A 65,319-nucleotide genomic window follows, 5' to 3' on the forward strand; every position below is an offset into this window, starting at 1 on the left:
AACATCAAATCCCTCAATCTTAGTGGTTCTAAGGTGCGTAACCTTAACCTCGGGATTACTCCAAATCTTGAAAGCTTAAATCTCAAAGGATGTTATGACTTTGTAGAACTCCACATGCCCGTTGAATGTCCAGAGCTCCAATTCCTCTGCCTTGGTGGTTCTAAGGTGAGTAACCTCAATCTCGAGATGACTCCACATCTCAAGGAGTTAGATCTTGAAGGATGTTATTACCTTCAAGAAATTCACGCTCCCGTGGGTTGTCTAAAAAATCTTGTCTACTTTAACTTCAACGGTTGCTCAAGGTTTAAAAATTTTTATGTTAACAAATCGAATGACGTACATGGTCCTTATAATGTAGCTAGACTGTACTTAGTTGCGAAGTCCCTAGATATATGCCCACTGCATCCAGACAGTAATTTGCCTAAGTTTCAGTTTAATTGTACATATCGGGAACCTCTACCCTCATCGAGTGGAAATATTGAGAAGATTATATCTTTTGGTCTGTGTGCTTGCACAAACCTTGAGTCGTTTTCAACAAGCATTTGTGGTTTACAACATTTAAGAGAGCTCACTCTTATAGGCAGTATTCCGGAGGTGCCCAATGATCTGTACCAGTTACAAAGTTTAGAGAAGCTATGTTTGTCAATGAAAACGATTAAGCATCTTCCGGATAACATTTGTATGTTGAAACATTTGAAATCACTCGACTTAAGTGATTGTGGATCCTTACAAGATATCCCAGACAGTATCTGTAAGATGGAAAGTTTAAGAGATTTGAATCTCCAATTTTGTATACAAGTTGAAAAATTGCCCAAGGAATTTGGAGATATGAAACGCTTGAATAGGTTAGATATAGAAGGTGCAGGCATAAGACATCTTCCGTACAACATTTTTCAATTGAAAGGTCTGTGGATTATTGGGTCTAGGGGGCAGCTTAAGTCCTGTGGTTTTACTAATATAATCTCAAGATCCAGAGACTGCTATGTACAGCTGTGAATAACACGGACATTCTGTTAGTAAGTTGGGATTCAAGAAGAAGTATTCATGTTAACCGATTACCGAACAAAAAATGGTTACTTGTAGTTAACTGACTGACTGAACCAATCGGTTGAACAACCCGCAACGCATAACCTACACCTTTTGATCGTGGTTCTGTTGGAGGATAAAATCAGCAGTACACACTTGTAAGTCCCATAGCATGTTAATTCTTGGTTGAAGCTGTTACCTCCTTTGTTCATGAGCCGAGCCGAGCCGAGTCAGTGCAAGCTCGGGCTCGGCTTGATTATAAGCCGAGCTGGCTCGGCTTGGATTTGAAACCGAGCTGGCTCGGCTTGGATTTGAAACCGAGCTGAAAATCTAAGCTCCAACTAGGCTTGGTTTTAAACCGAGCTGGCTCAGCCTGGCTTGGTTTGGCTGGATTTTATTAAGAAAAATTAATACATAACTCTTAAATTCAGTCGTCTAAAATATTATTCAATTAATAACACAAATAAGGTTTAAATTTCAATGGAATACAATATTAGTTTATTAGCATGATAGTTAACCTTCAAATATGTCATAAATATCAAATTACACTCCTAAATATATGAAATAATAATCAGTTTTTTTTATAATATATTTATAATGTTTATAATATTAAAATATATTACAAGTAAAATAAGCCGAGCCGAGCGACCAACCGAGCCAATTCGGCTCGTTACGAGCCGAGCCGAGCTAGGCTCACTTTCTAACCGAGCCGAGCCGGCTTGGCTTTTTTTTAAAACTATATCGAGCGAGCTTTTTCCGAGCTAAATCCAAGCGAGCTCCAAGCAGCCGTGAGCTTTTTGAACTGCCGTACATCTGAATATTACTTTATAAGATCAAAACAACAAATAAGTGAGTGTTTCAAGTCAAGCACCTTCTTTATGATAGATTTGTTGTATATACCAATTTAGCAGAGGTGGTAAATGGTGGCGGGTAAACTAACTAGCAAAATAGTTTCTTTCATGAATGTTAATATTCTTCCCCTTTTTAACTATTTATACCCTCCTCTAAAAATTCAGTTTAAAAGTTCTCTTTAAAATTCTTATTTTTGTTTTAAAAACCAGTTTATTTGAAAATCCTCTAAATTCATTTATGTAACTATATTTTTACAATAAATATATATTATAGTAAACCGTCAAAATGATCCCTGAGATTTAATCACTTTTGCCACTTTAGTCCAAAACTCAAATCTTTTGAATCTGGTTTCAATTTTTTTTTTTAACATTTTCATCCAAAAACAAAATCAGGTCATATTTTTCAGTTAACATACAGTTTTTTTTGTTTTTCCTCCATTTTAATGAAAGGTAAAATGGTCAATTTTTTTAATTTATTATAATAAAACGTTAAAAGACTATTTTGCCCTTCCATAAAAAGGAGGAAAAAGATTAAAAAAACTGGATGTTAACTGAAAAATTTGAGCAGATTTTGATTTTGGATGAAAATGACAACAAAAATTAAAACCACGGAGACTCAGATTTAAAATGTTTGTGTTTTGCACTAAAGTGACAAAAAATTGACCAAATATGCGGGACCATTTTGGCAGTTTACTCTATATATTAATACTCAATTTACTTATGTCTTATGATTTCATCATTGACAATTTTAAATAAAATAGATGCAAGTTGACGTAAATTTATTTTTAAATAAATGAAATTAGTTGATCCATCTCTTATATTTGACACGTCAAAAAACAATTAATTATTAATTATTAATTTTATCTCATATTGATATACATGCCATAAATCTTGCTATGATATGATATGATATTCATGGATGAAAGTGTAAGTTTACCTCATTTTCTTCGTAACCAAGTAGCTTACTACCTCATAATGCTTTACTTGATCTTTTTTAAGGTTTTTTTTTTTTTTTTTTTTTTTTGTCAGGGCACTAAGATGCAAGCCTTTGTTACGGCAAAGACATGTTCAGAGTATGAAATTTGTTGAAGGAAAACCAATGTTTGACAATTCGTAATCTATCATTGGGTGAGAATCGTCAGAAGGTGAAGTATGTTGAAAGTGTGTGTTGAAAATCAATCTGAACGGCAACACAATTGTCACTGCCTGCAATGAATCTGTTGGATCCGAATGAGGCTTCTCTTTTGCCCCTTTTGAGTCTATACAACAGGACCCTAATGATGACGGAAAGGCTTTCAAAAGTCCTATTGGTATTTTTTGTTTAAACAGAATTCTAATTCTATATTTCTTTAAATTAACATATCTGTATTCAATTTTTTGATTTAAATCTTTTTTCATATGTCATTGGCTTTGTCGTTAAGAGTTTCCCTTTTGAACCAAAAGAGGAAACTAAGCATGGGAAGGATGAGAAGAAAATCACATTCATGCTTGAGGATTTGCAGTAAATTAATAATCATCGTTTTTATTATAATTTATTTTAATATATAACCCTCTCATTATATTATAATATATATATATATATATATATTAACTTTATTTTATTAACCAAACCAATTTGTTTTCATCAGACATGCCCAAATTTTTGTGACCCTGTGGGATGGTTATGCTGATCAAATATTAGAGTTTCAGAGGATCAATCAAGAATAAAACAATGTGGTCGTTGCTGTTCAGTTTAGAAAATACAGGTTTTGGGGAGGTATATTATAAGTTTATTATCTTTAACTTTGTAGTTAGTTATTTATAGTGTAAAATAAAGTAACTATTCATTTTAGTGTTACGTGATTTGCTTAATTCCACAGGATACCTGTATGTTTCCAATTTATACAATGTTACACGTGTATTCATCAACAGTGACATCCAAGAGATTATAAATTTTAAGAAAGGTCTGTAATCATAACAACATAATTAGTTTTTTTCTTTAATTAGTTTCTTTAATTTGTTTAGGTATTTTTTAAAAAAATTGAAAAAAAAAACGCCGCAAAACGCCGGACCCCCATTACATGGGGCGTTATGTGGCGGTATTTTTTGAAAAAAAATGGTTTGGCGTTTTAAATATAACGCTTTGTACATATTTGACCCACCAATCACTTTTCAACTTACCCCCACATGGTCTGACAATCAATTAATGGAGACCACTATTTAAGTTTTTAATTAAAAAATAATAATTGGAAGGGGTGTTATTGGGCATTATTCTCACTACGCCACTTTTGCAATAACCCCCAATAATGCCCCATGCTGACTAGACTGCCACGTGTCGCAAAACGCCCAATGGTGGGGGCATTATTGGGGTAAACCACTACACATGGTGTTAGAAGTGCATGTGATCCTGTAAACATCAAATGGAAAAGCAATCCCACAAAAGCATGCCTAAGTTGCCACCATTTTGTTGATCATAATGATGTAAATTTCTCTATTTTACAGTCCTGTATTATCATACTATTTTATATTGTTAATTTTTATTCAAAGTCCAAACCATGTCTTCCATTCTAAACTTAATCGCTCATTCACACCTTCTAAGAATTATTGCAGATCCTGGTCAAGTAAGGTGCTTTTTTTTTTTTTTTTTTTTTTTTTGTAATGAATGTAGATTTGGTTGGTGTACTATAAAGTTTAACTGCTAGACGAGTTAAGCTTGATTTTAGTCAGTATTTACCTACTGCTTCTGTATTTCGGCCAAAAACAGAAGTGAGTTGACTAAATTGCGGTTATCAAAAGACATAAAACGCTTGAGTTTCTGTTTATTAGATCTTACGGTCCAGCAAAGAATTTAAGATGGAGCATACAGATAGAAAAATAAAAGAAAATGGTTGCCCGACAAAACATGTAGATCTGGTCATTAGATGTGTCAAAACGGGCAAGTCAGGTCCTGCGATAGGTCAAACTGGGTTCGGGTCAAAATGGACGGGTCAGGTCATGCAATGGCAAACTGGGTTGGGGTCAAAACGGGTGGGTCAGGTCTTGCAATGGCTCAAATTGGGTTCGGGTCAAAACTGGCCGTTTTAAAGAATATCAATTTGGTTTGGGTCCTTACACATTTCAAAATGGTATAAAGTAAAGCATTCTAATGAGGTAGTAAGCTAAGATGCAAGCCTTTGTTACGGCAAAGACATGTTCAGAGTATCAAGCTTTGTTGAAGGAAAACCAACGTTTGACAATTCGTAATCCATCATTGGGTGAGAATCGTCAGAAGGTGAAGTATGTTGAAAGTGTGTTGAAAATCAATCTGAACGGCACACACAATTGTCACTGCCTGCAATGAATCCGTTGGATCTGAATGGGGCTTCTCTTTTGCCCCTTTTGTGTCTATACAACAGGACCCTGATGACGACGGAAAGGCTTTCAAAAGGCCTATTGGTATTTTTTGTATAAACAGAATTCTAATTCTATTTTCTTTAAATTAACATATCTGTATTCAATTTTTTGATTTAAATCTTTTTTCAGATGTCATTGGTTTTGTCGTTAAGAGTTTCCCTTTTGAACCAAAAGAGGAAACTAAACATGAGAAGGATGAGAAGAAAATCACATTTGTTAGCGGAAGCCTTTGATCATTGTGTTCATCATGGAGAGGTTTTGGTGTCTTTACACGAAACAGGGGGTTGTTCATACGAGGGTTTGAAGACATGATGGATTGAAGGATTTGAAAGAAAATGGACAAACAATAAAACTGATTTATGAATGTCTTGGTAACCGGTAATTGTTGCCGGTAAACCATATATATATGTCTTCACTAATACGGTTATACGAACAGTTATGTTTTGGCGGGAATAACCGCTTGTATGAAACGGTATTATCCGACCAACATAGCCATTCGATTATACGTCCTATTACATACATATCTAATACATATAAGTTTAATACATGTAACAAATTATGTTTATATATATACATATATAACTAATACTCTCCCCTAAACATAATTAGGTTTAAGGGAGGTCTTGATTACACTGTGATTAGCTTCAGTGATTGCTTTCTTTGCCCTTGTGAAATCGAACCTTTTTCTTTGTTTGAGTTTCTTGATTCCATGCCAGTCTCCGCCACCATAAAATGCATAATGATCTTCAGCTATTTCCTGACCAACATCCGAGGGTTCTTGTAATCCTGCATCCGCTTGATTTACGAACAAGGCATATTGTTTTACTTCCTTCTGGACCGCTCCAGAACTACTCGAACATTCAGCCGTTTCTGATTGACCTGCACCAGTTGTATTGTTCATATCACCTTCACTCATGCATTGCCGGGGATCCATCACCTTTTCTTCCTCTATTCCGATGGCTTTTTCTTGTGTTAACTTGAACTTGTAATAGTATACAAGTACATCCAAATACATAGCGTATATCAGACGCATGTATTCACCATCCTCATACTCGAATCCCGTGTCCTTTGCTATCATCGACCACATACCATTCTCTGTGATTCGCCGGTGGCCTCCTTCCCTCTTTACTGCCATATATAAATCTAATAATCCCACTTTCCGATTGTTACTTGCATATGCTGGTAATGGTCTCGATTGTATCTCTAGTTTCTCTTTAATAAACCATTCCACCATGTTTTCGAAAACAGTTTCAAGATAGCATTTATACTTGAAGACATAGTCTTCATCTTCAAGCATGTGTAATAAGGCCTTGCAATCTTGAAAATCTTTGAAAACCATTGCTTGTAAAATTAGAACATTCCAGTCTGGTTCATCGGTTGAAATGTTCAAATTTTCGAAATATTCATTGAGAAATTCTGTTTTGAATTTCTCATGATCGGAATTCTTACTAACCACATATTGTTTTTCTAATTCTCCGATCTCTTCCTCCTTAGTTAAACCAGTATGATTGTTCCTCTTATTATATATAGGAACACTAAATGTTGGAAATATTTTACATACATCACCCATAAACTTCACCGTAAATCCTTGAATCATCAGTTGATCGATACTTAAGACATTTCTTTCAATGTCGGGTGTGTAGAACACACTTTGTACTCGAATTTTTTCTGATCCGGTTGTTATATCAACAACCCCGATTCCTCTAATGAAAAAGAAATTGTTTTCCCCCGTCTCCGTTTCAACACATGACATATTCTTCATACGCTTAAACATGTCTAAATTACCAGAAAAGTGATGTTTGAAAGTTTTACTTACATGCCATATTTCCGACCAGTATCCCCCGTCGGTTCCGATCACTACGAATTCTTGTCTTTGATCTGATTGTGTATTCTTTTCGGTCTCTTGATCTTGCTGCGTAGCCGTATTGACCGCTAGACGAAGTAACTGGCATTCTTCATCCTTCTCCTTCTCTTGACATGTAGAAATCTTATGACCAGGTCTGTTACAATAGTAACAACATCTCTGCATCCACTTCCGTTCACGTTTTTCTTCTGTGCAGTGCATGCATGGCATCATGGTTGAAGACGGCTTTAAATCATCATCACTTACATAACCGGCTCTGATACCACTTGTTAGCGGAAGCCTTTGATCATTGTGTTCATCATGGAGAGGTTTTGGTGTCTTTACACGAAACAGGGGGTTGTTCATACGAGGGTTTGAAGACATGATGGATTGAAGGATTTGAAAGAAAATGGACAAACAATAAAACTGATTTATGAATGTCTTGGTAACCGGTAATTGTTGCCGGTAAACCATATATATATGTCTTCACTAATACGGTTATACGAACAGTTATGTTTTGGCGGGAATAACCGCTTGTATGAAACGGTATTATCCGACCAACATAGCCATTCGATTATACGTCCTATTACATACATATCTAATACATATAAGTTTAATACATGTAACAAATTATGTTTATATATATACATATATAACTAATACTCTCCCCTAAACATAATTAGGTTTAAGGGAGGTCTTGATTACACTGTGATTAGCTTCAGTGATTGCTTTCTTTGCCCTTGTGAAATCGAACCTTTTTCTTTGTTTGAGTTTCTTGATTCCATGCCAGTCTCCGCCACCATAAAATGCATAATGATCTTCAGCTATTTCTTGACCAACATCGGAGGGTTCTTGTAATCCTGCATCCGCTTGATTTACGAACAAGGCATATTGTTTTACTTCCTTCTGCACCGCTCCAGAACTACTCGAACAACATTCATGCTTGAGGATTTTCAGTAAATTAATAATCATCGTTTTTATTATAATTTTTTAATTTTTAATATATAACACTCTCATTATAATATATATATTAACTTTATTTTATTAACCAAACCAATTTGTTTTCATCAGACATGCCCAAAATTTTGTGACCCTGTGGGATGGTTATGCTGATCAAATATTAGAGTTTCAGAGGATCAATCAAGAAGAAAAAAAATGTGGTCGTTGCTGTTCAGTTTAGAAAATACAGGTTTTGGGGAGGTATATTATAAGTTTATTATCTTTAACTTTGTAGTTAGTTATTTATAGTGTATTATAAAGTAACTTTTCGTTTTAGCGTTACGTGATTTTCTTAATTCCATAGGATACCTGTATGTTTCCAATTTATACAATGTTACACGTGTATTCATCAACAGTGACATCCAAGAGATTATAAATTGTAAGAAAAGGTCTGTAATCATAACAACATAATTAGTTTTGTCTTTAATTTGTTTAGCTGTTAGACAAACTAATTCAATTATTATGCATTTCAGTTTCATTGCACAGTTATCTGCTGAAAGATCCTCTAGCTTATCTGGGCTGAGTTCGTCTGTTATAAAGTCTCCTTCGAAAGAATATCTGACTGACTTTGAATTCAGTACTATTGGTGGTTTAAATGGAATATCCGAGGTATTGATAATATTATCGTTTGTTTTTTTAGAACGTTATTAATTATAAATGATATTTTTTGTACATAGACAAAGTCTGTTATCATTCTTGGTACGATAAAGAGTTTTACTTCAAAGGAATCTTGGTTATATAATGCGTTCAAAAATTGCAATCGTAAGGTTTCGATGAGGTTGTAGTTTTGGATGATAAACAAGATGGAAGTGAGGGGTTCGATGAGGTTGTAGTTTTGGAGTGTAATACTGATGCATGTAATACGAAAGCTGTTTCTTCATTTCCAAGGTTTTGATAACATATAATATAATTTACTTACCTCATTTTTCATTCCGTTATTAAAACATACTTTATCTTTTCCAGGATCAGGGTTCCTACCCGTGTTCAGGACTGTATGGTTATTGTCACACTTACCCTGTTTGAGCGTGAGGTCGTTAAGTTGCTTAAGGTGTCCGCCAGTCAGTTGCTGGACAAGAACATTGAGGTATTCTTCTGCATTTGTAACTGTTTTTATTATTCATCATTAATTTTATTATTTTATCGTATACATGTTTAACAATATAAGGTTTTCCTTAACGCTTTCCAGATGAACTAAAAGCTTTACTGAACCAGAAGTTTGCTTTCAAAGTTGCTATTGGTTCATTTAACATTAAAAACAAATCTTATGGGTATTCTGTGTCCAAGATAACCGAGAATCCTTCAGTTATATCCGTCTTAGTCAAGAAGTTTGATGATATCCAGATAGTTGAAATTAAAACACTTTTTATTCATTTATATGTACCATTATATTGGAATTTAGTTGACAACTACTTTGTTTTTTGTTATCAGCCTGTTGATGAGGAGCCTATTGATGTTGATTGTCATACACAAATGCTTCGGATGTTGTTCCATCGAAGGTTAGTATTTTTTTTTGTTAGTTTTTTGTACTTTACACAAGTTTTTAATCATATAAATGTTACAATTATGGTTTTCATTTGTAGGATTTGTTTTCCTGTATCGGTGATGAAGAAGCTCCAATTTCTTCTTTTAATAAAAGCATGTTTTTAACCCCGTCCGCTGATGCGAATACTTCTTCTACTGTACTTATGGAAAAGGAATTGAAGCGTAACTTGGATAGCCTTTATGATGTTGATGTGATATCTTCCCAGTCATCTTCCAAGCCACGTAAAGTTATAAATGAGAACGAAGACGGTGTTGGTGTGAGCGTTGGTCTGTTGGTCCCAAAGGTTGAGGAGTAGTTTGTTATGACAACTCTTGATTGAAACAAACTTTTGTTTTTCAAGTTTTCTGTTTTCGCTATTGCTTACTGTCACACCCCCAAAATCCACCCGCGGAGTACCACCGCTTGGGAGCGTGACTGACCAGGATCAAGCCATCAATCATATCAAACATAGCATTTAATATAAAAGTAATTAATGTAAATCATCATGACATGATTGATGTTTCAAAACCAAACATCGTTTAAATAGCGGAAGCATAGTATGTAATCTCAAAATAGTTATACGAGTTATAAGTTCAGATAAAGTTCATGATCCGTATCCCACAACGACCTGCTCCTCCCTGTGCAAGCTCCCAGTATACCTAAGGTCCTGCAAGGCATGCAGCAATTAATCAACAAACTAGTTGAGCGAGTTCACAGAAAGTAAGTTCATAACATAGTGCATAAATATAACTAGTGGGGGCTTCCCATACTAGTGTGTACTAAAGGTGGGGGCTTCCCAAACCTTGTGTTCTTATTACTGGTGGGGGCTTCCCATGTTTATCCTGGCTAATGAGGGCTTCTCATTAACGGTACCTACTAGACTAACTTCCGACCATGTGTTCTTCTTTACCGAGAACAGGAAAACGTACAGGGTCACGTAGGCTTTACGTGACGTGCCCTTCCCCGAGGACATGGTACGCGTGGGGGCTACGTAGGCTTTACGCAGCGTGGCCTTCCGACCTGGAAGCCAGTGGATGGTATTGGGTTACGTAGGCTTTACGTAACGTGTCCTCCCGACCCGGGAGACAAATGGCAATTATACTGGGTTACGTAGGCTTTACGTAACGTGTCCTGACTACCTGAGGACGATGGTCTATAGTCTAGAGTATGCGTAAATACGAGTAATTCTTTCCAACATATCCAACCCAATTCCCAACCCGGGAATCCCATGCCTTGGCTGTGTGAACTCACCTTGGTTTGCTCGGCAGATACACAAAGGGTACAGTTAAGCTAGTAAATGGTCAACCACGTCCTATCATGGTTATTATACAAGTCAGGTTCGTATATAGCACGTATATTGTATCACGTATAATCATGGTAAACACGTACACGTATCAGCAATCCGATAAACAATCTAAGTGTTCAGCCCAAACATCACCCGGCCCAATTACCATAAGCAGTCCAATATCATAACAAACCATAAGTCCAAACATTTGGCCCAAACTGATTGGGCCCGTGACATTGAGAGCCCAAAACAGTGTACGAGCAGCTAGTCTCGAGTCGCAACAAGGATTACGAGTCACAACGGGGATCTCGAGTCGCAACGGGGATCTCGAGTCGCAACAGCTGAATACGAGTCACAACGGGTGGTCTCGGCTCATCATGGTTTGGTTACGAGTCGCAACCTGACTCGCAACCATGATTGCGGCTCATGCTGCTGTGTCGGTGTGAGGTTCCGAGTCGTAATTGGAGGTACCGACTCGCAACCGTGCGTGTGTACTGGTTTCCTGATTTCATGCAATTCAGTTATACACATTTATGCCATCAATTATCAGTTTCCAAAATTCAAATCACTAACAGTTTCTATCCGGGAACTTTTTAGATCAAACAGGGAAAATCAACGCTAATCCTTATGAACCCTAGCACCAAATATATATGAACAATTTAACAATCATGAAACCGTTTTATAAACATCAATCAATCATATGAACAATCCGAAATTCTGGACATAAGCATCTAAAAATCAACTATCTCATAACAATTAAACTAACAGAACATGATATCCGGGTTAACATCTATTCGGTTTCACATTTACCATACCATTCGATACCTATGAAACTATAACCGGTTAACAAGCATTCGGTTAACATCAATCCAAAAACAAATCCGATTTTCATGCACATAAGAATCACATATATGCATCATAACATCAAACCAAATCATCATCAACATGTCGAGCATATACAATACACATCAATGGATAACATACTAACCGGTTACAAGTAAAGAGGTGTGATTCGAACAAGAGGATGATCGGATGGTCTTGTGCCGTCGGGTCCTAAGCAAGCCGAGAGAGAGAGAGCAAGTAGGGTTTGTTGTGTGTTTTTGTGATTTGTAACAACAATGAGAATCAACCTTTACCAAAAGGTTTTGTGTTTGCGAGTGGGGAGTGGGCCGAGCCCACTCGGCTGCCAGATGGATCCGTGAACAAGGTGTGGCCCGAAATGGGCTTGTGTGACCGGTTTGCCTTGTGCGATCGGGTTTTAGTGTGTGGTTTGGGTTCGCGTACACACAACATACATACACACATAATGCACATAAACATAACATACCAAGTATTCATTCAATTAATAACGTTCTCGTAAACACGTATCGTTACATAAAGTAAGTCTGAGGTTCGAGTTGTCACATTATCCCCAACTAATTGGAAATTTCGTCCCAAAATTTGATATGCACTCACTGAGGAAGCTAGGTAAGTTCAATAGTTCACTGGTTTTCCTGGGGTGTCACACTTACCGTATTTCATTCGGTTTATTAAAGACATTTTTGATAGTTATGATATTTCATTTGGTTTGCTACAGGCATTTTGAATCTTTCTTATCAGATGTGATTGAATAAAAGTTTAGCTGTGTTTGGTTATTGATATTAATGATAGATGTTCTATGTGTTTGCTAGAATTACATTGTATTAGCCAAGTATCCATAAATACATATTTTTTGAAGGAGATGTCAAAACACCACACTGTTGAAATTTTCTTGAATTTGATCGAATATGGGGTATGGTATTCTATCATCTTTGTTACTTTTGACTTTGTTTGGCATGATAAAGAAAAAAACATACTTATAGTTGTTTTTTTTATATCAACAAGTAAGTACAGGGGACTGGGGGTGGTCCGTGATGACACCCCCATCATGCGTGAAACAAGATTGCACACCGCCGCCACCACCTCCCATAACGCGTGAAACTTTCAACGCGTGGAAAGGATCACGCATGGAAAAAGAAATGACTGTTTGGATTTTGACCGTTTAGGCAAATTATGAACGTTGGGGATTTTATTTTTTGAAAGGTTTTTATATAAATCCACAAACCATTCCCCCCACTCACTTCAAAAAATCAAAAAATTCTCCATTTCATTTCAAAAATTCTCCCACTCAATCTAAATAATTTTTCAACACACATGGAAGGTTCAAGTAAGAGAGGTGCGGGTTCGGAAAAAAGAGGTTCGGGTACGAAGAAAAATCCCGTAAGACCCAAGGTTCGAGCGAAGCTTGGCGAGCCGACGCGCTTTAGGTTGCAAGACGAACCCGACCAAGTCCCACATTTTCAAACCCAACAATATCCACCCTTTCAAACCCAACAATATCCACCCTTTCAACCCCAATCGTTTCCACACTTTCAAACCCAACTCCACCAACTCGACCCACTACTAGAAGATAACACCCTCATCCGTCAATTTGCAAATGCGTATCGTGAACCACAACCAAGTCTCGATGACGATGAAGATGATGATTACATTCAAGAAGAAGAAGAAGAAAAAGAAGAAGAGGAAGAGGAAGAAGAAGAAGAAAACGATAATGTTCAAGAAGTTGTCCCGTCATCCGTTCGGAAAATTTGGACGAGCGAGGAGGAGGTCTCCTTAGTAAAGGCGTACTTGCACATCTCCGAGCACGCGTACATGGGACACTTGAAAACGGTAGAAAGACAAAATGATTTTCCATTGTTTAGTTTTTTTTTTATTTTGCTATGTAATTTATTTTTTAATTTTAATAAAATTTATAATTTAGTGTTTTATTGTTAATTTCTAATTTAAAAAATAAAAAAAAGTTATGAGTGATGGAATTCCATCACTAGTGATGACCACCGCCACTAAGAAAGGCTTGTGAGTCATAGAATAGTGGTTGATGACATGGTGGAACTTGATTGGATGTTTGTGAGTGATAGAATTCCATCACTTGTGACCACCCCCACTCCCCTTATACCGAAATTTAATTTACCAAAAATGTATCTGGATATGTATTAATTTTATTCTATATATGTTACATTTAATTTGTATTCATATTATATGTTTTTAGTGGACATGTCATAGAAATTGAGTTATATGATATCAATACAGTGGCTTTGTTAAATTCCTTTTTTTATGATTGTATTCTTTTTGTAGGAAACATTTTAAGGTCAACAAAGTTTACTAACATGGCATACGAAAATAACATCCCAGAGGCACGTAATACTGGTTTTAAGATTCGATCATGCATTCAATGTAAGTGTATGCTAAAATGATCCATAACGTATGTTATCGAATCTTTTGTCTTTGGTATGTTATTGCGTAATGAATATCTTTATTAACAAGTCTTTTATCGCAATTTGATTTGTTTATTATTATTCTATTTTCCTTATGAGAACAAGTATTCTATATTATTTAGGTGCTAACTATAAATATTCAATGTATACATTCAACTTTATTCTAATATTCTAATGTTCAGTAAATATTTAGTATTGTTTGATTGATTTGTATTTGTTTATAGAAATATACATAAATTGCCGTTGTTTTCGGAAACTTTCCCAAAACATCGAACATAGACTTAGAAAGTTGATATGTTTTTAAATTTCATTTAAAATAGATTATTTAAAGGTTTGACTTTCCAATATTATGAAATTAATCATTAATATCTTAATATCTATATTTAATGTTTAAACTACAAAAGTATTCTTACAAACAAAATATGCAACATATAAATCTCTTCATCTCATTTGTAGTTAAACCAATACATCCCTTTCACTACGAAGCTATTGTGAGCCAGTTTTATCAATCGGTTAGTTACTTATTCCCATCACGTCTACAGCGATGTATAAACGGTCAAAGCATGAATCTGATTCTTTGGAAAATCAATCAAGCAAGAAAAACACTTCAGACCGTAAGTTTTTATTTATCTTTTAAATATTTTATTATGTTTATAATTGATTATATTGTAATTCAGCTTATGTATCACAATGACAGTCACTTCAAGAAAATCTAAGCAAATGAAGATGTTTTTCAAGATGATGTGGCAAATGTTCCGCCTGATGTCCGAGTTGTAGACATGGAACCTGTCTTGGAACAACAGGTTTTAGATGTTCCACCAGTTGTTGGTCTGTTGTTGGTCAACCTGATGAGTATGAACTTACATGGCATCTCACTTTTCGTTTTGTAAGTTTCTCGTTATCTAATTTCCTTAATTTAATATTACGGAATGTTTTAAAGTTTTTATTCTAATTAATCATTTAACTGGCTTCTTTTATGGATTTGTAATGCAGCGGTTCCTGAAGGCCTTTGCCACGAATGTGGATTTATCTGTCCTTGATGAAATGGCAATTCAAATTGAAGACGGCTTTTCAATGACTTTGGAGATACGGGAAGAAACTGCACATGGCAGGATTAGGTATGCGTTAAGAGGATGGCAAAACTTTATGATGCAAGCTGGTTTGGAGGATGGAGGTCAGTTCGTGCTTCGTTATGATAGGAATCTCAACAGGTTGCTCTTTGCTAACCCCAACGTTTAGAGAATGTATGTTTTGTCGATAATATATGTGGTAAACAATTATGCCGGTAGTAATCATGTTTAAGGTTTTTTGTCATATTACAATGTTTGGACAAAATTGGCGATTATAATGCTTCAACATTGTATTTTGTGTGGTACAATTTTCGAACAGTTACAAGTATATACTTATGGTTTATATGGTATGTTTAGAATGTTTTATGTGTTTAGTTGGCGTTAAGACACCCGCGAAACTCGTGAGTTCTTAGACTAGTTGTTTTTAAAACACTTTCTCTAACTAGTATTTTATTATGTTCTATAAACATCTTTACAAATTAATAATGAAGATTTTTTTAAAACAATAAAAAAGTTTTAGAACTCTTATTTCTTAAAAATTGTGGATTTTATGTTTTATCTTTAATTCGTACCTTAGTAGTCTTATCTTTTTAATTTATTAGTATTATAATTATTATATTAAAATAACTTTGTAATATAATTAACAACTTTTTTATTAAAAAAATGTAAAAGAAAAAAAGTTTCGTAGCACATAGAGAGTAAAATGATTTGCTCAATTGTCATTTAATAATTGATAGGAGACGTAGGGAAACCTGGGTTCGATCCTTGAGACAAAACAAGTTTTACTGGCAATTTCACTGTCGTGCCTACAGAAGGGTGGGTTACGGGGTGTAACACCCCAAAACCGGGTTTGCTAATTAAACCCTGTTAGTACTAAAGAGCGGGTAAAATACTGTTAGTGGTAAAGATTAACCTGGTAAATTATTAGGATATAAACAAATAAGCCTAATAATAAATAAAAGGAGAACAAATGCTTTTGAGAAAATAAAGTGTATAAAAGGCCCGAGTTAACGGGACTTAAAATGAAACGGGTTATAATTTCCCCGAACCCATTAAGATAACTAGGAAAGTGGAGAGACTAAACTTGACAAAAATTAAAATAATTTGGTTAATAACCCTTTATAAAACTTGGATAAGTGGAGAGACTAAACTTGACAAAAATTAAAATAGTTTTAATTTAATTAAAAGAAAACACCACAACACATACACAAGTGTGTGTTCTAGTCAAAGATTCCATAGGAGCCAAAAGGGGTTCTCTCCATTTAACCCTTAATTGCACAAAACAATCAAATTAGAGAAAGAAATCATGAGCAAATAGAAAGCTAAACTGAAATTAGTGATCACCCAAGTGAAGGGATCACAAGGTATGTCAAATTTCATTATTTGATTCCATCTCAAATTCTTGATGAATTTATGAAATCGAAATTCGAGCTTGAATAATTGATGTTTGGGTGAAACTAGGATGAATCCATGTTTAGGAACGAACCCAAGTCAATAAATTGATGAGTTGATGTTCATAATTATAATGGAAATCATTCATCATCCCATAATATTCTCCCATCTTTTTTGACCATTTCCCCGACATTCCGGCCCATGTTTTATGGGTCTTTTATTGCATGTTTTAAGGAGCTTGTCTCTCTCCTTTTTATATTTAATTTTCTTTCTTTTATTATATATTTACTTTTTTGTAATGCTCGATGCATCACATTTTCAATCAATACAAAACATAATGTTCGGAGAATTATCTTGATACCAAAACTTAAATGGTATCAGAGCAGGTTACTATACTGCTCGACAAACAAAACCAAAACCATACTACCTTACTCTGATCAACGGCCAAGGAAGACGATTGGGATATTTGATTCGGGTTGTACCGAATACATAACTTACCTACCTGAATGGCTAGAAAACCTGAAGGCATCCACTTGTGAACCTTCTGTTATGATTCCAAATGGTGATTCCACACCCGTCATGGGTAAAGGAAGTTGTCGTTTGCCATATGGAAGAGAAATTAAAGGGGTGTTGCATGTTCCAGAATTTAAGTGTAATCTTCTATCGGTAAGTCGTTTAACAAAGGATCATCAATGTGCAGTAATTTTTCTTCCCGAATTTTATTTCATGCAAAACTTGCGTTCGAGGAAAATAATTGGAATGGGTAAATGTGAACATGGACTGTACCGGATGAAGATGATGGAAAATAAAAGAAAGGCTATGATGCCTTCGGTGGAGGTATGGCATAAGAGACTTGGTCACACTTCTAGTAGTAAGCTTTCTCATTTTAAATTTGTCAAGAATGCTTCCTTTAAAACTATTGATTGTGATTCATATGCTAAGGCCAAGCATACCAGACTACCTTTTCCTCTAAGTTCAATCAAAAGCAAAGAATGTTTTGAATTGTTACATTGTGATATTTGGGGTAGATATAGAACTCCATCGCTTTCGGGGGCAAACTATTTTTTAACAGTCGTGGACGACTATAGTCGGTCCGTTTGGGTTTTCCTACTAAAGCACAAATTTGAGGCAGGTGATCATCTAATTTTTTTCCACTAATTGGTCAAAACACAATTTGGAAAACTGATTAAAAGAATCTGTTGTGATAACGGGGGAGAATTTGTTTCAAACCGGATGCATAACTTTTATGCCGAACAAGGCATAATTCTTGAAACCACTTGCCCACACACACCACAACAAAATGGTGTTGTGGAACGCAAGCACAAACACTTGCTCGAAACTGCACGAGCCCTTAGATTTGAGGCGAATCTGCCAATAAAATTTTGGGGCGAGTGTGTCATGACAGCCGCCTACATAATCAACCATCTCCCATCGAAAACCATTGATAACAAAACCCCATTTGAAATTTTGTTTGAGAAAACACCTGAGTATGATCATGTGAAGGTCTTTTGTTGCCTCGCTTATTTTTGAAATACTGACACGAAGGGAGACAAATTTGAATGGAGAGGGAAACCCGGTGTATTTCTGGGTTATCCACCAGGAACAAAAGGGTACAAAATATATGACATTACCCAAAACAAAATGGTGGTGTCAAGAGATGTGAAATTTGTCGAAGAAGTCTTCCCTTTCGGGAGCTCAGAACGTATTGACAAAAAGAGAAATAAGAGGCTTTTTGATTTTCCTCCTTGGTATTATAAGGAAACCGATGAAGCCAATCAAGAAGCCTTGGGCAAAACTACACATGTGAGTTGGCCTAAACTGTTGGACCTGGATAACACAAACCAAGTTGAAGGTACAAATGAAACAAATGATGATAGGCCGATTGTTTCTAATGAAGCCCAGATCCCACAAAGTAACCAAATGGTGGACGATCAGGTTGAAGACAATGATCAATCAAATGAAGACCAAATGGAAGATGAAACAAGCCATATAGGAGCGCAACCGACCAGACAGCAAAGAGTCAGAACTCAACCAAAACGACTTGGCGATTTCATTGTTGATCTCCCACCATCCATAGATCACACTTTGCCCGCTTCCAATCAGGAAACCTCGACTAACACGGTGCATCCCATAGCTCATTTTATTTCTTATGAAGGGAGACAAATTTGAATGGAGAGGGAAACCCGGTGTATTTCTGGGTTATCCACCAGGAACAAAAGGGTACAAAATATATGACATTACCCAAAACAAAATGGTGGTGTCAAGAGATGTGAAATTTGTCGAAGAAGTCTTCCCTTTCGGGAGCTCAAAACGTATTGACAAAAAGAGAAATAAGAGGCTTTTTGATTTTCCTCCTTGGTATTACAAGGAAACCGATGAAGCCAATCAAGAAGCCTTGGGCAAAACTACACATGTGAGTTGGCCTAAACTGTTGGACCTGGATAACACAAACCAAGTTGAAGGTACAAATGAAACAAATGATGATAGGCCGATTGTTTCCAATGAAGCCCAGATCCCACAAAGTAACCAAATGGTGGACGATCAGGTTGAAGACAATGATCAATCAAATGAAGACCAAATGGAAGATGAAACAAGCCATATAGGAGCGCAACCGATCAGACAGCAAAGAGTCAGAACTCAACCAAAACGACTTGGCGATTTCATTGTTGATCTCCCACCATCCATAGATCACACTTTGCCCGCTTCCAATCAGGAAACCTCGACTAACACGGTGCATCCCATAGCTCATTTTATTTCTTATGAAAAGTTTACTAATGATCACAAAGCCTTCTTGACGGCCATCAGCTCTAATGATGAGCCAAAGTCTTTTAACCAAGCAGCACAGAACAAAGACTGGAGAGATGTAATGGAAAAGGAGATAAAGGCATTAGAAGAAAATGGAATATGGACTCTTGAAGAGTTACCTGCCGGAAAGCGAGCTATAGATTCAAAATGGGTCTATAAAGTTAAGTAGAAACCTAATGGGGAAATTGAAAGGTACAAGGCCAGACTTGTGGCAAGAGGGTTCACACAAATGGAAGGGGTTGACTTCCATGATACATTCGCACCAGTTGCTAAGCTAGTCACAGTTCGTACTCTTCTTGCTATGGCAGTGAAGAAAAATTGGCTCATTCACCAACTAGACGTCAAAAATGCTTTTTTGCATGGGGACCTCGAGGAAGAAGTCTACATGAAAATCACACAGGGTTTTGATAAAGGGAAAGAAAAAAGGGTTTGCAGACTTAGGAAGTCTTTGTATGGTCTAAAACAAGCCTCGCAAAACTGGTACCAAAAGTTTACTTCGGCTCTCTTAACACTTGGTTTCAAACAGTTAAAGGCAGATTACTCACTTTTCATTTGCAAGAAAGAGAAGTCATTTGTAGTAGCCCTAATATATGTCGATGATGTCATCGTCGTCGGAGATGATCTAGCAAAAATAAATGAAACAAAAACTTATCTCGACAAAAGGTTTAGCATTAAAGACCTTGGAAACTTAAAATACTTCTTAGGAATTGAGGTGGCTCGGACGAAGGAAGGGCTTGTTCTTAGTCAACGGAAGTACACTCTAGACATTTTAAAGGATTGTGGAGTCCTGGGATCTCGCCCAAGCACTTTTCGGATGGAGCAAAACTTGAAGATTGGAAAGAATGAAGAAGAATCAAGGGTGGATGCTAACCAGTATAGACGACTTGTTGGAAGGTTGCTCTACTTGCAGGCTACAAGGCCTGACATAGCTTACGTCGTGAATGTTTTAAGTCAATTCGTTTCAGACCCGAGACAAAGCCACATGGATGCAGCCATAAGAATTCTAAGATATTTAAAAACTACTCCAGGACAAGGGATCTTGTTACCAAAGGAAGGTGGTTTTGAACTCATGGCATATAGTGATTCAGACTGGCATGGATGTCCCGATTCAAGAAGATCAAGAACAAGTTACGTGCTTCTTCTTGGAGGGGCACCCGTCTCCTGGAAATCCAAAAAGCAATCCGTAGTTTCCCGCTCCTCGGCTGAAGCAGAATACCGTGCCATGGCAACAACGGTAAGTGAAGTTTTGTGGATGCGGTGGCTATTAAGTGAGCTAGACGCACACCAAAATCACCCGACACCTCTGTTTTGTGACAACCAACCCGCTAGACACATCGCTAATAATCCAGTCTATCATGAACGTACGAAACACGTAGAGATGGATTGTTTCTTTGTCCGGGAACATGTGGAATCAAAAGAGATTCAGATGAGAGGCGTTGACACTAAAATGCAAATTGCTGACTTGTTCACCAAAGCTTTGGGCTCGCAACAACTGATGTTCTTACTTGGCAAGTTAGGCATTCGGGATCTTCATGCGCCAACTTGAGGGGGAGTAATGGAAATCATTCATCATCCCATAACATTCTCCCTCCTTTTTGACCATTTCCCCGACATTCCAGCCCATGTTTTATGGGGCTTTTATTGCATGTTTTAAGGAGCTTGTCTCTCTCCTTTCTATATTTTATTTTCTTTCTAGCTTGTATTATATATTTGCTTTTTGTAATGCTCGATGCATCACATTTTCAATCAATACAAAACATAATGTTCAGAGAATTATCTTGATACCAAAACTTAAAAATTATGAACTTCATAATCACCCACTTAGGTGTTAAATGGGTTTTGTAGATGATGAAGAACACTAGAATTTTGATCATGAAATTAGTGTTGTTTGATTTCCATGAAGTGAATCTAGGTGTTGTTATGCATGCTACATATAATGGATTTGAAAATGATGTTAATCTTGGCAAAAATAACTAGTTATGAACTAGTTTGTAAATGTGTAAAAATTATGCCCATTAGGTGTTTGTTAAAATGCCTAAATGAAAGCTAAAATGTTGAAATTTCGAGTAAAACGCGTATTTAAATAATATGGCAAATTATGCGAAATATGAAACGATAAGGGTTCTGAACCAGATGTTGATTTAGGCTTAATTGTGTATATCATGTGATCAAAGGTAGTTAACTTTTGGAAAGTTAAACTAACCAATGACGAAGTCGAATAGTAGTTTCGACATAGAAAATACGTAAGGTGGAATAGTCGTGATTGTTAATGACTAATCTAACCACTTTGTAAATGATGACGATAGTTTGACACTTAACAAGCTAGGTGGAGGCTTGGGAAAGAAGCGGGTCAAACGGATTGAGTACGCGGAAAAGAGCATAACCGGATGCAAGGTAAGTGAAACTTACACCTTTTTGTAGAATACGTGCTTATTCTAAAAATCACATATACGATAAAGATAATATTCAAGATATGGTTTCCGACGCGAAATGGTATGGGTCGGAACATATCAAAAGTTGAAAAACCATGTATAATGGTAAAAAGGGCAAAATGGTAATTTAGTCATGAAATGACATATGTAAAATGAGTTTTCAAATGGCTACTTTATAAGTAAGCCTGAACGAATAAAAGGGTAAAACGGTGATTTAGTCAAGTATAAATGGATCAAAGTTGAAGTTTAAAACGACACCAAGTGGCATAAGCCATGTTGGGTAAACGCGTAAGAAATGGATTTAAGAGACCTAACTAATTGGTGAAAAATCTGAAATTATGCGAAATATGAAGCGATAAGGGTTCTAAACCTGATGTTGATTTAGGCTTAATTGTGTATATCATGTGATCAAAGGTAGTTAACGCGGAAAAGAGCATAACCGGATGCAAGGTAAGTGAAACTTACACCTTTTTGTAGAATACGTGCTTATTCTAAAAATCACATATACGATAAAGATAATATTCAAGATATGGTTTCGGAGGCGAAATGGTATGAGTCGGAACATATCAAAAGTTGAAAAACCATGTATAATTGTAAAAAGGGCGAAATGGTAATTTAGTCATGAAATGACATATGTAAAATGAGTTTTCAAACGGCTACTTTATAAGTAAGCCTGAACGAATAAAAAGGGTAAAACGGTGATTTAGTAAAGTATAAATGGGTCAAAGTTGAAGTTTAAAACGACACCAAGTGGCGTAAGCCATGTTAGGTAAGCGCGTAAGAAATGGATTTAAGAGACCTAACTAATTGGTGAAAAATCTGAAATGAGTTATTTAATGAAATGGTAAATAAATATCATTCAAATATAAGCGCAAAATGTTTGGTCGTTTAGACCAAACGGGTCAATTGGTAATGTTGATACCCTTTGACAATTAACGTCTAATAAATGTTTGTCGAGTTTTATGCACACAGGATAAAACGGCTTATGAATTAGCGATGCTAGGAATTAGCATTTTATTGAGATAAGGTATTAAAGCGGGTCAATATGTTGATCCGAGCCAGGTACGTATAAATATGATTATAGTTAAACGTACAATCTTGGTCAAATGAGTAGCGAAAGTCCTTCGTCGCAAAATGAGGGACTAAGTTGACCAAAGCGCCCTTGATGGGTAAATCGGGCAAAACGACCATCATGGGTTGTTTAGGAATTTGTATGTTGATTATGAAGTCCCTTGATACATATAAAAGTTATAGGAATAAACATTCGTGGGTTGAATGTCTAACAATCGGTCATTTGCGTAAAATTACTATCGAAGGGTAAAATTTGGATTTTGGGTTCCCTATGTTAAATCGACCACAAAAAAATAGTTGTGGTGGAAGATAAGTATTTAATTAATATGCGAATGCGAAGTGCGAAAAGAAAAGAGCGAGTTGGATGCTTAAATGCCCAAAAGTCCTCTAAACGGGTTGAAATAAATTACAAAGTTAAATGTGATTAAGTGTTTAGAAAGATACAAATAAATCGGAGAATGTAAATGCATACGCGAACCCCATATTGGGAGCGAAAACGCTAATGCATGTTAAGCCCGGGATGGGTAGGAATGTTTAGAAACGATTCTTATTAACATTCATGCAAGGTAACTAAAAACTAAACGGGTCGAATAAGTGTAAAATGGGATTTATAAGCCATTTGTTTATAAACTAGATTTTGATGCAAACAAAGATGGTAAACGAATCCGTATTTTAATTACGGACACATAGGAAAAAGAATCACGCAAAACGGACATCTAGATCAAAAGTTATGGCAATTATAAGTTCGAAAGTTGGTTAAAAAATGGAGTTGGGCATTTGCAGCACCAAGAAACCAAACATTCTGTCGAATTTGGGTTATCCCGGTACGCGACAGAAACTCACTCTCATTGTTGTGTCACGCGACGTTTGTCGCGGCCCACATCGGAAATCAGCCAAGGCTCTCGCGGCCCGCGAGAGACCTTGTAGCTGGCAAGAAGTTTTGTGTTGTTTGTTTGACCCATATAACTTGTTTAAATTTGTTATTTAACAATCAAAACTAACTTTTAAGTTGGTTTTGATCATAGGGGTATGCCAAGACTTCCCGGATGAAGATCAAGCTCAACGAAGAACCGAACACGATGCAGTTACAAGCTTCCGCACATAGTTTCGTCGTTATTTTTAAACGGCGAATTTTTACCAATCATGATGTAACGTTTTAAAATTTAGAAAAGTTTTAATTAACCTATATTTTCATTGTATATGTAATTATAATTACATGTCTATTTTCGTAATCTATACGAAAACCGTAAAATAATAGCGAGGGTCTTACACGAGGTTTTCCCGAGAATTGATGGTGGACTCGGGTTACTCTCGGAGTACTCCGTTTGGTCCAGTGGGTGCCCCGAGAGTGCTCGAGATTAATTCTGTTGGTCGTTCAAAAAATATAAAAAAAATAATAGATATAATTTCAAATTTAATTAGTGTGAGTGTATATTAGTGATTAATCAAAACTATTTTCTTAGACTACAAATTATGAGTGGTGATTTTTAAATATAATTATCGAATCCAAAAACTATATTGAATTGAGCAACTTCAAAGCTTCATTCAAAGTTTTGGTGTATTATTGTTTACAAACAATGAATTCGAATACTCACTTCAAGCTATTATGAAAAAAAAAACTCACTTTAAAAATAAAAGAGTTAATTGCCCGAATGGTCCCTCTGATTTCACGTCTTTTCACGTTTAGTCCTCACCTTTTGAAAATAGCAGGTATGCTCCCTATGGTTTGTCATTTTGTTACTTGGGTAGTCCCCTAACATTACTCAGGAGACTATCCGACTATCCGAGTAACAAAATGACAAACCAAAGGAAGCATACCTGCTATTTCCAAAATAACTGACATCTACTCAGGGGACTATCCGAGTAACAAAATAACAAACCATAGGGAACATACCTGCTATTTTCAAAAGCTGGGGACTAAACGTGAAAAACGTGAAACCACAGGGACCATCCGGGCAATTAACTCAAAATAAAATGACTCACTTCAGTTTAAAACTAAAACGTAAAAAACGTTTTTTAAATAACCAAGAACGTTTTCTTTTTAAAGAGTAAATTACAAAAATGTCCTTTGTGTTGACACCAGATTGCAAACTATGTTCTTTATCTTTAAAAAGTACAAAAAACGTACTCGATGTTTGCAAACCCTTACGCATTATGTCCTTTAGCCCTAACTTGGTTAATTTTTATTGTTAAATTAGGTAACACAAGGGCATTTTAGTCTTTTTACCCATTTATTTAAACATTTTAATAAACAAAACAAAATATAAAGTTAATAAACTAATATAACATACATATATGATATATACACCTCTTTCTCTCTCTCTCTCTTTCTCTACCCTCTTTCTCTCTATCCCATCTGTCTCCCTCACATCATCTGCAACCACAACATCCATCTCAACGGCTCAATCACCGCTACCCTTAGCCACCACCTGCCACAACCAATCCCACCTCAACCATCAGTAACTTCGGCCACTCATTCTCTCTCTCTGCACACACACACACACATTCGTTCTCTCTCTCCCATTCTCTTTATCGATCAAGTCCACAATCACATACCTACATATAAGTGATGGTTGAGATAGATCTCGTAGTTGTGTCCTTTAGAAAACAGATCGATGGTGGGGGTTTTAATCGATGGTGGTCGTGGTGGTTGTGGGTGGCTGGGGCAAACCCAATGGTTATGGGCTCAAGACAGCAGATCGGTGGTGAGGTGTTTGATTGGTTGTGAGGTGTTTGACCGGTGGATGTTCTTGTCTTTATGTTTTCTTGACAATCGAGGGGTTTTTTTATTGTGGGCTTGATTAAATCGGGTATAAGTTATAACTCAGGTTCTTATTATTATATGTTAGAAAGATTGTAAATGGAATTGGGTTTTGATATTTATGGATTTTGATTTGAGTTTAGTGGGGAGTGTGACCATCATGGCAGGTGTTTCTGATTTGTGATTTGCGATTAGGTGTGTCCGACATCTGGTGGTGGTGGCAGGTGGGTGTTGGTTGTGGCGGCAAGTGGTGGTGAGTGATGGTGGCCGGTGGGGGTAGGTGGTGATGGATGATTATAGTTTTAGTTTTTTAAGGTAAATGGCAAAAATACCCTCATGTGGGGTCCTTTTGGTTAGATTTAACCATATAAACTAACTGGATTAGGGCTAAAGGACATAACATGCAAATGTTTACAAATTACGAGTACGTTTTTTTGTACTTTTTGAAGATAAAAAACATAATTTGCAATCTGGTGTCAACATAAATGACGATTTTTGTGATTTACTCCTTTTTAAATAAGATAACTTTTCAAAAAAGAAAATATTAGACTACGACGTGTGAGAGGGCTTGGGTTGACATGTGGCACTTGTGGGCTCCACCAGTCCACACCCAAAATAGTGGGGTGTGGAGGGGGCGTGGCAAAGCGGCGTGGGGTGCCATTTGGCACCTATTTTTCTTTTTTCTTTTTTTGTTTTTTTTTATTTTAATCATAGAATTTAATATATTAATTTTAAAAAACACCTATTTAATTAATATTAAATAACTACAACAAAAAGATACATTACGTCACAAAAAAAAAATCAATCATCTTCATCTTGGTCTTCAATGTTGTCAAATCTAGGAAGTGCTAAAACATATTCTACCAAATCTGCTCGAAGATTTGCATTTATTTGTCATGACTCAATTAGATTTTGGTTTTTTCGGCACTAATGTCTTCGTTATTTAATTCGGTCTCTTCGGGGTAATATTCAACTATTGCCCATCTTCATCCTCTAAAATCATGTTGTGTAGAATGATGCATTTGTACATCATGTTTCTTATTTGATTTTTTCATACAATCGACAAGGCATGCTTAAAATGCGCAACCTTTTCTACAAAACACCAAATGCTCGCTCGATGTCTTTGCGTGCTGCCATCTGAACTTTGTTAAACTTTACTTTTTTAGGATCTAGGGTTCCATCTCTTGAAAAAGATTTCACAAAAACAACCCACTCAGGGTAAATTCCATCAACAAATAGTACCCAGGCATGTATTCAACATCATTTACAAAAATGTTCCTTTAGGTCCAACACCATTTATCAGATCATTGAAAAGGGGCGAGTGGTGAATAATATTAATATCGTTATGTGAACGTGCATACCAAAGAATGCATGCCATATATAAAGATCTTGTGATGCAACAGCTTCAAGCATCATAGCTGACATTCCATGCTATCCGCTTGTGTGAGAGCCTTGCCATGCAGTTGGACAAAGTTCCCACTCCCATTTCATACAATCTAAACTACCTATCATCCCGGGGAGACCTTGATATTCAGCGTGATGTTCCATAATTTGTTCCATATTACTAAACGTTGGTTTTCTCAAGTATTTTTTCATATATAGTTCAATGATATACGCACATAAATTGTGAAGACTTTCCCTAGCCACTCGTACCGACATTTTTAAATAGTCATCCATTATGTCGGAACTATTCATGTAAGCCAATTGTTTTAGGGCGGCCGTTACCTTTTGCCACGTGGTAAATCCTAAATTACCATGTGCATCGGGTCATTGTCGGAAAAAATCGTAATTACCCTCTAAATCCTTTGATATTCTTAAAAATAAATTTTTACTCATACGAAAACGACGCCTAAACATTCTTTCATCATACGTTGGTCCGGGTGACAAATAATCACTTACCAATAAATCATTAGCGTTTTCGCGTTCATGAACGATATACTTCCTCTGTTTGGATTGGAGTTGGGAAGTCCCTTCTTCTGAATCTTCAACGATAGCTTTCAGGACCGTCGCCACTGTTGATAACAATATTTCCGCCCCGTTATTCGATAAGGATGACGAATCATAACTATCAGACAAATCACTTGAACTTGAAGAATTCATTGGTGATTGGAGGTGGTTTTTGAATATTTGGATAGTAAAATTTAGTAAGAGTTGTTTGATTTATATAGAATAAAAGTTAAAGATTTTTTTTTATAAAATAGCCATTGGCCAACGGCTAGCCTAACGTTCACATGAACCCAGCCAATCCCAGCCATCCACATCATCTCCCTAACCCGCCCCATGCCAGGCTTCATAGCCACGCCAACAGGGCAACACCGTTACCCACATTGGCCCAGTGTGGCTAAAGCAGCGTTGCTTGGCTACCCACACCCCCAACCCAACCCAACCCAAGCCCACACCCCACTGTCTTAGTAGTAGTAGTGGTGGTGGTGGTGGTGGTGGTGGTGGTGGTGGTGGTGGTGGTGGTAGTGGTAGTGGTAGTCGTAGTGGTAGTGGTAGTGGTAGTCGTAGTGGTTAGTAAGGACAATTTAGTAATTTCACACCAACTTAACTAACCAAACTAACTGACATTTACTCAGGGGACTATCTGAGAAACAAAATAAGAAACCATAGGGAGCATACCTGCTATTTCCAAAAGATGGGGACTAATCATGAAAAAATGTGAAACCACAGGGACTATCCAGGCAATTAACTGTAATATTTATTGTATCTATCTGATTATTACACTAATGTTCCACATAATTCATTTTTTTGTCAAACCAATACAGGGTTGTAGATGAACCGAACATTCAACGAACAGTTTGTGAACCGTTTTGCGAAAAGATCGTTTATGTTCATTTGTTTAGTTAATGAACAAACACGAAACAGATATTACGTTCGATTAAATAAATGGACGAACACGAACAAAGGTCTCGTTCGTGAACATTCAATAATATATTTGTTTACATATCTTCGTGTTTGTTTGTTTATGTTAATTTGTTAAAAGTTTTTAATGTTTTTTTAATATTTTACTTTCCTTCTTAAGTTTTACTTTTCCCTCTTTTTTTTACTTTCTTCCCTGAACTTTTAATGTTTTTTTTAATATTTTGTTTTCCCTCTTAAGTTTTACTTTTCCCTCTTTCTTTTACTTTCTTCCCTAAACATTGTTTAATAATCCCTCTTAAGTTTTTACTTCCCCTCACTACAAGAAAACTGGGTTTTTAGTACGCGCACAAGCGTCCTAAAATGCTATTTTATAGGACCTTTCATTTAATAGGACCAATGGTAAAAGCGTTTCATGTAAAAGGGTCGTAATAAGTCCCGGAACTAAAAAAAGCGTCCTAACATCTCAATTAAGATTATGAAACCAATTTTATGGTCGCGTAATATGTCTTTGAACAACCAAAATAGTGTCCTAATAAAAACATATTAGGACACTTTTACGATGTTCTAACATGTGCTTACATACTTTTAATCTTTTGATACACTTACAAGGGTCCTTAGAAATTAATTAATAGGACCCTTATGATGTAACGTTATAGCTAATTTAGTACCAAGAAAAGGGTGCTAATATACCAAATAAGATTATGAAACCAATTTTATGGTCACATAATATGTCTATAGACAACTTAAATAGCGTCCTAAAAAGAACATATTAGGACACTTTTACAATGTTCTAATATGTGATTACCTACTATTAATCTTTTGATAGACATACAAGCGTCCTTAAAAATTAATTTATAGGACCATTATGATATAACATTATAGCTACTTTAATATCAAGAAAATGGTCCTAATATCCCAATTAAGATTATAAAACCAATTTTATAAATAGACCATCAACATATAACATCCTAATAGTTATTGTATAACATCAACTAATGAAAGAAATAAAACTTCATTATATTTCAAATAATCATGTTCATAACAAAAACACTAACCATAAATAAGTTATAACATTATCTAACATAAAGTCTTAACATTTAATAAAGAAATTAAAAGCAATTAAAGAAATAAGAAGCATAAAATCTTGAATCATCATGCGTCCTCAATCCTCATGGACTACCTACAAATAAACCATCCATGTATAAGCATTAAGTTCCATGATATTAAAATTATTTGTATCACAAGTTTAATAAATACATACTGAGATGAATGGATAGGGCCATGCAATGGATGCACCAATACAATCTTGAATTGTAGAAAATAAAACATATGGTCTTACCAAGTTTTCATATTTTTTTATTGGTACTTGAACGTTTACCTCACACCATTCTGGTCCAATCTCTGTACCACCAACTAGATCATTTGGGTCCAAGCTCTGGACCCTTCCTCTTGCTACAGTCTCGGTAGAGTTTAGAATGCTTTTGAGGAAAACTTCATCTCCGACGTAGATTTTAATTTTCAACAAATATTTATTAAACTCTAGTCATAATAGTGCAAAAAATCATTTTACAAAAAAAATAATAAAGGTTTACACTAGCAGGCTAACATTTTTATAGAAAAACTAAGGAAAATTTGTTTTTAATAATCCCACGTTTACAATCTTGTACACAATAATCCCACCTTTACTCTTGATACATAATAATCCCACATTTTTAAAATATTTTCCCAATGGTCCCAGTTAACTTAAAATTAACCGGTGTTAGTTTTATCCCACATGTCATCCCAATCACCATCCTAGTCACCATTTATTTTTTTAATTAAAAAACCCTGTTTAACTTAACACCATATGTTCGTGCCCTAATCATATTCCGTAAACTAGGCCTGTCAATGGATGGATATGGATTGGGTCATGATCCGATCCATTAATGATCCAACTTAAATGGATCATGATCCGATCCAAGGTTTAAAAGAACGGAAACGAGTTTCAAGGCGTTTTCCCTTCGCCTCATGAGGCGTAAGCCTCGAGGCGAAACGAGGCGTAAGGCCGAGGTGGTATTAATAAATAAATATAAAAATTATATATATTATAAAAATAATAACACTAGCTAGTTTCATCATCAGATTCATCAAAATCATCAAAAACACACTTAAAAAAGACATGAAATGCTTGAAATTGACACAAAAGGTCAAAAACATTAAAAACAGCTATCAAAATCTCCTGAGGCGCACCTGAGGCGCAGCTTTCTTAGCGCCCCAGCCTCTCTGAGGCGCATATACATTAAAAACACCATGAGGCGCGCCTCAGACTCGTTTTTTGGCCGTTTCGCCTCGAGGCGCGCCTTGAGGCGCACGCCTCAAACGTTTTTTAAAACCATGATCCGATCCATGATCCAACATAATGGATCGTGATTCAATCCATATCCAAATAATTTTAAATGGATGGATCACTATCCGGATCGATCCATATAAGAAAATATAATAAAAAACCTCTAAAAATAAAAAAATCACAAAAGAATTGTAAAAATTCAAAAAAAATTCTAAAAAATAAAAAAAAATTGTTCTGTAGTTTTTAACAGGCGAATTTTGTTGAAAGTGTGAAATATAGAAAGCCCCAAAATATATTTTGTGACAAAAGAGTGTATAAACTAAAGTTTTTAGAGGAAAATATTAGAAAATGAGTTGATGGGGTGAATTAAAAAGAAGCTGCTTTGACCAGTTATAACATTAGGGATATAAAAGAAAAGAGGCTATTAAAAAATACTCATTCTTGAACCCAGCCCAGAATTTACCTTCCTTGAACCTGACAATTACAATTTGTACAAAAAACTCTTGAATATATCTAACTGCCTATTCAAAAGGTACAGTGACATTTAACTACAGAAAGGGAAAAAATAAAAATAAGAACTTGGTGAAATATGCTTGTGGAAGTAGCAATCATGTACACTATACCCCTAATCATCATATCCTTTTTTAACAAAATTATGACTACTTTCAATTATTATTACTTTTACCTGATAAAGATGAAAAAGTTTGGTTTATAAATCAGTTACAAGCTACAGACAGAGGATAGCTCTTGTGAAGCTTATGGTTTATAAACATAAATAGCAAGAGCAGCAGCGAATTAAAGAACAAAATTGCCGACCTTCTACCGGATAACCATTTGACGAAGCTTTCATTTTCAATGCAACAAAAAAAAAACAAGTTTGATTGCCTCAGAAAGAAATAAATTGACCAGTTTAATAATGGCTGCTTTGACCAATAAATTTGTAACTTTAAGACTGAATAAGCTTAACAATGCACATGTCTCAAGAAAAAGTTTGTTTGGGCACGTTTAGGCTTGCGAGCCTAGACGAGCTTTGTATTTCAGGCTCGATCACTAAACGAGCTCTATTTCAGGCTCGAGCCTAGGCTCGAGCCTAGGCTCGTTCGAGCTTTTAACCGAGCCGATAACAAGTAGCGTTTGAGCTTTTGTGCCCTTTATGTATTATCACCCGTTGTTATTTCAGTCCCATCTAACTTAAAAGAACCCATGAAAACAGTCATACAATGAAAAGATGGGTCACAATATAACCTTTTTATATTTTAATTCATCACAGAAACATACAATTTCATGAGCATAAAAGAGCACAGAAGGACAATCTCTAATGGCATCTCAATTATCAATACAAGAAAGATAAATGCACAATTATGATGTAATATTGTAAATCAACACACAACAGAAAACTAAAAAGCCACACGATGTTGATGATTACCAATATACCTCTATGAATCCATGAACTAAGCTTCTTTTAGGGTGCTAACTAGTTACTACTACTACTAAAACTTTCATAGGGGATTTTTATCGAATACTTGGTGATCATAAAACAAACAAAAACAATAGCTTTTCATCTGCACCTAAATCTTGCAAACCCATTCACAAAAAATAAGTACAATAACACCTATACAAATTGTACATGGAAATTAGCATAGGAATCATGAACAACTTGCAATAAACCGAAGATTGAACTTACCGGCAGAAAATATCGCCTCTGCCACTGGCTGAGGCGAGCAGAATTCGTTGTTCACCTGTATGAAACGAGCAGAATTCGTCGATCGCTGGATGAAACGAGCAGAAATCACTGGTGGCGAATAAGCAATTCTTTCCGGTTGCGGGTCTTTGAAACTGACTTTTGGAGAGAAGAGGCTGGATTGATTTCAAAATTTAGGGTTTGGACTACAAACAAATTTCACCAAAAGGGAAAGAGAGAGGCGAGTGTTAGTTTCAAGAAACTAGGGCAAAAAGGGAAGGAGAGAGGGCTTTGGAAATTTGAGGCCAGGATCGTTTTCAAGTATAGATGAGGATTTGAATAGATGGTGTGGATAGTGATCCTTGTGGTGCATCCCAATTGGTTGTAGTTTTTTTTAAACGGCAAATTTGGATCACTGGAGTATAATCGTGCCATCAGCGGAACCACCCGATCATATCCATCTCCACTAGGCATAATGGTTATATACCAATTCAGGAGGAAACCCAATAAATATGGGAAAAATCCCTTTGGGGAATCGAACTCAGAAACTATTGGTCTCAAATTTTTATCCCACCGCAAGATACCACTAGGCTATAAAACCATGTACTATTTGTTGTAGTTTTACTTCTGAAAAGCTTTATGAGTGGTGTTGTATTTCTATTGTAGCTTTGATGTCTTATACCTTGTGCGTTATAACTTGTATTCTATTAATTTTCAACATTCTCTCTTATATACATTATTATATATAGTAATAGACAGTGGCGGACCAATGATTTTTTTTTTTCATTGGGGTCCATTTTTTGTGTAAGAATTTTTCACAACCAAACATTAAAATTTTCGGGTCTATCATCGTAGTCGGGTCGGGGCTAGGAAATAATGTAGAAGCATTTAGTGGACATGAAACCACCACATTATATGCTGTAAGTTTTATTAGTAATCAAGTGTTAAATAAAATCGATATTCAATTTATCATTTTAAAAAAAGCAAATTAAAAGTCAATATGTGGTTATGCTCTTTTAAAACACTAGTTTACTATGTGGGTCCGCCCCTGGTAATAGATAATAGATATACTGCTTAATATTCATAATGACTCTTAATGGAGCATGATGGAGTTTACTAGGCCATTTGGGCCTTTAGAGATTATGTTATATCGTAATGTCAATTATAAATTATAAAACACGCATATATTATTAATACATAATGTGAGCCCTTATTAGTAACGATTGACTATTTCGCCTTTATTATGTCATATTGGGTTCCATAATACCTCATTTACAAACTATATTGGTAAATTAAATTCAAACTTAACCAATATGGCTAATATATGTGTGTTTGTGTGTGGCACTATATTATTCAACAAAGTCAAGCTCAATCGATCTTTATTCATAAATATTTATTTATATAACCTACTTATACATATTTGAGTTAGTTTTTATTTATATAAACATAAACTATAATTAGTGTGTATAGCTAAAATACATAAATTTACAATATAGCATTTAAGCTTATTAGTTATTATTTACCCACCTTTTCATTAGATATAATCAAATTTAGTAACTTATGTAACTAATTTTGTCAAATATGTGTACACTAAAAAAAATTCCCTCCAAAACTACTATCTTCCTGAATTTCCCTCCTACTCTCCAATTACCACTTCCTTCCAAAAATTATAACTCAATTTTCACTCGCTTCCCACCAAAAATTAGAATTTACCATCACCATGAATTTGGGTACCCATAATCTAGAAGGAAAAGAAAAGTAATTAACTAAGAGTGTTATCAGTATAAAAGGATTTTCTTTTTAGTAAATTAATTAAAACAAAATCAAAATATTATTTAACAGTAAAAAAAATCTATACTCTTTTTTGTTTTTATTGAATTTCTCAACCTAAAAATTTGAAAATTTGTGAACAAACGGGTAATTACGACATGACTATGCATTACTTACATTTGAATTCAACCTTTTGAAAATAATTGTTGCATTTAACATTTAAAGATGCAACATTTTAGAACAAGTGTTGCATTTAGATTTTCACAGCGCAAGCGTTCTAACAAAAGTTGCAATTTTTAGTAATATTTGCAACTTTTAAATAAAAATGTCGCAAAATTAATACAATCTAGGAACTTTTATATGAAAAAGTTGCATTAGATCTTCTAATGCAACAGTTTTGTTCAACGAAGCTTCATTAGAGGCAAGTGCAACTCATTTAAAAAAGGTTGCATGAAAAAGATTGTATTAGGCCTATTTTTTAGTAATGGAAGTTTTAAAATTAAATATTTTGGGGGGAAGTTTTAGAATTAGATATTTTGAGAGAAGCTTTTAGATGAAATAATTTGAGGGAAATTTAAATAGAATGAAATATTTTTGAGGGATTTTTTAATGATATATTATTAAGGTTACACAAAATAAACAAAGTGACGATGGTTTGACGAATTTTATGTAAAGCCACGTGAAAATTTTTTACTTTTTATGTGTGGCTATTGACAAACATTTGATCACACAATATAATATATGTGGCTATATGTATTAGCTATTAGCCAGATTACCAAACATATATTGTGTCGTAGATCATATTTAGCCACATTTTTCTTGTGTGACAGTTTTTTTTAACGTGTCGTTAAAGGTTTCGAATACACATGTTTTTGGTTACATGAAACAAATATTAAGGTCCTAGATCACATTTGGCCACACTTTTACAGTGTGGCTAATAAATGTCATAGTTTTTTTTAAAGTGTGGCTAAAGATTTCGAATACACGTGTTATTGGTCACATGAAAATAAATATCGTGATCTTAGGTAACATTTGGCTACACTTTGATAGTATGGCTAATATATGTCACAGTTTTTTCTTAAGGTGTGGTTAAATGTGTCCAATACATGTGTTTTTGGTCACATGAAACAAATATATGTGATCGCAGATTACATCTGGCCACATTTTTCAAGTTGTGGCTAGTAAATGTCACATTATTTACTTAAAATGTGGCTAAAAAGTTTTGGATTGTTATACAATGGTCACGTGAATAAATAAAATGTGTGGCTAAAGTAGGCTAGGAGGTTTTAAAAAGTCATTAGTGACCTTTAGCCACACGTTTATTTGAAAGTGTGGCTTAGGGGTTTTTGAAAAAAGTGTGGCCGTAGGTCATATCTGGCGTAGTGCGAATAAACGTCCTATAAAACTTATGTTTTACGACTCAAATATCAGGTGTCCTATTACGGTGTATTATAATAACACCATAATGATTAAGCATCCTATAAAGGTTAAAGTTATAAGACTCTAGTGTTAAGTGTCCTATTAAGTTATGCTATAATAGCACTCTAGCGAATAAGCGTCCTATAAAACTGATGTTTTATGACTCAAATATCTGGTGTCCTATTACAGTGTATTATAATAACACCACAATGTTTAAGCGTCCTATAAAGGTTAAATTTATAAGACCCAAGTGTCAAGTGTCTTTTTAAGTTATATTATAATAAAACTCTAGCGAATAAGCGTCCTATAAAACTAATGTTTTATGACTCAAATATCAAGGGCAGGATTACGGTGTATTATAATAACACCATAATGATTAAGCGTCCTATAAAGTTTAAAGTTATAAGACCCAAGTATCTAGTGTCCTATTAAGTTAAGTTCTAATATGACTTCGACTAGAAAGGGTCCTATAACACTGAACATTTATGACTTAACTACAACGTGTCCTATTAAGTTATGTTATAATAGGACCCCAGATGATCAAGTGTCCTAATACAGTACCACATAATAGGACATTAACAATTAAATGTCTTATAAAGTACTTTATTAGGATCTACATTTTAAGTGTCCTATTAAATTATATGATTATAGGACCCCCAAAAAATCATCCATCCTATTAAATAGTTTTTTAGGACACCAGTTTAGTAGAGTATATTATAAAAGGACCCCAAAAGTTCATTAGTCCTATTAAATAGTTTTTTAGGACCCTCTTTTATAAGCGTCCCACAGAAAAGGTCCTAAAAAGCCATTTTTGTTGTAGTGCCTCTTAATTCATTTTTTTTGTCAAACCAATACAGGTTTAGACGGATATAGAAGTAGGATTGTAAACGAATCAAACATTCAGCGAATAGTTCGTGAGCCGTTTGATGGGAAGATAGTTTATGTTCATTTGTTTAGTTAATGAACAAACACGAAACAGATATTTCGTTCTATTAACTAAATTGACGAACATGAACAAAGGTCTCATTCGTTCGACGGCATTCGTGAACATTCAATAATATATTCGTTTACATATCTTCGTGTTTGTTTGTTCATGTTAATTTGTTAAAAGTTTTTAATGTTTTTTCAATAATTTACTTTCCCTCTTAAGTTTTATTTTTCCCTCTTTTTTTTTTTTACTTTCTTCCCTAAACTTTTAGTGTTTTTTAATATTTTACTTTCCCTCTAAGTTTTACTTTTCCCTTTTTTTTTTACTTTGTTCCCTAAATATTGGTTAATAATTATATTACTTTCCCTCTTAAGTTTTTACTTCCCCTCTTAGTTCATTTTTTTTGTCAAACCAATACATGTTTAGACAGATATAGAAGTAGGGTTGTAAACGTATCAAACATTCAGCGAACAGTTCGTGAACCGTTTGGTGGAAAAATCGTTTATGTTCATTTGTTTAGTTAATGAACAAACACGAAACAGATATCTCGTTCTATTAACTAAAAGGATGAACACGAACAAAGGTCTCGTTTATTCGACTGCATTCGTGAACATTCAATAATATATTCGTTTACATATCTTCGTGTTTGTTTGTTTATGTTAATTTGTTAAAAGTTTTTAATGTTTTTTTAATATTTTACTTTCCCTCTTGAGTTTTACGTTTCCCTCTTTTTTTACTTTCTTCCGTAAAAATTCGTTTATAATTATATTAAATAAAACGTAAACCCTTATTTATACATATGAAGAAGTGAGAAACTAAAGACATTTTTTAGATATGTGTAAGTAACTTTAGATAAATATGTCTTAAGTTAGCTAAACTTGATTTATCGTATCGTGTTTGTAGTAGACTTCTTATGTTTTGAATTCTTAATTTATCATTTAGTGGTTGTATTTGACTAGTTATGTCGGATGTTTAAGGTTAATAGTGTTTTTTTTTTAATTTCAAGTTTAATGTTCATTTGTGTTCGTTTGCGTTTGTTTGTGTTCGTGACAATTGTTCACGAACTGTTCGCGAACATCTAAAATTTCTTAACAAACGAACATGAACATGAACATAAACTTAAACATAAACATATATTCGACATGTGTTCGCGAACAGTTCACAAACATCTGCATTTCATTAACGAACAGACACGAACATGGCCATGTTCGTGTTCGTTTGATTCGTTTACAACCCTATATAAAAGTTACCATTGCAGTCCGAATTTACACTTTTGAAATGATAACTAAATTGAAAAAAAAAAACATATTTTGAAAGCCTAAAATCTTTAATAAACAATTGAATATATCATTAAATTAGATAAATTTTAAGCATCATAATCTACACGTTTACATAGTTGCAAAATAACTTCAACAAACTCTCTTTTACCCTTCCATCATGCAAACGTTATTTTTCAACTACCACTTTAACTAATGTTTGTTTAAGAGGATGCATATTATAAAACATTTGAAACCCCTATTTATTTGTAGTTCAACATCTTGGCATGGTTTCCTTTAATCCCTGAAATCTTGCACAAATATGCTTACAAAATGACATTTTCATGATAAAATTCTACCTCTCCTACCTTTCACCTTCCGATGGCTCGATTTTCGTCATGGGTCCAAGAGCGCCATTTCCCCAGCCTTCATATCCCCATCTCCATAGACAGATCATTCTCGGTCGTTCCTGAAGGACCGATTCAAGCTCGAGATGGGGATACTTTGTATCTCTCAAACCTTGATGACATCATTGGAGCTCGGGTTTTCACCCCCACTATTTACTTTTATATTGTGGGCGGAAACTCAATTGATGATGTTGTGGGCACTTTACGAGACGCCCTTGCTAAGGTTTTAGTCCCCTACTACCCTTTTTCGGGTAGGTTAAGGGAGACCAAAAATAAGAAGTTGGAAGTGTTTTTTGGGCCTAACCAAGGTGCACTCATGGTTCAGGCCCATACTGAGTTGTCATTGGACCATTTAGGTGATCTCAATGTTCCTAACCCAGCTTGGTCCAATTTGGTTTACAAGTTTCCCAATGAAGGTGACTATAAGGTTATTGACATGCCTTTGCTAATAGCCCAAGTTACTAGGTTTAGTTGTGGTGGGTTTAGCCTTGGATTAAGGATTTGTCATTGTATATGTGATGGGCTTGGGGCAATGCAATTTCTTGGAGCTTGGGCCTCCACCGCAAGAACGGGCTCATTGGTTGTGGATCCGAACCCTTGTTGGGATCGAGAAATTTTTGCGCCTCGTGATCCTCCGTTGGTTACGTACCCTCATGTCGAGTTTATGAAGATCGATGACATTTCTAACTTGACAAATAGTTTATGGGAAGTGAAACCGCTTCAAAAGTGTTATTGGCTGAGTCGGGAATTCCAAGCTCATTTGAAGAGCGTGGCTCGGCCCATGGATAGTTTGGGATGCACCACTTTTGATGCTATGGCCGCTCACGTTTGGAGATCATGGGTAAAAGCGCTAGACGTGAAACCACTAGACTTTGGGCTACGCTTGACCTTTCCAGTCAATGCTCGGCCCAAGCTCAAAAACCCACCTCTCAAAGACGGGTTTTATGGGAATGTAGTGTGCATAGCATGTGCCACTAGCACCGTATCCAACCTTGTAAACGGGTCGCTCCAAGATGTGACCCGTTTGGTCCGTGAAGCCCGGTTAGGGGTTTCAGAAGAGTATTTAAGATCAACAATAGATCATGTTGCCGTGGATAGACCAACTAAGCTTGAGTTTGGAGGAAAGTTAACAATCACCCAATGGACCCGGTTTTCAATGTATGAGACATCAGATTTCGGGTGGGGTCGAGCCATTTACGTGGGCCCACTCGACTTGACCCCAACACCTCAAGTTTGTGTTCTCCTCCCTGAAGGGGTGGCTAATTCTAATGGTGCAATGGTGGTATGCATTTGTTTGCCAGAGGCTGCTGCCCATAGATTCAAAGAGTTATTGTGCTTGATGGATACGTCATAATCTAGTTTCACCATTAAGTTGAAAGGCTACCAAAAATGTGATAATTTTCGTTTTTTAAATGGTTGTTTTTATAACACTGTGTATTTTAAAAGCTATATTATTGCACATTTTATTTGTAGTAAGTTATGCACGGTGTGTGATGCAACGAATTAGGCGAAAATGGTGATTAACTAGTGGATCAATATTCAAGTAAATTTTATCGATTTCATATATCATATTATTGCAAACTAATACATCAAAAAAGAAAAGGCAAATGGGCACGTGCTAGCCCTTTTTAAATAGCAAAATGGATTCTTTTAAAAGCTACATTCATAGATTTTGGGGTCATAACATTACTATGAATGACATGTTGGACTAAGTTGCGTAGCTCCATAGTCTCAGGTGCAAGGAAACCAAAAGTATCAAATACAAATGGTATAACTTGTGTTAGTTGTCAATGCACGTTTTCTCGTGTATAGCCACTTTGCATGAAGCAGCTTTTAAAGCAGCCTGACCCAACGTGAAGACACTGGTCCTCAAACCTACTAGAGGGGAGACTCCTGTTAAATCTACACACGCATGTTTCCTGCCCGTCCATCCAAAGACCAAACCGTCAGTTAGTCGTAATGTTGATCTTCCTTCCAACGGATCTGTAAGGAAATTCACTAGAGCTTCTTTCTTAACCGAAACCCCAGCTCGTCAAAATAAACATTTGATTTGAATTATCGTTTTTTTGGATGACCAACATATTTGATCTTGATACGTGGTTGAAAACCCGTTGTTTAATCATATTGAAGTTTGTGTTTTTACATGAATTTGAGTTTCGAACGGCCTACTTTGATATGATTTGTGTTTTGTAGGTCTAACGGAGTTTAAGGGGCATTTTGGGGACTTTACGGAAAATCGGCACGTATTTAGGACCATCCTGGCACGCAAAACGAAGAAAAGTGGGAGAAAAAGCAGGATATTGTGTCGGCGACGACGACCTAGGGTCGCGTAGCCGACACGGTGCGCTGTCTGGAGGAGTGAGTAGGCAGAAACACAACGAGTCAGCTGGCTACTTGCGTCGGCAACTCACTTCTTTCACGTCACAGACGCACCTGTTCGGTTAGCATAGCGCAATTCGGTAAATTGGGCATATCCGGAGCTAGAAAATGAGTTTTGGGGCTTATAATATATGGATTTGGGGTAGCTTGACGAGAGCAATCCAAATATGAGGTTTTGAAAGTCTATAAAACGAAATATCTTCGGCTGAAAACATATATAGGAATTGTGAAAAACGGTAATAAAAGGCAAATTTCAAATAAAGGGAGTTATAACTTGTTCTTGGAGCCTAATTTTAAAACACAACCTATCTCCTACCTCTCACCATCATCCATAACCCTTTTCCAACACCAATCATCATCATCATCCTACCACTAATCAAAACCCTAATCTCGCTGTTCCAATCATCCAATCCATCACAATCCTTATCTCTCCATCAGTCCACAATCACCATCCAACTCTAACCCTAACCTTCATAGTTTCAAGACTCAAGATTCAATCAAGATGCCTTTGTTCGTGTGCTTCTCACTCGGTGTTCATGTTTACTTCACCATGAGCAGCTAATCTCTCGGGTTTCACCCCGGTGTATATTTTTGTAAGATTTTCTAGGGTTTCAAACATTATGTTTTTTTTTGATTTGTGACTAATTGTTCATAGTATTTGAAACTTATGATAATTGACTTATATTTGTATTGAACTCGTGAATTTTCGAGTGAATGTTAGATTTGTCTTTGCGAAATGTTTATGTGCAATTATGCCTTGTCATAGGTTAAAATTTACATTTTCTTGGTAGCGAAGTGCACTGGGGTCCGTTCTTGTGACGTTGATAGCTCTTGGGAACTAAGCCCTTGACACTAAGTTCGTTAATCACCAATTTCAACTAAATCAATTTTAAACGTGTAGAAACCCTAGGTCTTGCATTTATCGAACCGGGTGTGAACCTTGTTCTCCATTATAGTTAAACAAGCAAGAAATCATTTTTTGAAATAATACAAGTAATATCTTTTTCATAGTTAATAACAAATTTGTCGGTCCAATCTGACACCCTTTTCCAAACAAACTAACAAGAGTACAACATAGTCGACCAATCATAAAGTACAACATTTGTCGGTCCAATCATAAAGTATTCCAATTTCATAATCGACCGAATCCTGACACAAAACACACACTCTTCGTGGTTCGACCCCTGACTACCACTAGCTATTAGTTTGAGGTAATTTGGGTTTATAAATATTATCCTTGACAGGGGCGTGGCACTATGATCAGATGTATTATAGTTATACCTTTTTATTTTACTTATAGGGTTAGGAAAGACGGGTACTTGAGCAATTTTATCCACCAACTCTTTCCTGAAAATCCTTTTGTTGGACGTTCTACTCTAGTTTAGTAAACCTTTCTAGTATGCAAAAACTTTCACATTGCACCCTCTTAAATCATAAACTGATCTTATATAAACCTTAATACTTTAAGGTATCCATAAAATGTTCCCGCAATCACATTCAAGACAAAGTAAGCCACTCAACCACAAGGTGAGTACATGCATACGACAGTCTATGGTTATTTATACAAAGTCTAAAAAGAGTATACTTTGATTTGTAAGGATTTAAATTCATACACATGATACATACATCCATACTATTGACTCGTTTATAAAAGTCCTCCCAATCAAGCTACACAACATTAACTTTGTGAATCCAGTTGTAGTACGTTGATAGATCTATTGGCCTGACAAGCCCAATTTGTTATCCCAGGGCCTGCCCAATAGGCTAACTACCCTAGGCCCAGGCCTAGGGCCACCAAAATTGAAGGGCCTCAATATATCAATAGGGTTTCTTTATACTAGGCCCATTATTTAAAAGACACTGCCATTAAGCCCAAATGTTACCATTGTACGTGAATTCATTAGCGGCCCTGTAAACTATCAGAGAAGAGAAGTCGTTTGGCCATTTGGGTTTCCTATATGGCACCAACCAATCACCCCGATGATAATTATGGCACCTGGCATCCCAATCGGCAATGTCAAACAGCAGTACGGCACCAAGCAATCACCGCAATGACAGGCAACAACGACCCTTTTTTTTGCTCTTTTTATATAAAAAAAGTCTGAAATCGATGTTCAAATCAAACTCCACTCAGAATCTAAAATCAGTCTAACACAGTGTTGATCGAATTCGAGATCGAAGTTAGTAACACTCTTATATCTTGATCGAATTCGAGATCGATCGAAGCCCCAAACATAAACTGAAATCAGTATTGTGATTTGTCGAAACTCGATTTTATAATTTGAAACTTGCAACTTCGAAGACATTGGCAGTACTTTGACTCTGCTTTGCAGTTTAGTTTTGTGGCTGGCCAGTGGCTTGGAACCTGGAACACATTGGATTTTGACACTTTGACTCCTTTTTGCGATTTAATTATGTGGCTCTCACTCAGGTTAGTCATTCTCATTTGTTGATTTTAAATTGTTGTTTAGGGAATTAGCGCTTATTTACTTATTTCAATTTGTTTTTAGACACTTAGGGCTTATTTTATTATTTTAATTTGTTGTTTAGGGCTAATTGTTAATCTCTATAATAGATTTATATTTTAGCAATGTCGAATCGAATCCGAACTTTCGAATCTGGTTATGAAAAAAAAATCGAATCCGAACTTTTGATAAAGGAGGAGGGTTTTGTTACTAAATACGTTGAAATGATAATTTTGCAAAAGGGTCTCCACTTCTTAGTTCGATTAGGGCCTCCGAAAACGTAGGAACGGCCCTGTGTTCTCCCTGAGTCAAAGAGTTAGACAAAAGGGGCACAACATTCATGTCAGGAGGGTTTCTTGTAAATGATGAGTTAATTTGTTTAACATTTTGTTTTTTGCAAACATACTTCTATTTATTCTTTACTTTAAAATCTATGTCTCACCAATAAGGGATGAGCAAATGCTACCGGGTATCGGTATTGAATTGGTACCGTATAGAACCGGCCATATTCGATACCAGTACCAAATAAATAAATTTCGGGACCGAGAAATTCGGTATGGATACCGTTTTTTCAGGTAACACCGGATGAGTACCGGTTATATAAACACCACATAAGTACCGATGATGTATCCTAGTACCGAATCCCGTTGATAACTGTAACTACAAACATTTGTCAACCCCTACCCACATTAAGTCAAAAAATCTTCAGAAGATCTCTCTCCCCAATATGGTAAACTCATCGTTCTTTCTTCTTCCCTAGGGTAAAAATTGCTCATCGGCCTCCTACTCACCTCCTGTACCGTCGGCCACCACCTGTACTGAACCAGCGCTAATTTTGAGTCTAGTCTCAAGAAAATTTAGGCGATTCAAGCTAACAAGGTACTCATATTTGTAGGGTTTTTAGGGATATTACAAAGAAGACGATTAATGTCTTGTTTACTTTATTTCATCACTAAATTTTTGTTCGGGAGGTTGGGGTTTGCAATTCAGAAAGGGTTGGCGGCGCAGCTTGTTGCCCGTCTACCTTCTGTTTTGATGTAACTTAACAAGTTTTCTGGTTATATTAAATTCCCTTAATACAAAAAAAAAAAAAAAAAAAAAAAAAAAAAAAAAAAAATTGTTCTGATGTATGTACGCCATGATGATGATGTTTGTAATAAGCATATTAGTTCTCTTTTTTGTTTTCTACAAAATGTCATTAAAGTAGAACAAAACAAGCATGTTAACGGTTAACATTAGGCCTTAGGGGAAAAGAATTATTCAGTATACCATGATTTTGTTCACCTAAAAATAAAATAAAGAGAACTTTTTATTTGTTTGTTCATGATGTGTCATAACTTTTATTCAGATGATTTGTTCAGTGTAAGATGCCTCTAATCTGATTCATTGAGATGATTATTGTTATTGTTATATAGCATGTTTGGTACTGTCGAATCCCCTAACTCCCGATGGTGGTTGAAGAGACTCGTTGACGTCCAAAGAGATCTTCTCTAGGTTCTGCAAAAGAGAATACCGTTAGCCTCGTCACGGAGGGCCCCGGAGGGGATCCATGACCAAGCTCCAGCGTGAGAATAAGTAAACTTGCCGGAGAAGAAAGGTTATTCTGGCATGATGAAGTTGCCAGAATGTTTTGGTGTGAATCCTGAGATTCGAGTATTCAATGCGAATCAAGGAATGTTCGAAGTGAATGCAGTTCTTGTATATGTCTGATGGTTATTCAATGCTTACCTTAATCGATCATGAGTATAGCTTATATATAGAGATAAGCTTATCAACCGGTGGGGTTCTATGTATGATCTAACGGTCTCTTGTTAGACAGAGAGGATCTTTGCAGCGCCGAATGCGTGTCTCACCCTCACCGAATGCGTGTCTCACTACCAACCTCGTACTTCTCTGGTTGTAGCTTTAGCTTTCTCTCTCTTCTGCAGGCCATTAATGGCCTTGCAGGGACGATGAGGTGATAGATCTTTTCTATTCCCGCTCTTTTATCATGCTACTCTTTGAGAATAACAGCAAGACGAAGAGCCCAAACGAGGGGCCCTCGTCGACAGGTACATCATTTATTACAAAGTTGATTTGTTCAGTATACACTTATTGTTCTATATTTATTACAAAGATGATTTAATAATCTTGAAATTGGAAAGATTATAATATTCTCCTGTTGGTACATCATGTTTGGTAACCAACTGATACACCAAAAACCCATAAATGCAAAAGGCATTAGCTGATAATGTAATATTGGACCTTTATTTTGAAAAATTCGATAGTTAATGTGTTATTTTATTAATCGGTTATTGTAGGTTACTTCAGCAGCTTGCTCAATCTTAGTCAAGTAAGTAAGTTTGTTTTTCAAGTAACCTTATTTACTTTGTTTTGTATAAAGCTTATTTTTGTGTGTGGTTTGTAGGATGATTGGTAATGCATAAACGCATTATTAGTTTTAGACCCATTCATAGCCATAAGGGGAGGATATTGGTCAAGAGTTTTTACATTGTATACATGGCTAAGGTATTAAAAATGCTACGATCAAGACGGTTGACGACACATCTAGTAATGATAAGGCGATTGATTATCTGTTGAGAAATTGACCAATTTGTATGCCGAGGGGAAACATTTTCATATTAGGTGTGTGGCACACATACTAAACCTAATTGTCAAGGATGGTTTAATGGAAAACAATTATCATGTTGATTGTTTAGGAAAAGCGGTTAGATATATTCGGAACTCAACGCAAAGAATAACCAAGTTCAAAAAGTGCATGGTGGCTTCGGATCTTGAATCAACAAAGTTTTTGTGTGAAGATTTGCCTACTAGGTGGAATTCCACCTATGAGATGTTGAAAACGGCGGTGGATTTAAGGGATATATATTTCTCTTATAAACTTGAAGATAGCGGCTATAATCATGATTTGGAAAGACTACCTGAACATTCTGACTTTGGTGCTTGTGAAAAGTTGGTTAAATTTCTAGAAAACTTTAAGACCAAAACAGAAATTGTGTCATCCCCATCAAAGCCGTTAGCTCACCTATTTTTTAGAGAAATCCTAGATGTAAACAAACATCTATGGGTGTGGGATTGCGATCCAACTTTTTCTACAATGATTACTTCAATGCGTGAGAAATATGACAAGTATTAGAGGAAGTTTGACAAACTTAACGACTGCATGTATTTTGCTGTTATCTTGGATCCCACCATTAAATTACATTTTGTTGAACATTGTTTTACAGAGATGATTATCTCTAACGTAATCGATGATGATCATGTGTCAAAAGAAGACATTAAAAAGATGGTATCGATGAAGTCGTTTGATCTTGAGAGTAGGTTACATGAGCTATTTCAAACATACAAGGACCGACTTGACAATTTCGATTACAATTAGGCATCGCAAAAAGCACGTAACGACGATGTTGTTGAATGTGATGGCAATGGCTTCTTCATGGAGTTTCTAAATAAGGAAGAAAGTCAATCGGTTGGTATGGAAACTAAGTTAAAGAGGTACTTAAATGAGCCAAAAGTGAATTTTAGTATCAAAATTGACATACTTAAGTGGTGGAAACAAAACGCGATTAGATTCCCAATTGTATCTCGGATGGCTAAAGGTAAATTAATTTACCTTTATCATGTTTTTTTAACATTACTTGGTTATATTATTGTTTTTTTTTAATTTGCATAATAGTTAGATATTTTGGCAATTCAAATTTCCACGGTCGTATCTGAATCGGCGTTTAGCACCGACGGTCGTGTACTAGATGCTTATTGAGCAAGGTTGTCAACTAAAATCGTTGAAGCTTTGATTTGTACCCAAGATTGGTGAGAAAGTCAAGAAAACCAATTGTGGATGACATAATATATTAAAGGATGACGACATTGCCATAGGTAAAGACTACTAGTTCTTGATTGATTTTCTTATTATCATGGAATGGGGTGTTATCTTTATTCAGTTCTTGTTTTTTATAGAGATTGAAGATGCGATTCAAAAACAATGACAAAGGGAAAGAGATGGTGCATAACAAGGCTTAAGCAAACTCAAGGAAATAGAGTTTGAGTGCGGTTAAATGGTTATACTTTTGCTCACATGGAGTTAGACTTTTGTTTTGTTCTTATTTGACCTAAGTGTCTTTTAACTCTCCTGATGTGAGGTCAAGTTTTTGTGTATGAGATGGGTTTGTGCTTGAAACATTCGTAACAAATTATGTGTTTTGATACGAACCATTTCCTACTGGAATATTTGCTTGGTAACATATTTATTTTTTGTCAATGTTTAGTTTTTCTTAGGTATATCACTATTTAGTCTTCCAAGGCTTAGTTTCTAACTATCAAACCCAAATGAAAGCTAAAATACATGATAAACTCAAATATAAATATAAAAGAATAATAATGTCATATATCAAACTTATAAGTGAGCTATGTTGATTTTTAAACACCGTCATATATGTAAAAGTTAATCCTCAATACTTCATAATAAACATGAGTTTTGAATTCTATAAGTTGGTTCATGTTAATAGTACTAATCTATGTATCAGTGAAGCTTTTGTATTTTGAATGGGTCATTGTGACTAATGAAGAGAGTGTGATTACATTGCACCAAATCCAAAGAGATTACTTTTGTAAAATTCGGTACCTTACCGAAAAACCGGTACCGAACCGGTATTTTCGGTACGATATTCGGTACCGGGTTTGAATGAAAATCGGTTCCGGTATTTTTGGTACCGCTCTGGTACAGAGCTCATCCCTATCACCAAACTATATTTTGTACTTACACTTTATAGCATGTTTTTCAGGTAAATAAATTTAGGCATGATGATGATTGCTCACGTAGGATGCATGGACATGGACTTAGTTCATTTAAAACATGATTCGTATTTTCTTTGTTTGTCTGGATTATGTTGAAACCATTCTTATCTTTTAATAAAATTGGTATTTCTTTATTACTAGTGTAAGATTTAATTAAGGGTGAGGGTATTGGTACATTCCCCAAAAGTAGTGACACCCCCCCCCCCCTCCCCTCTAGCAGCCCCGTATAAGGCAATGAGGGTTGTATAGGGGTTGAGTGCATTAATTATGTCAGAAAAAGTAAAGTTATACGCCCCTCATTGCCCTATGAGCGGTGTATTAGAAAGGTGGTAGTTGGAGAATTAAACCCTATACGCCTCTCATTGCTTTATATGCTGCTCATTGGTACTATAATCTCTGAATTTAAGGTATATTGCTGACAAGACAGCTGAGTTCAGACTGAAAAGGCTGAAAAGGTGATCCGCATATACGCGCTCATGGCCCTATACGCTGCGTATTGTTTCGAATTTTTTCCCTTTACCCCAAGCTTACGGGATTCATGTAATACAAATGTTCAAAAATCCCAAAAAGTGATGAAAATGATAAAAATTTTCAAATAAACGGTCAGGTTAAATTAGATTCGAATCACGATGTCAAATTGGGACTTTGGATATTTTTTTGGTGAAAGTTCGAATGAGTCATACGTCTCCGAAAGCGTTTGGTTACCCGGGGTTGATCGAGGTGATGAGGAGGTGGTTTCCGTGCGTCGTTGTGACGAAGGGAGTGTGCGGCCCGTGATGCCTTATTTGAACCAGGTAAAAAATTCATATTGGAGTTCTGGTTATCAAAATGTACGGTGATCGGACTCCAATGCAGATATTAGAGCAAATGTTGCATGAAGGAAGGTATGTTTACCACACCCGGGTGAATCCCGAAACAAATGCGGTCGAGGAGATTTTTTTGTTCACCAGTACTCGTACATAATGTGGCGTGCTTTCCCACATGTGTTGATGATTGATACCACTTACAAAACGAATGAGTATAGACTTCCGTTTATTCAAATTGTGGGTGTGACATCGACACACAAGTCGTTTTGTGTCGCTCATGCTTTTATCTCTAAAGAAAAACAGGATAACTTCTTGTGGGTCCTACAGAAGCTCAAAGGATTGTTGGTAGAAGGTATGGAACCGCGCGTGATAGTAACAGATTGCGATAAAGCTTTGATGAATGCTTGCGATAAAGTATTCCCAAAAGCATCCAAATTGCTATGTAGGTGGCACATCTTACAAAATATTCTAAAGCACAACAAGGCAAAATTTGCAACGGCTGAAGAATGGAAAATATTCAAGCTTTTTTGGTCTCGATTGTGTAATTCTCCCAGTGAGACGCTATACAATTATAACTTTGAGCGGCTATATACCCGACTGACTAACGACCATAGATCAGGTACATATTATATTCGTTCTCATTCATTCATGTATACACACATACATGTAACCTCCCTGAATTTTATATACGCAATTATATTTTACAAACTATAGGGGCCTATTTTGACATTTTGTGAAACTATAAATTGAGGGACTTGTTTGTCATTGTTTGAAACTTGCTTTAAAAATGGTTAAAACCAAGTCCAGGACTAAACTGTCATTTTTTGAAAGTTATAGTCTAGGGGTTATTTTGACATTATTTAAAAGTACAAAGTATTGGACATAAAATGTAATTATTGAAATCTAAAGTATAAGGGTTGAAATTGCCTTGTTTGAAACTTATTATAACTCTAAAATCTTAACCGAGTTTCATGTTGAATAAGAAATCCTTTAAAAAAATTAACTTAGTTAACTATGTTAATTAAAATAACAAAAAAGGGGGGTTTCTTGTATAACCCGCCCCTTAGCAAAGATCGAACCTGGACCACTCGTGTAAAAGCACCCCTTCTTTACCAGTTTATCCTCCATTAGGAGCTGATTGATACCCTAACATTAATTGTTTTATACACTTCTTACAATCCAACTGGGCACACACCTTTTATTTTATTTTTACTTTTTTTATCACTTTTATAAAAACTAACATTTTTATAAACTCATATACATCAAACCTGATTTACTAAAAATATAAACTATAATTATTTCTGGTTTTACCTAATTATTATGAATTAAGTTAGTTTTAATGTTATTAAATTCATTAAAAATAGTAAACTAATTTTATAAAACCTGAAAATTTTTATATAATTATTTTAACATCAGAATGATGTTCGAAAATATAAAATTGATATTTTTCCCAAAATTCAATTTTTAACCAATTTAATCCAATAATTACATAGTTTTATTTGTTTAATTAATTACTTAAAAATTGTTAGTTTATCAGAAAAAGTTTGTTTTGCCTTTGGTCGGGGTGTTACAATACAAACATTACAAATCGTTATATTCTGTTTTTTCCAGGAGTTTTGGACTATTTGTATACTGTCCGGCTACTACCCTATAAAGAAAAGTTTGTTTCAGCCTCGACTAACACAAGCCCTAACTTTGGTCAGCATACAGCCAACAGAGTTGAAAGCCAACATGCTAAGTTTAAGAGATACCTTAAGGGGCCAAACAGCTCGCTCCAAAGACTTGTGTGGCTTGTTGACAAAGTTGTAGAGTCACAACGCATACAAATAATCCTCACTTTTCAGGATAGGCGGTCCTTGAAAATGGGGGACCACATGATATCATTCTTTGATAACCTACGTGGTAATGTTTCCCTGAAAGCATTAGATTTGTTGCTTGTGGAGAAGAAAAAGATACGTACGTTGCTCGCAGCACGGGGGACTTGTGGTCACCAACTTTTTACGAGTTGTGGGTTGCTATGTGCTTGTCAGATGGAGTGGTGGGAAAATACAAGTAATAAAAACAGGCTTCAACCGCTTATTCTACTTCATATGAATACCCACCCCCCTCCCATTTCTAACTATTGTTTTTAAAATACAGATTGCAAAATTCCTCTTGCCGCCATAGACAAATTCTGGACAAAACTAGATTTCAATGCTGAAGAACTTAAGGAAGACGATAATAATCTTCGGGAGGAAATGGACAGAGTCATGCAACAACTGAAGGCGCAACCATCGATAGTGTTAAAAAGTATGTTGTCGAAGATAAAGGAGGTGGTGAATCCAAGTATGACTGACCATCAACCGCCTGAGGTACAACAAGATACTCGGGGGCACCCAACCTCTAAAGCACAACAAAAAAAGAAGGAGGAGGTTGCGAGACGTAAAGATACCCAGTCCGAAGCAAAAGGCAAAAGCCAAAAGAAGGACGAGAACGCTCAAAAGCCAGCAGTGCAACGCAGTCGTTCAAAGAAAAATAAGGCTAAAAAGACAGTTGAAATTATAGATGAAGATTTTCCACTGTTGGTGGGGGATAGGTACGTCAACAATCATTGACCTATATAATATCCTACGTATTTCCATACATACATTTTCCCTAATAAAGATTTCCACAATATATTTTCCAATTACAGGTACAAAAACATGATCGATCGTTTTAAGGACTGGCTTCCATCTATGTATCGGAGATACAGAACACATATGGAAGATGCCCAGCCTGACGGTAACTGTGGGTTTCGATCGGTGGCTATGGGTTTGGGGTTGGACCAGAATGCTTGGATGTGGGTCCGCCAAGAGCTACTGGATGAGATGTTCATTAACAAAGACTGGTGGTGGCCTATACTGGTTGCACGTGGAACCTGCACCAATGGCATGCTGGATCTTCTTGCCATACGCCGGATTGTTGGTGGCTCAAAAATTTGGTGTGGTTGTTCAACATTTAAGCAATGGTGTTTGTCAAACATACTTTCCCATGTTTGATGGTCCGGCGGAGGGCCATTCTGTTCTTTCGATTGCCTATGTGGAAGATGGCCATTTCATCATGGTTAAGTTAACGGATGATGGTCTGATGCCTCCACCGAATGGACTATGGAATATGTATCGAAGTACTGAAGCTATGGAGTGGGAGACAATGTACATGTCTCGTCTTTCACAGGGTAAGAAGTTACTTCATAGTAATAGAAGTGTTCGAAGAGACTTTATTAACTTGTTGTAGGTTCTCGTTGTAACACGTAAAACTGTTTAATCGTATTATTATGTGTTTATTTTTTTAATTTACATTCTAATTATCTTTCAAATATAGTGTAAGCAACATTTATTTTATAAAAAATGTTAATTACATTGTTTTATAATGTAAAAACACTTATTTACATCACTATTTTTATTAAAAAAAAAAGGCATCATATGCAGCATATTGGGCAATGAGAGGTGTATACCAGCCTCTATATGCCGCTCATAGCACAATAAGCGGCTGCTGGTAGGCAATCTATAAGCCGCGTATTGGCCAATGAGGAGTGTGTACCAACACAAACAACTTTTCAACTCACTAAAGAGGGAAAACTAGATCAAAATCAATTCAAACACACACACACCAAAACACCAAAACACACACACAACTCTCTCCCGTATACCATTTCTATCCCGTATCAAACCATACGGTGCGAATTTTCACAAGAGGTTAGTAACATCTTCATCTTTCCTTTTTGTTATTGTTTTTTACGGGTTTTTTTTTCTGAAATATTTTCGTTGTGGTGTTTGGCGGTAGAGGTGTTTGACGGTGGTGGTTGTTAGATGGTTTAGGTTAGGACGGTGGTGGTTGTTAGAGTGGTTAAGGTTAGGACGGTGGTGGTTGTATCTATGGGTTAGGGTTTGACGGTGGTTGTGGGTTGGCTGTGGTGGTTGTGGGTTGGCTGTGGTGGTTGTGGGTTGTCGTAATTTTATTAATATTTTGACAAAATATTAACTTTTAATTGTTGCAGATATGTCGTCAGATGATGAACAACAGGCACCAAATGGTGGTTCGGTATTCAATCCGATGGCCGGGGGTAATTGTGAGCAGTACGATTTTTTAGACTTCCCCCAGCGCAGTACGGAATACAGACATTTTGCCAAGTTCCGGGGTATGAAACTGAGGCAGCAGAGGGCGTTGTGTTGGGACGCGTTACGGGAGTGTGGCGAGGAGCAGAGGGCCCGGGGTATAATCGGGGAAAATAACCCGTGGGATCGTAGGTTTTTTCATGCGGCTGGGCCTTCTTATAGGCCTATGATGGTGGAGTTCCTCTCCACGTTTATCTATCGACCACGGCCTGTTGAGCAGCCTAACTCAGATATGGATGATCCGATGGTGGAACCACCCCCTGCTGAGGTAACTTTATGTTTATTCGGGCAGTGACAGAATATGTCGCTGCGTCAGTTTGCTTTGGCCAGCGGATTCTACACTGATGAGGAGTTGGTTCAGGATATTTATATAACTGCGATCACATCTATGCCTGATGATCAGTTGCTTGCTTGGTTGCCCACCCTCTGTGATGTACCCTTCGGTAATAAGGCCCGTGTCTCGTGGATTCCTGACCCACTTGTTGGCTACATACACCGTTGCATTGCCACGTCGGTATCTGGGCGTGGCAAAAGCAAACGAGTGGGTCACAAAAACCAACCTCTTCTATCTTTACTGTTTATTCACGGGGACGCCGTGCGCCCTCCACCGCTGCCTGGCGGAGTATTTCGCCTCATTTTCCCGACGTCAGAAGCATGGCGGATTGCACGGAGGGGCGTTCATCATGCGTATTGCCCAGCATTGCGGTCGGTATTTTCCATTCATCGGTGAGTTGCCACCGGCTGCCCCTTTCGAGTATTTGGGTATTAGGACGATGAGAGGGATGAACTTGGCGGTGAACTTTCCGGGCATTGGTTATCGGTTTGTCGGTTTGGACGATCAGATTTTCGTAGCCCAGCTGTTAGTACATCAACATCTGCTGGAGGCTGCGGAGGTGGATATGCCTCATGTTGTTGACGAGCCTATTGGAGAGGGTGACGTCGAGCCTGAGGTTGAGCAGGGGCATCCGCAGGAGCCGCCACAGCATCCTCGGCGCGTCTATCATGCGGTGAGGTTGCCTCAGCCCACTCAGCGTCTCCTCGAGAGGCTTGTGGCGGGTCAGACGGCTGTGATGGGGAGGTTGGCGCTGAAGGATCGGCGGATGGACCGGATGGAGGATATGATGGAGTGGATGATGGCTAGCGAGGCTGATAGGCGTACCGATGCGGGGTTGCCGGTTCGAGACCCGCCACAACCACGAGTGTATCCAGGGTCCGGCTCGGAAGCCGGCCCGTCCGGCATGCAGGCAGGCCCTTTCGGCACGCAGGCAGGCCCGTCCGGCACGCAGGCAAGCCCGTCTGACACTCAGATGCAGTTGACATGTTATGATAGTGGTTCTGATGACAGTGACGAGGAAATGGCTTAGGAGTAGTATTTATTTGTTTCGTTTGGTTGTATTTTTGGTTTAATGTGGTTGTACGAACAAATATTTATTCCTCTTTTGTTATTTATGTTTAGTTGTATGCCCGGTTGTTTTTGTATAAACATTTAATCTTTTATCAGCATGTATGGATGGTAACATGTTTAATATTTATCAGCATCTATGTTGTTTTTTTGGATTTTACAGTTGTATTGTCATGTTTATAAGGTTCATTGCTTGTTCAATCCGGGTTCCATAGGTATTGGGATTCTTATAACGAAGGGGTATATTGGTCTTTTTTAAAAATGCTAAGCATGTGCAGAAGGGGTATAAACGGCTATAAGAATTTCAGGGACTGGATTTGAAAAATTAGAATTACACAAATAAAAAAGGGAGGGGCCCTTCTGTATCGGACCGGCCTCCCCAGGGTTTCGAACTCGCACATTTCGCATAGAACACACAAGCCTTAACCAGTTTATCCTCTTGTAGAGGAGCTGATAAATTGGTTATAGTATATCCTTTATACACTTCATACGCTTTAACTTCGTCTTCAAACCCAACAACTCCTATAAGGTGCTCATTGAACCATACGGCTCTCATTGAACAGAAAAACTTTCCCAACTTCAATAAAGGGGTAAACTAGATCTAAAATTTGAAAACTCACACACTAAAACACCAAGAACACACACACAAACGCTCTGGACCACACGATTTTTACAAGACAAACTCTGGACCACACGATGAAGGTTAGTTTGTATTCCAAATTTTATTTCTTAATCTTCAACCTGTTTTTTATTTTTTGGTTTTATTTCCGCCGTTTGTGGTGGTGTTGGGTTTGACGGTGGTGGGGGATTGACGGCGGTGGGGGATTGGTGGCGGTGTGGATTGACGAAGGTGGGGGATTGACTGTGGTGGGGAATGACGGCGGTGGTGATTGACGGCTGTGGTGGTGGTGGTGGTTGTGGTGGTGGTGGTGGTGATTGACGCCTGTGGTGGTGGTGGTGGTGGTTGTGGTGGTGGTGGTGATTGACGGCTGTGGTGGTGGTTGTGGTGGTAGTGGTGGTAGTGGTTATGGTTGTGGTGGTTGTGGTGGTGGTGGTGATTGACAGCTGTGGTGGTGGTGGTGGTTGTGGTGGTGGTGGTGGTGGTGATTGACGGTTGTGGTGGTGATTTACGGCTGTGGTGGTGGTGGTGGTGATTGTGGTGGTGGTGGTGGTGGTACCGTAACCCTACCCGACTCCCGGCCCGACACGTTTATCAGGTCTAGACTTATATCATCGTTTTTTCTAAATGTGCATATTTTATTTTTATTATTATATTTATTATTTTTAACAATATATTTTCGGATGTCGGGTCTAGTGCTATAATTGTATGTTTTATTAACAGGATATCGAAAGTCGGTGTTTTGACGGTAGTGGTTGCGTAATCCTTATGGAGAAGTACTACACTGCGTTCGTATTTCAGATTCAAATGCTTAACTGCGTTCGTATTCCAGATTCATGCACCGGAACGTCCACCAACGGCAATGCTTCTGCACTCACAATCTGTGACGGTGGAAGTAGATATTTACCGGTGACTATGAGGGTTAACTGGAATGTCCTGGAACCTCCACCAACTACAATGCTTCTGCGTCAGCAACCTCTTGGGAGAACTCCTTCTGTATGGATTGGTTCTTCATGCCGTGGAACCGGTTACTAAGAATTCTTCTGCAACGAGGGAGCGCCAGATCAGGTCGGAGGTTCTTCATGTGGTAATGGGGAAGCGGAAAGCACGTTTACCGTGGAACGCATCCTTAAACTTGATAGCAACAATATGGTGACCGAATAGAGATCTGAATAACCGATACAGTTTGTAAGAATTTAATAATATGTAACAGTTAGCGATTTAGGGTTCAGGGTTTAGTCGCTACATTTTGTAGTAAAATGACATGTTTTGTGTATTAATATAAAACGATGTTTCGTGTATTTATTGCGTTATGGTTAATAAATGACAAGTGAAAAATAATTAAAGACATAATAATAATTGATAAATAAAAAATTTGACATTTTATAATACACAAAATTCATTTCATAAAATATCGTCATGGGTCAAAAACCCTACCCGACCCCCGGCCCGACCCGTTTGCCAGGACTAGATATAACATCGTTTTTCTAAATGTGCATATGTTTTATTATTATAAGTTGCATAAACTCTCAAGACATAACATTCCACTAAATCACCAAAATAAGTGAGTCATTACATTCGTTATAAGTTGCATAAACTTAAATACGGCTAACGACAAATACAAATACGGACAAAAAAAAAACAAAATCCAACAGATTATCAAACAGGTGTCCCTCTTACGAACGACCCTTGAATTTTTATTTTCCATTTCTGCTACTTGCTCTTTATACATTCGAACCTCCTCTTTCAAATAGTTGACTTCGTCTTCAAGTATTGCTTTCGTATCCAGCAAACCTCGGATGACTTGAACTGCCCGAGGACACATGGGAGGGTCGATCCGCGCAAAGAATTTGCACCGAGAACGCTGAAACCAAAGGCGAATTAGTGTTTCTAAGTGTGAAAAATACGTCCCATTAAAAGTGTCATATTTTGAATTTTCAAAGTCTTTATTTATAAACTTTGACTTTAATTATAGATTTTTTGTGTTATATAAACTTGATGAAAATTAACCCGATAAAAACACTTGTAAAACACACTCAAATCATATAACTTTCATCAAGTATTATCTAACACAAACAAAATTATTTAAGGTCAAAGTTTATAAATAAAGACTTTGAAAATTCAAAATATGACAATTTTAATGGGACGGAGGTAGTAGTGCTTAAAGTACATACCAATTGAGAGCAGGTGTAAAATTGATGCCCGGGATCAATATCTGTCCAAGATGTTTTTATCCCAGCTTGCCTTCCACATCTACAAATAACCATTGTGAATGTCAAGATGGATATGGATTACACTTTCTCGTACGTAATAGTATTTGTTTAGAAAAAAAAGACTCAATACGCCGCTCATAGCTCAATGAGATGCGTATAAAGTACAAAATCTAACCACTTTTTCAGAAAAAGTAAATACATATGCCTCATATATGCTATGAGGTCCATATAACAAAAAGTTAGGTGGTGTATATGCCTCACATTGACCTATACGGTCGTATACGCTGACACCTTTTCAGAAAAAGTAAATTCATAAGCCCCTTATAGATCAATGAGGGCGGTATAGACTGACAACTTTTTCAAAAAGTAAATACATACGCGTCATATAGATCAATGAGGGCCGTATATGTTCGTTTTGTTTGACTTATTTAGCAAGGAGCCTGCTCTTTGACGTATATACACCAAACTATATACCCAAAAAGGTCTTGGACCGCACGAGACAACCGTTGGACCACACGATGAAGATCCGGAAGTACACACACGCACTGATTCTTTGTCTCTCGTATTGTTATCGCTCTCGTATCTCTTCATACGCTTAGAGTATTTAAGGTTAGTTCGTATTCCGTATTTTTATGTTTAATTTTCATTTTTTCTTTGATTTTTGTGGTTGTGTTGTTTTGTGGGTGGTGGGTTGTGGTGTTTGTGGGTGGTTAGGTGATGGTTGACGGTGGGGGTGGTGGTGTTGTGTAGTCGGTGGTAGGCTGTGGTGTTTGTGGGTGGTGGGCTGTGGTGTTGTGTCACACCCCTATTTTCCACGTGTCACCGGTGGTCCCGGTGGGGAGTATCGTGACGTAATTGATATCATCATAGTCAAACAACACAACAATTAAATGCACAGCGGAAGCATAAGATAGATTTATTTCAACTGAATAAATTGTAATGTTTAAGTATCACAAAACAGTCGAAATAGATCCACAGGCGGATCAAATAAAAAGGAAAACTGTTCAACAGACTTTGACATCTAAAGCTTGCGAGACTTGAGTAATGATGCCTGGAGTAGCCAGCCTATTTCGTATAGGACCTGCACTTAGCCTTTTTGGAAAATACGTCAGTTTACACTTGTAAATACAACTTAACTGACTCATTTTGAAAAGAGTTTAAAAAATGATTTGAATGCACTTCAGCAAAAATATTTTTATAACTTGGGACAATTATTCAAAATAATCTTGTATACAGTTTTACTCATTTGTCGTCCATTAGGGCCGGTTGCAAGGCCGGACTTAAGTTAACTGACACGCCACAGGTATAATGCCCACATGGTTGATTCCTTTACGTGGGATACCAGTTTTTACATAATGCATCTGTCAGGTGTACGCCTACACCCCGTGCTTAGGTCGTGGCCATTTCATGAATGATGCCAAGGATATCCGGGACATGGTCATTTAACCCCCAAGGGCCATACACCAAATAATACATATCAAACAGGTTATGTAAATACATCAATCACAATACGATTTAAATGACTACATACACCCGACCAAGCGGTACTTTTATAGTACCGTATCCCAAGCCCGTATAGGGAAAATAAGTTAAGAGTATTTACCAGTGTAAACTAACGTATTTTCCAAAAAGGCTAAGTGCAGGTACTATACGAAATAGGCTGGCTACTCCAGGCATCATTACTCAAGTCTCGCAAGCTTTAGATGTCAAAGTCTGTTGAACAGTTTTCCTTTTTATTTGATCCGCCTGTGGATCTATTTCGACTGTTTTGTGATACTTAAACATTACAATTTATTCAGTTGAAATAAATCTATCTTATGCTTCCGCTGTGCATTTAATTGTTGTGTTGTTTGACTATGATGATATCAATTACGTCACGATACTCCCCACCGGGCCCACCGGTGACACGTGGAAAATAGGGGTGTGACAGGTTGGTATCAGAGCCAACACAGAGTGAATTAAACACTAGCCTTTTGTGTTTAATCTCAGTTACACAATTGCATACTCTTGAGTCTAGACAACAACACAGGACTAATCCTAATTCGTTATATTTTGTTTCATTTGTTATTTTCTTATTAGCCCTTGCATGGGCAAGTCATTTTTTTTGTTAGAAGTCCCGTTTAGGGCAACCATGTACTTGTTTAAATTTTAATGGGACGATTAGATTCCTATATTATAAGATCTACCATTATAATAAAATGGCAAAATCTAAAAAGGACAAGACCTAGCCTTATGTCACCTTAAGACAGGGCCAAGATGGTAGTTCCTCAATTAGATTCAGATCCTTGTTAACATCTCAATTTAGGATTGCTCTGCGTTTAAATATTAAAAAGAATCTTAAAGGTAAAGCCTAGCCTAATTGTCATTGTAGACATGGCCAAGATGGTAAAACCTATTTGAAAGATTCAACCCTTATTAACATTTGATATGTTATCATGCTTGACAAATGTGATTCGATAAAATCACATAAGTCATTATTAAATTGGGTTATTCTAAAATCCCTTATTTAAATAATCATCCCTTAAGGATGAAGTGCCCCCGAGCTATAATTAACGTCCTCTGGGACTAAAGACAGTGGTAGCCTACAACTCCCTGTCAAGGAAAGGTAATGAACTTTGATTCAAACCTTAATACCTCGATTCTATAAAATCCTGGTTTATAAATTAAATCTGTCTACGTGACTAGGCCTTTTGTGCTATTACTTATAATTTAGGGTTATGATAAAGATCCTGAACAATTATATACTTATCAAATTAACTAAAATGTGTATTAAAAAACATGGTTAATAAATCGTTTAAAATGATAAAACTGTGTAAGCTTCCGTATAACCTCGTCCTTATTTGATTTTATGTAGCAATTAAAGCTACATGGCTAGGTCGGAGGAAGTGAACAGTCATTCCTTGGAAACCCACGATGATGATAGGGTTAATATAACCAGAGGAGAGCTCCGTACACTGATTGATACGGCTTTATCTAAAGCTGTAAAGGAGCAATTCAAGGAGGTTAGTGAGACATATAGTAGAACTTCTTCCGTACCCCACTCTAAGTCTGTTCCTAAGACTCATTCAGAAGCTCACAGCAAGCCACCCTCTGAGAAAGATGAACCGAAGAAAAATGATGATCGACATTCATCTAAGCAACACAGTGTTCCATCCAAGAGGATAGTGTTCGATGATGGAGCGCGTACCAAGTCCTGTACTTATAAGTACTTTGTTTCCTGCAAACCCCGGGATTTCACTGGGGAGAAAGGGGCAATAGATTGTATGACTTGGTTAGATGAAATGGACACCGTAGTTGATATCAGCGGTTGTGCTGAAAGGGATATAGTGAAGTATGTATCCCAATCGTTCAAAGGAGAGGCACTGGCATGGTGGAAGTCTCTCATTCAAGCTGCTGGGAAGATCCCACTCTATAATATGTCATGGGAGCAGTTTGTAGTCCTCATTAAGGAAAATTATTGTCCACGGCATGAGGTGGAAAGGATTGAGTCAGATTTCTTATCATTGGTGATGAAGAATTTAGATTGCCAAGCTTACCTCACCAGTTTCAATACCATGTCTAGACTGGTTCCTTATCTTGTGACGCCAGAACCCAAGAGGATCGCTCGCTTTATTGGGGGTTTAGCCCCAGAGATCAAAGCCAGTGTTAAGGCTTCAAGACCTGCCACTTTTAGATCAGCAGCTGATCTATCTCTATCCCTCACTTTAGATGCGGTCAGGCTAAGATCGCTCAAGAACTCTGAGGAGAGTAAGAGGAAGCGTGAGGAGGATAACTCACGAAGGTCTGAGAAGAAGCACAAAGGTAACTCAGACCACAAGAAAGAATCTGGGTCCAACAAAGGTAACCAGCGAACTGGGGAAAAGCCAAAGGGCTCGAATTGCCAAAAACGCCACTTTGGAAAATGCAGGCTTGAGACCAAGTCTCAATCAGGACCACCTGCATGTGGGTTGTGCAAGTCTAAAGAGCACAAGACTATTGACTGCAAGAAAATTAAAGATGCTACCTGCTACGGCTGCAACGAGAAAGGGCACATTAAGACTAACTGCCCTAAATACGCCAAGAAACCCGAGGAAGCCAAGAAGACCAATGCTAGGGTCTTCCAGATGAACGTACAGGAGGCAATTCAGGACGACAACGTGATCACAGGTACCTTCCTCATAAATGATGTATTTGCTAGAGTACTGTTTGATTCAGGAGCTGATAAGTCATTCGTTGATGATAAGTTCTGTAAGTTGTTGAATTTACTTGTTAAAACCTTAAGTATAAAATATGAGGTGGAATTAGCTGACGGTACCATAGAAACCGCCTCAACCATTTTAGATGGATGTTTTATATCCATTAGGAACCACTCTTTTCCTATGTCTTTGCTTCCTTTGAAGTTAGCCGGATTTGATATAGTATTGGGCATGGATTGGTTATCGCATAGCCAAGCCCAGATCATCTGCAACAAGAAGGAAGTGGTGATTAAGACTCCGTCTGGTGAGTCACTTACCATTCAAGGAGATACCCAACACGGATTGCCTGAGCAAGTGTCTATGCTCAAGGCATCTAAGTGCATGAAGAAGGGTTGTGTCATTTATATGGCTCAAGTGATGGTCGATGAGCAGAAGCCCAAGATTGAAGATATTCCAGTCATTTCTGAATACCCTGAAGAACTACCTGGTTTGCCACCAGATAGACAAGTAGAATTCAGAATTGACATCATCCCCGGAGCAGCACCTGTTGCTAGAGCGCCTTATAGGTTGGCACCAACAGAGATGAAGGAATTAAGGACGCAACTAGATGATTTGCTAGCCAAAGGTTTTATTAGGCCTAGTTCATCTCCTTGGGGAGCGCCAATCTTGTTTGTCAAGAAGAAGGATGGATCAATGCGTTTATGCATCGATTACCACGAGCTTAATAAGGTTACTATCAAGAATAGGTATCCTTTGCCCAGGATCGACGATCTGTTCGATCAATTGCAAGGAGCAAGCTACTTTTCTAAGATCGATTTGAGGTCAGGCTATCATCAATTGAAAGTTAAAGATGAAGATGTACACAAGACTGCGTTCAGGACTCGTTATGGTCATTTTGAATTCTTAGTGATGCCTTTTGGGCTCACTAACGCACCTGCCGCATTCATGGATCTCATGAATCGCGTCTACAAGCCTTATTTGGATAAATTTGTCATCGTCTTCATCGATGACATCCTCATTTACTCGAAGAATCAAGCGGACCATGATAAGCATCTCCGTTGCATTTTGAAACTGCTTCATCAAGAAAAGCTTTATGCCAAGTTCTCGAAGTGTGAATTTTGGCTTCGTGAAGTCCAATTTCTTGGACATGTGGTTAGTAAGCATGGTATCCAAGTAGATCCCGCTAAGATTGAAGTTATCATGAACTAGCAAGAGCCGAAGACGCCTATGGAGATTCGCAGCTTTCTAGGACTGGCAGGATACTATAGGCGATTTATTGAAAACTTCTCAAGAATTGCAGCACCCCTGACTCTACTCACTCGCAAGAATAGCAAGTTCGATTGGGGACCTAAGCAGCAAGAATCTTTCGATATTTTGAAGCAGAAGCTGAGCAACGCCCCTGTGCTGACGTTGCCTGAAGGAATAGATGAGTTTGTAGTATATTGTGATGCATCACACACCGGGATGGGATGTGTGCTTATGCAGAAAGGAAAGGTCATTGCCTATGCTTCACGCCAGTTAAAAGTGCACGAGAAGAATTACAACTCCCATTACTTGGAGCTGGGTGCCGTTGTATTCGCACTAAAACTGTGGAGGCATTATTTGTATGGGACCAAGTGTGTGATCTATTCAGATCACAAAAGCCTTCAGCATCTGTTCAATCAGAAGGATTTAAATATGAGGCAGCGACGTTGGATGGAAACTCTGAATGATTATGATTGTGAGATAAGATACCATCCAGGCAAGGCAAATGTGGTTGCCGATGCCTTAAGTAGGAAGGAGAGAGTAAAGCCTATAAGAATCAATGACAAGAGCATTGAGATAAAGAATAGTTTGAATGAAAGGTTGTTAGCTGCGTAGGAGGAAGCTGTGCTAGAAGCTAACTACCCTGATGAAAAGCTAGGAGTAACTGAGGAGCAGTTATCCTATGGCAAGGACGGAATCCTGAGATTAAATGGACGAATATAGGTTCCAGTTTATGGAGGACTTCGGGATGTCATCCTCCAGGAAGCCCACAGTTCCAAATACTCCGTTCATCTTGGAGCTGATAGGATGTACCAGGATTTAAAGGCAAATTATTGGTGGATAGGCTTGAAAAAGTCTATAGCCGCTTATGTAGCTAAATGCTTGACGTGTGCTCAAGTTAAAGCTGAACATCAAAAGCCATCAAGTTTGCTGCAACAGCCTGAAATCCCCACCTGGAAGTGGGAAATGGTGACGATGGATTTCATCACCAAGTTGCCAAAGACTAAGAAAGGGAATGATACTATTTGGGTGATAGTAGATAGACTGACTAAGTCAGCACATTTCCTACCTATTAATGAAACTTACAGTTCTGACATGTTAGCCCAATTGTATGTTGATAAGATTGTATCTCTGCATGGAGTACCAGTGGCTATTATCTCGGACAGAGATACCAGATATACATCTCATTTTTGGAAAAGTTTCCAACAGTCTTTGGGCACGCGCTTAAATTTCAGTACGGCTTACCATCCTCAGACGGATGGGCAGAGTGAGCGTACCATTCAAACCCTGGAAGACATGCTTCGTGCATGTGTAATTGATTTAGGAGGTAGCTGGGATAAGCACCAACCATTGGTTGAGTTTTCCTATAACAATAGCTACCATACAAGCATTCAGACTGCGCCTTTTGAGGCATTATATGGAGGAAATGCAGAACGCCCATTTGTTGGGCAGAAGTAGGAGAAACTCAATTATCAGGACCTGAACTAGTCTTCAAAGCGACGGACAAGATTTTCCAAATTCGTGATCGCCTGAAAGCTGCCAGGGATATGCAGAAAAGCTATGCTGATAAAAGGCGAAAACCTCTCAAGTTTGAGGTTGGTGATAAGGTTCTGCTTAAAGTATCGCCCTGGAAGGGGGTGATGCGATTTGGTAAGAAAGGTAAGTTAAGCCCAAGGTATATAGGACCATTCGAGATCATCGAATGTGTAGGATCAGTGGCTTATAAGTTAAACTTACCTGAAGAGCTCAACGGTATTCACAATGTCTTCCACATCTGCAATCTGAAGAAATGCCTAGCTGATGAATCGCAAGTCATACCACACACAGATGTGCACATAGATGAGAGCTTGAAATTTGTGGAAAAACCCTTGTCGATTGAGGATCGACAGGTTAAGAAGCTTCAGAAAAAGCATGTGCCTATTGTAAAGGTTAAATGGGATGCCCGCAGAGGTCCCGAGTACACGTGGGAGGTAGAATCCACAATGAAAGAAAAGTACCCTCATTTGTTTCAGTAAATCTCGAGCTCAAGATTTCTTTTAAGGGGGTGAGGATGTAACACCTCGAAAATTTATGTCCAATAATGTATCGACACGTGTCACGGACTTAAAACGTGCAAAGGATTGATTTAGAGGGACTAAAGTTGACAAACGAGGAATCTACGTGTGTGAAAGGGGTCAAAATGTCAACAATGAATAAATCTACTTAAAAATAGCCCTACATGATGTTTATACCCTTAATCAAATGAGTCATGGATCATACGAAACTAATTGTGAAAGAAACTGAGGAATTACAAACTACAGGGGTTAAATGTGTCAACATGTTTAAAAGTATACCTCTGAGTGACCTTTTAGCAAACCCAAAGCTTTGTAATGGTTAATTATACTCACAAGAATGTGTGATAAAAATTTCGCAAGGTTTTGATAAAGTATGAGAAAGTTATGACAATATTCGTATACGAGGGGTTAAAAGCGTCAAACTGCAAAAGTATGTCAATTGTAAGGTATCGGGCCTTCCGGAATATGACCATGAGTTTTACATGCTCTATTTAACCTTAATATAGCTTAGATATAGGCTTAGAGGTGTTTGGTGCGCAAAAATAAACTTTTATGTCATGCAGGGACTAAAAGTGTCAAAAAGTGCACAAGTTTGCATTTTCGCGCATATCTTGCATTCTGAATATCCCCGGACACCCAAAAATTTATGTAAGCACTAAA

The 65,319-nt window shown here is 37.0% G+C and overlaps 3 protein-coding genes and 1 long non-coding RNA gene across 6 annotated transcripts in view; all 4 read left to right on the forward strand.

The window, feature by feature from the left end:
- LOC118481659 (disease resistance protein RUN1-like) overlaps positions 1–2,994 on the forward strand; it is a 3,168-nt gene extending 174 nt beyond the window's left edge. The window contains exons 1-2 of the mRNA XM_035976833.1: positions 1–845; positions 2,907–2,994. The exon at positions 1–845 is cut by the window's left edge and continues 174 nt beyond it. Of these exons, the coding sequence (XP_035832726.1) occupies positions 1–845; positions 2,907–2,994 (933 nt within the window). The remainder of the gene's footprint in view (positions 846–2,906) is intronic.
- Positions 1–5,764, forward strand: part of LOC110877223 (disease resistance protein RPV1) — an 8,937-nt gene extending 3,173 nt beyond the window's left edge. Inside the window, exons 5-7 of one of the 2 annotated variants that reach the window (XM_035977343.1) lie at positions 1–1,184; positions 2,907–3,187; positions 5,379–5,764. The exon at positions 1–1,184 is cut by the window's left edge and continues 800 nt beyond it. The gene's annotated coding sequence lies outside the window, so the exon portion shown is untranslated. Of the gene's footprint in view, positions 1,185–2,906; positions 3,275–5,378 lie in introns of those variants that run through there. The other variant, XM_022125384.2, reaches the window with a different exon arrangement.
- A 32,465-nt stretch (positions 5,765–38,229) lies between these two features.
- On the forward strand, positions 38,230–39,936 carry LOC110874131 (omega-hydroxypalmitate O-feruloyl transferase). The gene has a single exon (XM_022123010.2). The coding sequence runs from the start codon at positions 38,349–38,351 to the stop codon at positions 39,726–39,728; it is 1,380 nt and encodes a 459-aa protein (XP_021978702.1). The 5' UTR covers positions 38,230–38,348; the 3' UTR covers positions 39,729–39,936.
- A 3,922-nt stretch (positions 39,937–43,858) lies between these two features.
- LOC110877221 lies at positions 43,859–47,483 on the forward strand. 2 transcript variants are annotated; one of them, XR_002556840.2, is made up of 6 exons: positions 43,860–44,097; positions 44,634–45,269; positions 45,519–45,550; positions 45,626–46,817; positions 46,895–47,094; positions 47,176–47,483. It is a non-coding gene; the product is annotated as an uncharacterized LOC110877221 (long non-coding RNA). The 2 variants fall into 2 exon arrangements; XR_004866544.1 differs by having other exon boundaries at positions 43,859–44,097; positions 45,626–47,094; positions 47,176–47,480.
- The last annotated feature ends 17,836 nt before the right edge of the window (positions 47,484–65,319 follow it).

The sequence above is a fragment of the Helianthus annuus genome, chromosome 9, assembly GCF_002127325.2.
Source record: "Helianthus annuus cultivar XRQ/B chromosome 9, HanXRQr2.0-SUNRISE, whole genome shotgun sequence".
In the NCBI taxonomy this organism is placed as follows: Eukaryota; Viridiplantae; Streptophyta; class Magnoliopsida; order Asterales; family Asteraceae; genus Helianthus; species Helianthus annuus.

Bases quoted from the DNA above. Each gene is read 5' to 3' on its own strand.
- LOC110874131 (XM_022123010.2), top strand. From the start codon at position 38,349: ATGGCTCGATTTTCGTCATGGGTCCAAGAGCGCCATTTCCCCAGCCTT.